The 72,089-nt window shown below is 35.9% G+C and overlaps 3 protein-coding genes across 4 annotated transcripts in view; 1 reads left to right on the top strand and 2 right to left on the bottom strand.

Moving 5' to 3' along the window:
* LOC123558877 (tryptophan 2,3-dioxygenase-like) overlaps window positions 1–5,721 on the bottom strand; it is a 10,866-nt gene extending 5,145 nt beyond the window's left edge. The window contains exons 1-5 of the mRNA XM_045350720.2: window positions 5,102–5,721; window positions 4,505–4,595; window positions 1,589–1,662; window positions 890–955; window positions 379–440 (exon numbers count right to left, since the gene is read on the bottom strand). Coding sequence (XP_045206655.2) covers window positions 379–440; window positions 890–955; window positions 1,589–1,662; window positions 4,505–4,595; window positions 5,102–5,167 — 359 coding nt within the window. The 5' untranslated portion in view covers window positions 5,168–5,721. The remainder of the gene's footprint in view (window positions 1–378; window positions 441–889; window positions 956–1,588; window positions 1,663–4,504; window positions 4,596–5,101) is intronic.
* A 13,765-nt stretch (window positions 5,722–19,486) lies between these two features.
* LOC123556863 (uncharacterized) lies at window positions 19,487–50,428 on the top strand. The gene is made up of 13 exons (XM_053544511.1): window positions 19,487–19,717; window positions 24,251–24,380; window positions 24,559–24,622; window positions 24,897–25,108; window positions 25,515–25,640; window positions 26,229–26,320; window positions 30,270–30,401; window positions 31,375–31,518; window positions 35,450–35,639; window positions 36,070–36,174; window positions 36,990–37,174; window positions 49,003–49,258; window positions 50,075–50,428. The coding sequence occupies exons 1-13, from the start codon at window positions 19,487–19,489 to the stop codon at window positions 50,401–50,403; spliced, it is 2,196 nt and encodes a 731-aa protein (XP_053400486.1). The 3' UTR covers window positions 50,404–50,428.
* Window positions 50,429–51,267: 839 nt separating this feature from the next.
* LOC123556861 (paramyosin-like) lies at window positions 51,268–69,428 on the bottom strand. Of its 2 annotated transcripts, none has more exons than XM_045347914.2 (18): window positions 69,177–69,428; window positions 65,538–65,594; window positions 61,595–61,681; window positions 60,752–60,918; window positions 59,455–59,533; window positions 59,060–59,136; window positions 58,617–58,785; window positions 57,984–58,091; window positions 57,636–57,724; window positions 57,167–57,299; window positions 56,741–56,957; window positions 56,255–56,495; window positions 54,259–54,454; window positions 53,937–54,065; window positions 53,397–53,768; window positions 52,910–53,110; window positions 52,487–52,656; window positions 51,268–52,190 (listed from the first exon to the last, which is right to left on the bottom strand). In XM_045347914.2, the coding sequence occupies exons 1-17, from the start codon at window positions 69,276–69,278 to the stop codon at window positions 52,495–52,497; spliced, it is 2,586 nt and encodes an 861-aa protein (XP_045203849.2). In that variant the 5' UTR covers window positions 69,279–69,428; the 3' UTR covers window positions 51,268–52,190; window positions 52,487–52,494. The 2 variants fall into 2 exon arrangements, with proteins under 2 accessions (XP_045203849.2, XP_045203848.2); XM_045347913.2 differs by lacking the exon at window positions 60,752–60,918 and adding an exon at window positions 60,984–61,150 and having other exon boundaries at window positions 69,177–69,427.
* Between the last annotated feature and the right edge of the window lie 2,661 nt (window positions 69,429–72,089).

Here is a 72,089-nt window from a genome sequence, read left to right as displayed (position 1 = left end):
ATTGCTTTGGAATTCTTATCGCACTTAGCCTGCATTTTACCATGTCTGCTTTTCAGAGGTGTATAAAACAATGTGTGAAACATAATCATGACTGCCACTGGAACCATGAGAGTTTTATTAACGAATTACAAAGTCACTGTCTGGAATATCTGAAGAAACGTTTGTTTCAAAACAAATTAGCTGACATATCCTAAAATATATTTTCAGTTTAAACTATCGTAAACTGTTAAGCTTTCTATTATCATTTCTAAAAAGCTTGCGTTAGACGTCTTTAGTCAGGAGAAAAAACAAACTAAATTTTTATTGAGGACTTCTCTAACTGGACGCTCCTAAAATCATTTTCCGATTTTTCCGATTGTAAAAATTCGATGGTCTTACCTAAATTCGAGGAAGTCGAGAGGTGTCATGGTTTCCAGAATCTGGAACTGGTCTGTTAACAGCTGTAAGTGCGTAGAAATCATTGTAATTTTGCTGTTACTAAATATAAATGAATATCAGTAGTATACCATATATACTTCAACGGAATTAAAGAGAGCTGATCAATGTAGACGTGCAAACGAAGATTCTCATTATAAACGGTTTATAGACTTGCGTTCATCTTTTATCCATGGCAACTGTTTTTTTTTTAAGAATTTGTTTTGTAAGATTCTATAAAACTTATATTTCTCTTTGCCTCTCTGTATTTGTAAAGACAGTTACAACATTGAAAGAAATGCTTATCTGACAGTAACTGCTTTATAACATAATCAAAATTATGCTTTTTAAAAACTTTCTTGGCCGAACTTTGTATGACATATATTTAGTTCGATTGTCTCGATGTTTTTCCTATATTATGCCATTGATACAGAGCGAAATTAAAAAATGTGGAACGCTAGCAAGATTTGTTTACCTTGAGGATGAGCACTACTCGGTTCAGTCTGTTGATGATATTCAGCGTTTTACTTTCATCAAGCGTCTGCAAGATAAAGATGTTTAGAAATATAAAATGTTAAATATAACTTTAATGAATTTACATGCAAAAAGATGGAGTCTGTAAAAAAAAATTCAAAAAAGACACATAAACGAGCCATATAAAGTAAGTGAAAGCCAACCGAAATGAAGTTTGGTCAGTATTTTATGCATTCAAACGACACAGACGTGACGTTAACGTCATGGGCCATGCAGCACGTCAACTACACGTATGCAAAACTTAAAATCATTTCTGCTTCTCTAACCATCCTATTTTAATAATACGTACAGTTCGTAAGCATAACAGATCAAATTACAGTTGTTTATGCCATACAGATAAATAAATTTTCTTAGAAACAGCTTCCATAATTATTATCAACTGATAATGTAACTTGAAACAGTGCATTCTGTTGCTTTTAGATTACTTCCGCACATATTGTTCACTGCATACGATAATGGTGTTTTCCTGAACACTGCTGCTTAAAGGGGAATAGTTTAGGTGACGGACCCGAATGTCAACTGCTAAATTCCGTATTCTACGTATGCGATTCCGGACAGTATCGAGTGTCATTACGGATCCACTACCTTATACATTTCTTCTCTGTTAGATTGCCTGTATATATAACTGAAAGAAACTTACCTTTGAAGGGGTCATGAAGAGCTCTCTGACAGAATCAATCTCGAACAGTATCTGTTTGAACCACAACTCGTACGCTGAAATTGTTGGCCAGAATTTAAACACGGGACTGTTAAAGACATTTTCTATTAGAATTAAGTATAATTAAATATTTTCTCAGATTGAAATAACATTAAATGCACAGGAAGAAACTCTGAAGTAATGTAAACAATACATAAAAAATAACAACTACTTTCAGTCAGAACGAAAATAACAGAATTATGCTCATAAAAAAGTCTCTTCTACTAGAAATCACGTATCAGTACATTGTATGTGTATATCACAAACAATTTAAGTCGCACCCCTATTACACACATACTGAAGACAGTTTTACACGTTTCTTACGCCGGAGGTCATGTATTGACGTCAACGTATCCGTTAAACACGGGCAACGTAACTGAACCAGCAGCGTTACTGTCTTTCTAAAGGTTAAATATAAATATGTTCACATAAAATAATTCCAAATAATGTCATGGAGTCGGCTCTTTTTTTTTTTTGAGTGGGGGTGGGTTTAGTTAAACATAACAGCCCACGTGACTTTTGGATACCGTAGCATTTTGCCTATATTTTCCTCATTACTATACGGATATTCATACGAGATAGCAAAATGGGTGCTTTCCTCCGCACAATGTGTCTGCCATCATTTCCAAGTACTTTTCTCAAATAATTCGCCAAACTGCGAAAGTGTGTACGTTATCCACTCAGTTAGTCCACGAAAAGCAGTTGAGCGAAGTGTTTGAGAACAGTACTAAGAACTGATGACAGACACTTTGTGCAGAGGAAAGCACTCATTTTGCTGTCTTCGACACTCTTTATTTTTTGAAAACCTGTCAAGTAATAAGGAAAACAGAGGCAAAATGTTACCTGAATCGAGACGTTTTCTTCGTGGGTACGGTATTCAAAAGTCCCGTGGAATGGCCACCTTGTTAGCGTAACTTTAGTAGGTTAGGTACGACTAGAAATATTTTTATTTATGTTCTAAAAAGCGCGTAATACTTCCGTTCACGTACTTTTCAAAGCTCATCATTAAACGTTTTTAAATTGTAAAAAGGATCAATTCATATTTTTGGAGTAGAAAACGATTTGAATAAACACGATTTTGTAAAGTTCATATCATGTGTAAAAGATAAATTTATTTCAGATATCTTATGCTACCGTCATTCCTATTAGATAGCATGTTTAGTACGGTGTTCCGTTTGGACAATCGTGACTTTTTATTTAATACTTAACCGCGATGCACGATGGTACGATGACGAAAACGCGATGGCGCGATGACACGATGATGAAACAACGATGGTACGATGGTGAAAACGCGATGGCACAATGTTGAAATCGCGATGGTGCGATGGTACGATGGTGAAATGTCGATGTAATATCGCGTTTTCATCATCGTACCATCGCGTTTTCACCATCGTACCATCGCGTTTTCACCATCGTGCCATCGCGTTATCATCATCGTACCATCGTGGTTTCACCATCGTGTTTTCACCATCGTACCATCGCGTTTTTACCATCGTACCATCGCCTTCCGGTTAGAAATGCGTAGTCCCGTGCACTTTTTTTCAACAATAGATGAATGTATCTCAATGTATTTTGTGAGAAGAAATTTACCATTTAGATTCTGCTGTTTTGCAAAATGTTTTACAAAATGTTCAGTGCTCAGTTCATTAAAACTGTAAAATCTTCAAGGCCACGTCCTTTGTATTTTATGTATGCATAAAAGTAAATAAAAAGCTGGGTGTAATAGTCACATGGTATTATTCAAACTCAGCTTATTCTTGTTAGGATGTAGAAGGTACATAGTGCAATGTGAAAATGAGATTGTATCAAGCCTGTATTTCACTGACACATATACTGTACCATTGCGCATAACCACCGGAAGGCGATGGCACGATGGTGAAATCGCGATGGTACGATGGTGAAAACGCGATGGCACGATGGTGAAAACGCGATGGCACGATGGTACGATGAGGAAAACGCGATGGCACGATGGTACGATGGTGAAAACGCAATTGTACGATGATGAAAACGCGATATTACATCGACATTTCACCATCGTACCAACGTTGTTTCATCATCGTGCCATCGCGTTTTCGTCAAACGGAACACCGTAGTTTAGCTATACAAATGATAGTGTATATTTGTGTTTATCATGTATAACCTTTCAGTAGTATTATCAATACGACTTGATTGTTTATACTGAAATGTACTATGTGCAATGTACATCTGTGCTGACTTAATTCCACACTCAAACAGCTGTATGGGTTTTAACAAATACTAAATCAGGAAATGGCGCGGAAAAAATGATATTCACATAATAGCGGATTCAAATAGTTCTGTGTCGAGTCTTTTTCATTAGCCCTTACCCTGCCAAATTTCTAAAATGGACTTGTCTGTCATTCAATTTTGGCAGTACCACTTACTATTCAAAAGGATGTTCACTGAAAATTTACTGACTGAATAGCGAACAATGCAAACCATGACTTGCCAGCACAAATGTGCAGGCTGATATCACTTGCCACCAGCAGGCTAAGTTAGAATGACATTATTGCTGAAATCACTTAACAGATTTATGCTTTGCACTTTAGTAGCATTTTCAGAAAGAAATACATAAATGACAAAATTAATTAGGCAAACAAACATGACCCTCACTACTTTAGACTCTTATTAACACAGAGTTCTTCAAGGAAATGAAAGTTAAGACATCTAAAAAAATGGACCTTGGCGTGCGCTAAAGCAATTTGATATGCGACCATTTTACACAGAAAAAAAGGGTAAAATATTTAACCTATACCTTAATGCTTAGGAAATTGCCTGCAGGTGCACCACTGTTATATCACGATGTTTATACAAATATTCATTATAGGAGTTATAACATACCTTGGTGCGTGATGATAAAGAGGTGCTCATCGTGTACCGGGTTACCCGCCTTCTCGCTCTGTACCGTCTGACATTCCAACAACTTTCCAAGCTGCAGCAGAAGACACATTTGAAATCGACCATCTTAAATAATAATGAGTATTTTGACCACTTTATAAACGTTGACAGGGATATCGCGGAATTTTTCGTAAAGTTCGTGTGTATACCCCACCCCACACCCAGTTTCCGTATGCACTACGTTCGAACTGTCTAAAAATAAAACACTGGTATTTCAATGATTCATAGCGCCAATTCAAGACGAATAAGTAAGTAATCTTATTACTGATAATTCCAAATCATTGACTAAGTAAATTTTGGAGACTTCACAACATTCCAAGATCCTATGAGCTCCTCCGGGCAATACTTCATGGGACCCTCAGTAGAACGTAGAAAATTAGTAGAACCACCGATCTGGATAGCTTCCTCTCATGGAATAGTAGGGTTTAGAATCCACAGCGGTGAATTTGTTCACTTAACATGCGTTTTATATACTGTATTGTAATGATTAAATGCAAGTTTGAAATATAAATTAGCTACGAGGAAGAAAAATGCACTAACCTGTAAGTATTCGTTGTAAGACAAAGGAGCTCCATTCGGTTTTACTTCCTCCAATTTTCCAGACATTGTCGTCTGCTAAAATTCCAGTACTTTAAAGGAATTTACATTAACTTAAACAAAACTATCGTGGCATTACCCTGTGTAAACTTGACGAATATGGAGTTGACCCTATACTTACAGGGCATGAAACTATGCCAGTTTTTGGTTCTTATCAGATTAAAATGAACATAAACAGAACTGGCTTAATCCTTCCTTCTCAATCGTTCCGATGATTGTTGAAGAATAAAACAAAAACATTTCAATAATCTTTTAATCTGAGACTGATGATTATCACTGTAATTGTTGGTAAATAATCACATTTATAATACAGGCTATACACACCAAATATAGCAACTATCTAGATGCGCTGACAATTTTATCATCGGCGCCATTCACAACGTATATTAGTTGACAAGCAGTTAAACATTTGAAATGGTTTAAAAAGGCCAGTCATATTTAAGATTTACGCATTTTCCATAGTTAAGCTGCTCTACCAACTATGTGTCGTTTTCTGTCAAAATTCTATATATGACCATCCCAAGTGAAACTAAGAGTTCCATAACCTGAGACTACATAGCTGGCCCTCAATTCAGTTATGCCACTAACAAACCCAGTAATAACTATTCTTTACCTACACCTACCCGTTAAGGTATTGGACCCGTAATAGAGTACCTCCTTTTTAAAGAGTATTCAATTCCTACCATGAACCTACTTTGACTGCAATTTTCATGGGGGCGTAGGTTCAAGCCCCACTTGGACCAAAAAAAAAATTCCCATATTTTCCTTTTTCTAGTAAGTTTTTACTTCTTTTAAGACTTATTATGAATGTATTGTACAGAAGTGGAAAATTTTCATTTTATATGCAATTTCTTGCTGTTCAAAGTGAATTTACCTCTAAATCAGGAGGGGTAGAGTTAGACATCTTTAAAAATTCTGAGTTACATGCGGTAAAAGTTCTCTATTTTGCCTGCATTCTTTTGATAACATATTGTGGAAGAAAATAAGGTAGGTTTTACTTCTGCTCCAAGGTTATTTTTGAATGAAGTAAGCAAAATTCAAAACAGACCCACATGATTCGACCTTAATTTTTTAATGTTGGAGTTAGAATTCTGTCTCATTAAATCTGTTTACCTGAGACACCCTAGAAAAAAATGATATTTACAGTTTTATTTTGTGTATTATAATTGTTTAGCAATAGTTTGATGTTTCTTTTATCAAAATTAATGCTGTAATGAATTCTCTGCAATCGTTTTAGTAAGTGGCTATCACATTGAAATTTTACAAAAAACGACACGGTAAAAGTTGTTTAAAATTTGCAACACAGTGCGAAACATGGTCAACTTTAAGAATATACCAAGCAAATGCCATTTTTAAAACATTTCTATTAGGGGTCCAATACCTTAAAAAATAAGGGGAGGGTGGGAACACTTACAACAGGGAAAAGTGATGTCAAATTATGCATTATTCATAGTTAATCAGTAAATAGTAGGTAAAATTCAATTGTTCTATATAAACTAAATGCAAAAAAAAGAAATAAATTGCTGACCTGTTTACATACAACCAATTTGACTTAGTACCTTATTCAGACTTTTCTTTGTCATACTGATAAATGTCATGAAACCATTGATTTGTACAATCTAATCTGTCTATTCAGTCCCGAATTACAAAATGCAGTGAAAATAATTACTGATTTATCATGTTTGTATCTCCATAGTAAAACAAGGACTCGACAAGCCTTATTTTGTATAATAATGGGAGATAATTCAAAAACTAGGTAAAGTAGAGTTATGGTTCTTTGACAATGCATTTCCCGACAATGGCCTCCATCATTTTGTGAAGTTTCAATGAAATGCCATTAATACTTTTCAAGAAATGCTCCGGACAAGTCTTATTTTGTATAATAAAGGGAGATAATTCAAAAACTAGGTATGGTAAAGTTATGGTTCTTCGACACTGCACATCCCGTCAATGGCCTCTATCATTTTGTGAATTTTTTGAATTCCATTAACACTTTTCAAGTAATGCTCCGGACAAGCCTTATTTTGTATAATGAAGGGAGATAATTAAACAAGAGGGTCAAGATTACCCTGGACCGCTCACCTGAGTAATATGAGCTACATGTTTCAAATGTCAAACTGATGCTAAAATATTAAGAAAGTAGGTCAGTAGGTCACATTCATGGTCACTGAAAGTCAGTTTTAAGATCGGTTGCAAAACTCAAATCTTGGTAGAGGACAATAAGCAATGCTACATACCAAATATCAAAGGCCCAGGCCTTGCAGTTTCAGACAAGAAGATTTTTAATTTTTTTTCCTATATAAGTCTATGTAAAATTTAGGACCCCCTGGGCGGGGCCTCTTTTCACCCCAGGGTAATAATTTGAACATCTTCGTAGAGGACCACCAGGCAATGCTACATACCAGATACCAATGGGCTAGGTCTTGTGGTTTCAGACAAGATTTTTAAAGGTTTTCCCTATATAAGTCCTGTAAGCTTCTTTTCACCCCAGGGGCATAATTTGAACAATCTTTGTACAGGATCACAAGATAATGTTACATACCAAAAATCAAAGCCCTAGGCCTTGTGGTTTTCAACAAGAAGATTTTCAAAGTTTTTCCCTATGTATGTCTATATAAACCATGTGACCCCAGGGCGGGGCCATATTTGACCCTAGGGGGATAATTTGAACAAACTTGGTAGAGGACCACTGGACGATGCTACATACCAAATATGAAAGTCCTATGACCTGTGGTTTTGGGCAAGATTTTTAAAGTTTTTACTTTCAGTTGCCATGGCAACAAGAGTTCTGCATGGATTTCAATTCTTTGGACAATTTTGAAAGGGGGCCACCCAAGGATCATTCCTGTGAAGTTTGGTGTAAATCTGCCCAGTGGTTTTGAAGATTTTTTTAGAAATTGTTGACACACAACGGATGACGGACATCGAGCGGTCACGAAATCTCACCTTGAGCCTTTGGCTCAGGTGACCTAAAAACTAGATAAGGTAGAGTTATGGTTCTTTGACACTGCACTTTGTCTCAATGGTCTCTGATTATGTCAAGTTTCAATCAAATGCCATTAATACGTTTCAAGTTATACTCTGGACAAAAGTGTGACAGATGGACGGACAGACGGAAGGACAGACAAAGCGGCAACTATATGCTCACCCTTCGGGGAGCATAAAAATTAAAGGTCATGAATATTCCCCATATTGCCATCTTTGTACTTTTAGTCAGTGCAGGATTCCACTGTGTGACTGACATGCAGACAGACAAATAACAACAAACCTGGTAATATTCTAACTGATCTGAATACTATTATTTTTCTTGATCCATAAGGTAGGGTTTGCAAGTGACATGGAATTGTCTTGTAGGGTGAATGTCTGTGAAAAATTATTTGAATTTCTATCAATGCATGAAAAGTTCTAAATGGACATTAAAAGTTTCCTGAAGATCAGTCAAAAATGAGATTTCTACAGTATTTCTAATCATTTTCTATGATTTTACCAATAAGGTGAACACTTGATCAAAGTTTCAAGAAAATCCTTCAAGTGGTTTAGCATAAAAGGAGGGGACATGAAGGCTCAAACATTTGAGTTGTGACCTTGACCTTGAGCTGGCATTGATGAATATTGAGTTCTGCACATCGTCTTGATAAGGGGAATATTACAGCCAAGTCATTTTAAAATCCTTCAAGGAGTTTAGAAGATACAGAGCGGATACAAAATGAAAGGCTCAAACCTTTGACCTCGAGTTGTGACTTTGACCTTGAGCCAACATGGCTGACTCATTAGTTCTGCACATCGTCTCTTGATGAAGTGATCATCTGACCAAAGTTTCATGAAAACCTACAAGGGGTTTAAGAGATACAGAGCAGACATAAAATGGAAGGCTCAAACCTTTGTCCTTAAGTTGTGACCTTGACCTTGAGCTGACACTGCTGACTCGTGAGTTCTGAACATCGTCTTGATGATGTGATCATTTGACCCAAGATTCATGAAAACCCTTCAAGGGGTTTAGGAGATACAGAGCAGACACAAAATGGAAGGCTCACATCTTGACCTTGTGTTGTGACCTTGACCTCGAGTCGATAGTTCTGCACATCGTCTTGATGAGGTGGTCATTTGACCAAAGTTTCGAAAGAATAATATCCCCACAATACGGCTTTGTCACATAAGTATGGCAACCATAAGAAAGAAATGGCCACAAGAAAGTGTAATTTAAGTTGTTTAACATCTTGAAGGTCAAAAAAACTGAAACCAGTGTTTGTGAAAGAGCCTAGTGTTATAATGATGTTACACCTGTGTACCAAAATTTATTTAAATCTGTCAAGCCTTATTATTGTCCGGGAACCATGAGTTTGGCAAATTTTAAGTTGGAAAGGGGCCATTACTACATCAAACAAGAGCTGTCGGATGACAGCGCGCACGACTATTCGAAGAATTGATTGAAGAATGGGGTCAAAATATTTCCATAGATTTTCAGACAAAAGAAAAAAATGGATTAAACAAAAAATGTTCCTGTATTTGTGGATTTCGATTAGTCTTGCACTAAGTGGCAATGTGTGACCATGATAACAAATATGTTATTAAGTTATATGTTTGGCAAAATATGGACTTGTATGAAAAGTTTAACTAATTTCCAAGTCCAAAAAGGGTCATAATTCAGTCAAAATAGTCGACAGAGTTATGTACACTTGCCTACAGATGGGAATCATGTTGATATACTAGTGTTAAAAGTTTCAAAGCCACAGTTCAAATAGTTTTGACAAAAATTTCGAAGTCCAAAAAGGGCCATAATTCAGCCAAAATAGTTGTCAGAGTTATGTACTCTTGCCTACAGATGGAAATCATAATGATAAACAAGTGTTTAAAGTTTAAAAGCCATATATCAAATAGTCTTGACAAAACATGAACATATACGAAAACAGAACCAATTTCCAAGTTCAAAAAGGGCCATAATTCAGCCAAAAAAGACGACAGAGTTATGTACTCTTGCCTATTGATAGAGACTGTAATACTGAACAAGATATAAAAGTTTCAAAGCCATATGTCAAACACTTTACACAAAATATAAACTGGTACGAAAAACTTAACCAAGATTTCTAAGTCAGAAGAGGCCATAATTCAGCCAAAATGCTTGATGGAGTTATGTACTCTTGCCTACAACTGGACATGGTGATGGTAAACAAGAGTTGAAAGTTTCAAAGCTTTATCTCAAAAGACTTTGTCAAAATGTAGACTGGTACGAAAAACTTAACCAAGATTTCTAAGTCAAAAAGGGGCAATAATTCAACCAAAATGCTTGATGGAGTTATGTACTCTTGCCTACAACTGGACATGGTGATGGTAAACAAGTGTTGAAAGTTTCAAAGCCTTATCTCAAAAGACTTTGTCAAAATGTGGACTGGTACGAAAAACTCAACCAGGGTGTGACGCCGACGCTGACATAAGTAGAATAGCTCTACTTATTCTTTGAATAGTCGAGCTAACAAGAGCTGTCACTAATGGTGACAAATGCCCCCGCAGCACCTTGATCTTTGACCTGGTGACCCCCAAAGTCAGTAGGGGTGGTGTACTCAATAAGTACTATCAGCATGTGAAGTTTGAAGGTCCTGGGTTAAGTGGTTCGCATGTAAAGTGCCTTCATGCAAAAAGTTAATGTTGGCCCCTGTGACCTTGACCTTTGACCTGGTGACCCCGAAGTCAGTAGGTTTGGTGTACTCATAAAAAACTATCAGCATGTAAAGTTTGAAGGTCCTGGATGAAGTGGTTCGCAAGTAAAGTGCCTTCATGCAAAAAGTTAATGTTTGCCCCTGTGACCTTGACCTTTGACCTGGTGACCCCAAAGTCAGTAGGAGTGGTGTACTCAATAAGTACTATCAGCATGTGAAGTTTGAAGGTCCTTGGTGCAGTGGTTCACGAGTAAAGTGCCTTCATGCAAAAAGTTAACGTTGGCCACTGTGACCTTGACCTTTGACCTGGCGACCCTAAAGTCAGCAGGGCTGGTGTACTCAATAAGTACTATCAGCATGTGAAGTTTGAAGGTCCTGGGTGCAGTTGTTCGCGAGTAAAGTGCCTTCATGCAAAAAGTTAACGTTGGCCCCTGTGACCTTGACCTTTGACCTGGTGATCCCAAAGTCAGTAGGGATGGTGTACTCAATAAGTACTATCAGCACGTGAAGTTTGAAGGTCCTAGGTGAAGTGGTTCGCAAGTAAAGTGCCTTCATGCAAAAAGTTAACGTTGGCCACTGTGACCTTGATCTTTGACCTGGTGACCCCAAAGTCGATAGGGGTGGTGTACTCAATAAGTACTATCAGCACGTGAAGTTTGAAGGTCCTGGGTGCAGTGGTTCACGAGTAAAGTGCCTTCAGGCAAAAAGTTAACGTTGGCCCCTGTGACCTTGACCTTTGACCTGGTGACCCCAAAGTCAGTAGGGGTGGTGTACTCAATAAGTAATATCAGCATGTGAAGTTTGAAGGTCCTTGGTGCAGTGGTTCGCGAGTAAAGTGCCTTCATGCAAAAAGTTAACCTTGTGACGAACTAACTAACTAACTAAACGGACGGACAGTTGAAAACTAACATGCCTCCCTTCGGGGGCATAAAATTTGGTGGTTTGTAGCCAAAGTTGAACTTGACCTGTATTTTATGTTGTTACACCAGTGTATCAAAATTTATTTAAATCTGTCAAGCCTTTCGCGAGTTATTGGTCGGAAACCATGAAAACCAACGGACCAACTGACCGACCGACAAGCTCACTCCTATATACCCGCCTCCCCTCAATGCCCCTAACTACGTTTGTGGGGGTATAATGAACAAAAACAAAATTTAAACCACCAAAAAAGATCAAATATGGTATAAGCAGTAACGATCACAAACAATTTTCCATAGATGGCCTGAGAAACATCTATTATGTCTGGTATGAATGTACACATGTAAACTATGCTGTAAGCTTGCCAGAACAATTTTGTAATGCCAAACTTCTATTGAACCAAGTTTATTTATTATTATCACACTTGTCATACTGGTGTGTATATAAACTTCCTGACTAAAGAACAAGTTGGTGGAAGATCCATAAAGCACTTCAATCATGAGAATAATTTGTACAAAGTTATTTCTAGCCAGTAGTAGTGGCCAAAAAAGAGCTATTAGTGCCTCATTTTGAACAAAATTTTGCTTGGACCTTCTAATGATGCTTCAGACTGAGTTTTGACAAAGCCCCATCAAGGGGTTCAGGAGAAGTTGTTCAAAGGAATACCTGTTTTTAGCATTAGCTCCCACTACCAGGGACCAAGTGCTCCAATCTTAACAAATTTGGGAGACAGTCTTGTCATAATGCTAGTCTGACAAGATCTATGAAGCAATTCATGAAAAGAAGTTGTTAAAATTATTTTTATTTTTAGCTAAAGCAGACCCTAGGAGGGGCCAAGTGCCCTATTTGAACAAATTTGTCAACGCCAGGGTACTAGAGATAATGTCTGTCTAATTCCGACTAGTAGTTTCCCTGAAGACATTTATGTAAATTGTGAACAGTGGATGCCAGCCCATCCACCCATACTTATAGCTTACACTGAACGGCCAGAAATTGCATTACATCTTTTTTGGATAAATCATCTTCACAGCACTCAAATATGGCTCAAAAGCAGACTTGTATGACTTGTGATCTTGTAAGATTCCTTATCAGTTGCTCGTGCAGATAGGAATATATGGCCCAAAAGTAACTGATATACAGTGTTTACATGTCTCTTCCAAGACACCATGCAAAAATCTACACTAAAGCCAGATATTTGCAACTGCGCCTGAAGTCTGAGATAGAAACTTTTTCTTGCCTGCCACATTCAACAAATTACACAAAAATAAAGTCAAACAAATGACTTTCTTTATAGCAATATTTTCCTTATAGTAGCATATTTAAACAAAGAGCAAGTTTATAATAATCTGTCACTGGTTGAAGCTGCAAATGGGGATATCCGGTTCTCGGGTAACTGGTTTTGGCGGTAACGAAGCTCTGCCAAGTTACCACAAAAACAGTTACTCGAGAGGCGAATATTATCATCTGCATCTACTACCAGTGGTAGTTTATTTTTCTTGCATACTGTACACTATAAATTGAAGAACAAATAAAATAAAACAAAATACTGTCTTTGTAGTTCTCTTTCATACTGTAGTGTATTTAAACAAAGCACGGGAAATAAACGTCCATAATCGGTAATGACGTCGGGATGTTCTTACGATGCACAACAATTAAGTTACGGTTAAGTTTTATCATTTCTAGCGAAACATTTTGCTTTTTCCTAAAAATAATTTGAATCGAGAAATATACTATAAGGAACAAAAAGCAAAGTTCTGTCAAGGCACTCAGTTTCTTTACAACTCAATATTACCACCAAAGTTTGTAATTAGAAGAAGAGTCAGAATTTGAAATAATTTCAACCAAGGATTCCTTAATGTGGTTATTTCTGTAGATTTGATCACTGGGAAGTATTCTGTTTCAATCTGCTGACATACAGTTTGTTAGTCACACGCAATACACCAACTAAATTTACGTAATTTGATTTGAAATTTTAACATATTTCTGTAAGATTCCTGACTTTAATTTCTTTACACAAGAGTTTCTTCCACTGGAGTCGTGACTTATCACGTTGTGTAAAAATCCTTCTTTCAATAAGGGACACTCATGTAGTCCATCCACACAAACAGTTGACACATTCCGTTCAAACAAAGCAACCTTCTCTGCGTTTATGTAGATATGTGACACAGAATGCTGAAATTCAATTCCAGTCTCTGAACACTGTTCATGCCTTCCTTAATTTTTAAAATCATCAGTACTAGTTATAATTTGCACTTTACTTGTTATATACATATATAAATGTCTGAAGTTTAAAATTCTGTTTAAGTGTTATCCCATTGATCCACCAGCCTGCTGCACCTTTTGCATAAATCTATTAGCAACAAAGTTTGCTACATCAAAATAGCGCTGTGTACAGTTAGTGAGGCATGTCTCTTGTCGCCCATCCAGTCTGTCACGCATACTTATATCACAGAGATCCCAGCAAGTTTCTGAGACCTTCTCTATCTGCTGGAAGAGCTGTTGCTGTGCCTGTTGTTGCTGGACAAACTCTAGAACTTTAGGGTCCATCTTGTCCTGTCCAGGACCACCTGGAGTCTTTGTGTCAAAATTCATATCCTCACAACTTTAACTATGTCTCCAAATATATCTGAAATACAGTTAACAAAACAATAACAAGAGCTGGCAGAAGGGCAGCATGGTCGACTTTTCAAACATGTTAAGATATTATTATTATATGATAAAATTACATGTCAGAAATGTAATGTGTGAGTGTGTGTGCATATGTTTGTGTGAGTAAGACGGTATCACTATCAGGGATATTAAGAACCTAAATGAAATATTGGCAGTTGTGAGAAATGACTGTTTTGGGGACGGGTGCAGGATGTGGTTTGCGTGAAGGTGTGGGGGAGGGGGCTAAGGGTAGAAACAGTGGGTGTATGAGGGAATACAAATAAGTTGAGTGACAATTTGTTTTTGAACATTTTGTTTGAGGTTGGGGGTGAGGGAAGGGATAAATGTTGGGATTGGGGTAAGATGCAGGATATGCAGAAACCAAAGAAGATATATGATTGAAGTAAATTAACAAATGTAAAACAAGAGCTCCACCAAGCGGGGCAATATACACCCGAAGGGTTACATCAGAGGATAGGAGCAAAATTTAAAGAACTTGACTGTTGAAGGCCAAAGGACAGGAACAAAAACAAAGGGAAGAAATTCCTCAAAAAATTCTTAGTCCACAAAAAAATCCTTACCAGGTAAGAAAGATATGTCAAAATACACCTAAAAATTGGAGGTACCATCCATGTTGTACCACAGAAAAGTGGTCTCGGTTTTTCCCTACGGCCAATAATAAACAAGAGGGCCATGATGGCCCTGTATCGCTTCCCAGAGTTTTTCTGGCTTACTGACCTAGTTTTTGACCCCAAATGACCCGGTTTCAAATTAAACTAAAGATCATCAAGACAAACATTCTGACCAAGTTTCATATAGATTGAGTCACAACTGTTGCCTTTAGTGTTCATAAGCTTTTCCTTTGATTTGACCGGGTGACCTAGTTTTTGCCCCCACATGACCCAGATTTGACCCTGACCTAGTAATCATCAAGACATTCATTCTGACCAAGTTACATAAATATTGGGTCACAACTGTGGCCTCTAGAGTGTTCACAAGCTTTTCCTTTGATCTGGCCTACTGACCTAGTTTTTGACCCAACATGACCCAGTTTTAAACTTGACCTAAAGATCATCAAGACAAACATTCTGACCAAGTTTCATAAAGATTTGGTAAAAAATGTGGCCTCCTGAGTGTTCACAAGGCAAGTGTTAACCGACGGCGCACGACAGACAAAGGACGACGCACGCCGACGCACGCTGGACATTAACCGGTCACAATAGTTCACCTTGAGCACTTTAGCACTTTGTGCTCTGGTGAGCTAAAAAGTTTCAAAATAAGCTATTTATAGTAATATAAAAGGGAAGTAATTCGAAAAAAAATTTATTGTAAGTGAACAAAAAAGGGATCTGCCAAATAAAAACAAGAGGGCCATGATTGCCCTATATCGCTCACCCGAGTATCATTGCTCTTAATGATAAGATCAAGTTTTGACATAGATCACATGGGCATACACATTAAATATCAACTAGCATGACTATTTCTTACCCTGGAGGGCTTAAATAACATTTAATACCAATCTCATTAGATGCTGCTGAGGTATATTCATTTACATAAAATGAAGGGAGGTAATTTGTCATAAATTCAGTCGAAAGTTATCTACATGTACCCTGATTGTCCGCATCCATCTGAAGACATGGAAGACATAAATAACCTTTCAAACCAATCTCATTAGAAGCTGCTAGGTACAATGTATATTCATTTACATAAAAAATAAAGGGAGGTAATTTGTCATAAATTCAGTCAATATGTATCTTCACTGATTGTCCAAGCCAATCTGATGGCATAAATGAAATTTCAGATTAGTATTTTCAGTAGTTACACAGATATACTCATTTTAATTTGAAATAAAGGGAGGTAATTTGACATAAAATCAGTCTATAGTTATCTACCTTGATTGTCTCAGTCCAACTAATGACAATAATGAAATTTCAAATGAGTCCTATAAGAACTTACTGACATAAATCCATTTTGATTAAAATCAGGGGAGGTAATCAGATATAAAATAACCCTGGAACCTACGATTAGTTCTGACAAATTCATCATCAAACCATAAATGAAGTCTCTGTATGGCTGCAAAAGCCAAAATAACAAATTTTGACCCTTTAAGGGGCCATAACTCTGGAACCCTTGATGGAATTTGGCCAGTTTTCGAAAGGAACTGAGATAATATGCCAATACAAGTTGTGAGCACGTTTTTATTAAAGTTGATTGTAAAATGTGGTCTCTATCATGTTCACAAGCCAAAAATGGCAAATTTTGGCCCTTTAAGGGGCCATAACTCTAGAACCCATGATGGGAACTGGCCAGTTTTCACAAGGAACCGAGATAGTATGCCCATACAAGTTGTGTGCAAGTTTGATTAAAATCAAATACAAAATGTGGTCTCTATCAAGGAAATTGTGAATGGACAGATGACGGACAAACGACCACAAAAGCTCACCCTGTCACGTAGGTGAGCTAACAAGAGCACTGCAATGCAGAGCAATATACACAAAGCGAAGTCATATATGACCTTTGACCACTAAGTGTGACTTTGACCTTGAAGCGAGTTATCCGAAACATGCGCTCTGCATGTCATCTCGGTGTGGTGAACATTTGTGCCAAGTTTCTTTGAAATCCTTCAAGCAGTTCAAGGGTTACAGAGCAGACACGAAACAAACTGATATGACCTTTGAGCCCTAAGTGTGACCTTGACCTTGGAGCGAGACATCCAAAACATATGCTCTGCACATCGTCACGGAGTGGTGAACATTTGTGTCAAGTTTCTTTGAAATCCTCCAAGGGGTTCAAGAGTTACAGAGCGGACACAAAATTGCTAACGGACGGTCAGACGGACACCGGGGGTATAACATAATACGTCCCTTCGGGCATATAAAAAATCTTTAATTCCTGGGGTGGGTGTATGAGGCATTAAGGGAAAAATCTGGGTTTTCCTTCTCGCACATTTTTGTAGTTTTAGCGTATCATTATCCCAAAAGATAATTCTTAAGCAGCCATTGAAGAAGCAAATGAATTTGTGACCAAAGTTACAGAAATGTCCATTTTTGTACCCTATCTGGTTATTCAGTTAGGTAAGCAATAAGCACTGACTCGCACATCAGTAAGAATTAGTAATGTGGTCAGTGACCAAAGTTTAGTTATCAGGTGCGCTTCAGGTTCTGTATATATTGTACTAAATAATTTTAAGTTAAACAATAATCACTTGAAAAGGTAAACTGTTCAACGAAATGGCTCCATAACATGTTTTCTACTGTCTGCTCTGTGCTTTATGTTCCTGCTTGAAGTCCTGTTTCACTGGGCAACTCCTATTGGCCTATTTATAAACATTTATTTCCCTTTTTTCTTCTTTCATCAGTTAATTAAATTGGTGTATGACCACAGAATGTTGTATTTTGGGGTTTTAAGTTTCAAGGTGAAAATCATAATTATGAAGGTCATGGTCATCTATAGATAGATCAGTTTGTAGGTCTTGCCACAAGGCTTGTTGGGTGAATTAATGAATTAAATTAGGTCATATATGTTGTTTCAGCAAAAAATGTGAGTTTCAAACTTAAAATTGTTGTCAAGATTTTCCTTTGAACTGGCCTGGTGACCTGGTTTTTAACCCCACATGACCCAGTTTTGAACTTGGCATAGAAATCATAAGATAAACATTCTGACCAAGTTTCATAAATGTGGCCTCTAGGGTGTTAACAAGCTTTTCTTTTGATTTGACTGGGTGACCTAGTTTTAGCCCAAATGACCCAGATTCGAACTTTACCTAGATAGAGGTCATCAAGAAAACATTCTGACCAAGTTTCATAAAGATCGGGTCACAATTGTGGCCTCTAGAGTGTTAACAAGGCAATGCTGATGGAACATGACGGACGACAGACAATGACTGGTCACAACAGCTCACTCTCACCTTGAGCACTTTCTGGTACAATGCAATATAATGATTACATCTCTGATAATAAATTTATGTTGACATTAAAGCATAAATTTGCCTTGCTGACATTTTTGAATGTATATTTTGTGTTTTGTTTCTGCAATTTAGTGTCATCGGCTGTCTGCTGTGTACTGAAACCAATTCAAGGTAGATTTCTTCTCGCACCTATTTACACATATTTCCAAAGATTTAAGTTTTTTTTGAAAATTATGAGTTATTTTCAACCCATTTGTAGTTTCTACATGAATATTAATGTTTAATTCACTTTTTTTTTTATTTTTATTCAGCACAGCAGGGTTCAATTTTAAGCTCGCATACCGCAAAATGCAAGTACGTTTAGAAAAATGCGAGCGACTGCAAATGCAAAATCTCAAGTAGAAATTACGATGGTTTTAATTTCTTTAACTTTCAGTTTCAATCTGCTGTAAATATGCATATAATGATGATGTTTTACACAGAACACACCGACTGATGACGTTTTTACATAGTGCGTGGACTGTTTGCAGATTTTGATTAGGCAACACGGTAAACACCAGTATGCGCGAGCATGATATTACTGGAAAATCTGTGTTTTGTACTACACACGCTTACCAGTAGTGTTATGGCAGACAGAGCCTTGTTTCTGCCTGAAACAGTTTAACAAATTTGAAACTAAAGTTGATAAATTGCAACATGAATTTTTTTTAACTCATCAAAAAAAATGCAAGTGCAAAAATCTGTTAAATTCTAACCATGCACTGACAATTGTCTTCAAGAAAATGGGTCCTGTAAGTCTGTTGTGTGCTGCAACCATTGGAAATATGTCAATTTTATACAGAATAAAGCAGTCAAGCTATTTAGTGTATTGTAACTATTCTAAAATTTTGGCAGGAATTTCACTAGCGAAAACATATGACAATCAAGAATATAAACGCGTTTGTAAGTTTGTTATATTTTTTTTCAAACATCTATATCTAGGACTGAGAATTTATGTTATGTATCATCAAATTATACGACGTATAAATCTGCAGTCCATGTAGTTACCTTTTTTGGTACTGACCTCTGTCCGCATGCGAAAAGCAACCGGAAACGCAAGTATATGTATTACGCATGCGCAACTGAGCCTCGATGAGGTTCAAAGGTGAATGTCATGGCGACACTTTCACTTTCATTTTCAGTTTCGTATGTATTACTACAATGTCTTTGAGGAAAGAAGATTTAGACAGAGCGAAACGGAGAGCAAATGAAAGATTGACCGGATGGGTTGCTGATATAAAAATGAAAGATGATTTTGGAATCCCAAAGTTACAAAGAGAGTTCATACACACTTTCAAGAAAATCGAATACATACCAAAAGAAATTCTTAAAATTGAAGATGACAAAGAAAGAGAACTACAGAGACAAAGAGAAGAGGAGGAAAAGTTTAAGGTTTTTGAATTACTTTTAATAATGCTTGACAGCACGGCAATGTAGCATAGAATACACTTTACAGGAACGCAATTCATGCTAGGAATGTGCTTGTTAAATTGTTACAACCACTTTTAAAAATAAACTGTAACAATAATCTATTCAATAAACGAAAAAGAAAAACGGGGATGTGGGGGCGATAGCCCCATAAGAATAAAAGAGAGTATTCATTGAAGGTGCGTATCGGTAAACTGCTGGTGTCCCGCGATGTAATTTGCGAAATTCGTTTGTATTTGAAATAGACTCATTTATAGGCTCCGTCGGCGATCAGGGCAAAAATACTTTTTAGTGGGATGTTTGATCCTATTACCCCTGGACTGCTGCGTCCTTCCTTTCACAGCAAAAGGTCATGTAAAGGTTAATAAGAATCCAGTATGCTAATAGTTTTCAAAACAGCTTACTTATTTTAAACTATATATTGCATTCCTTTCACGTTAATTAAAATGTTTAGTTTAGTTTAATCATATTTTTATATATATATATATATATATATATATATATATATATATATATATATATATTTTATATATATATATATATATATATATATATATATATATATATATATATATATATATATATTCAATACACACACATACAACAAGCATACATAAATACGTATTGAAGTTATAACAACATTATCGGGGGCCCTCCCCTAATTAAAATGTCAAGTTATATTCTTTCCTCTACCGTATTACCTGGCAAGTCATACATGATTAAAATGACTAATTACTTAGTTATTGCAGTTTGATACGCTTCTTTTGTTGTGACTAACTGATTTTAATTAAAACACCTAGTATTTTGATCATGCATTGTATAAAACACCTAGTATTTTGATCACGCATTGTATAAAACACCTATAGTATTTTGATCACGCATTGTAAAGGACCCATACACGGAATCCTTATCCCAATATTACTAACATTGAGATTAAGAGTTTCGTGTACGGTTGATTTATACCTGGCACGCTAAAGAACCAAGGTAGCTTTAGGGATTAGCGCGTCATCTGTATCTTGCACTATCCTCCCACGACATTACTCACAACATTACTGCCACATTGGATATCAAGTTTGTTGGGTTGGCTGAGCAGCTACGACTATTACCGACACTTTGGATATCCAGTTTGTTGGGTTGCTGGAGCAGCTACGATATTACCGCCACATTGGATATCCAGTTTGTTGGATTGCTGGGGCAGCTACGACTATTACCGCCACATTGGATATTCAGTTTGCTGGATTGCTGGGGCAGCTACGACTATTACTGCCACATTGGATATCCAGTTTGTTGAGTTGCGCTACACTGGATATCCAGTTTGTTAGATTGCTGAAGTAGCTACGACTATTACTGGCACATTTGATATCCTGTTTGTTGGGATACTGGAGTAGCTACGACTATTACCGCCACACTGGATATCCAGTTTGTTGGGATGCTGGAGTAGCTACGATCAATATTGCCACATTGAATGTCCAGTTTGTTGGGTTGCGCTACATTGGATATCCAGTTGTTAGGCTGCCGAAGTAGCTACGACTACTACCACCACATTGGATATCCAGTTTGTTGGGATGCCGGAGTAGCTAAATATACGACTATTACCGCCACATTGGATATCCAGTTTGTTGGGATGCCGGGGTAGCTACGACTATTACCGCCACATTGGATATCCAGTTTGTTGGGATGACGGAGTAGTTACGACTATTACCGCCACATTGGATATCCAGTTTGTTAGGATGCTGGAGTAGCTACGATCAATATTGCCACACTGGATATCCAGTTTGTTGGGTTGCGCTACATTGGATATCCAGTTTGTTAGGTTGCCGAAGTAGCTACGACTATTACCGCCACATTGGATATCCTGTTTGTTGGGATGCCGGAGTAGCTACGACTATTACCGCAACATTGGATATCCAGTTTGTTGGGATGACGGAGTAGTTACACTATATTACCGCCACATTGGATATCCAGTTTGTTGAGATGACGGAGTAGTTACGACTATTACCGCCACATTGGATATCCAGTTTGTTGGGATGACGGAGTAGTTACGACCATATCACGAAACGTATCTAATGGTACTTAAAAGGAACAGTTAAGGAAAAATTGTTTTATATAATCATATACACGCGATTAAAGACAGTATACAGAACTATCATGAAAATTGGAGCATTCCCTGTAAATATAATTTACAGTTACTGAGTCAGTATAAGTTGTTTTCACATTACATAAATATAAACATTGCAACACTGTTTACACGACAAACCCTTATAAGCAATTCGACAGTTTTTACATTTCAAACACCTCTAAGCATTGCAACAGTGTTTACATGACAAACACCAATAAGCATTGCAACAACGTTCATACGACATTCACGTATATGCATTGCAACAATGTTTACATGACAAACACAAATATGCATTACAACAATGTTTACATGACAAACACCTGTAAGCATTGCAAGAACGTTCACATGGCAAACACCTGTAAGCATTGCAAAAATGTTCACATGGCAAACACCTGTAAGCATTGCAAGAATGTTCACATGGCAAACACCTGTAAGCATTGCAAGAATGTTTACATGGCAAACACACATGGCAAACACCTGTAAACATTGCAAGAATGTTCACATGGCAAACACCTGTAAACATTGCAAGAATGTTCACATGGCAAACACCTGTAAGCATTGCAAGAATGTTTACATGGCAAGCACCTGTAAGCATTGCAAGAATGTTCACATGGCAAACACCTGTAAACATTGCAAGAATGTTCACATGGCAAACACCTGTAAGCTTTGCAAGAATGTTCACATGGCAAACACCTGTAAGCATTGCAAGAATGTTCGCATGGCAAAACCTAGAAGCATTGCAACAATGTTTACATGGCAAACACCTGTAAGCATTGCAAGAATGCTTACATGACAAACACCTGTAAGCATTGCAAGAATGTTCACATGGCAAACACCTGTAAACATTGCAAGAATGTTCACATGGCAAACACCTGTAAGCATTGCAACAATGTTCACATGGCAAAACGTAGAAGCATTGCAACAATGTTTACATGGCGAAAACCTGTAAACATTGCAAGAATGTTCATATGGCAAACACCGATAAGCATTGCAACAGTGTTTACATGACAAACACCTATAAGCAAATGCAAAAATGTTTACAAAAACAAACACCAATAACCATTGCAAAACTGTTTACAAAACAAACACCGATAAGCATTGCAAAAATGTTAACAAAACAAACACCAATAACCATTGCAAAAAATGTTTACAAAACAAACACCAATAAGCATTGCTAAAATGTTTACAAAATGCTTACACTTCAAATTGCTGTAAGTATTGTAACATTTACACGACAAACACTAAAACGCATCCTTAAAAACACCAAAATAAAACAACGGACGAGTATTTGCTAGTCTCTGATATCAATATAGCGGGCTGAAACTTACTGTTTTAGACAAAAGTGTGATACTGCTCAGGCACTTTTTTCGAACTGTTCGCCTTTTCGGAAAATAAAACAAGCTATAAGTACAACACTACCACTAAATAGTATACTCTGGGCGACAGTGCTCTTTATCACGAGTCGAAATCTGCTGTAAAAATAAGTTTCAAGACCTTTCTTCCCTAAAGCGGCGGACAACTTATTTGCGTTGGGTTTTGACGTTGCAATCTGCGTTTCCCCACCGTGTTCGTAAGGATTTAATAAAAATAGGCAAAACAGTGCTCAGGAAATGTTAAAATTGGGTTAAGGATGGGTCAGAGACTGGGTCAGGGATGGGTCAGGGATGGATCAGAGATTGGGGTCAGGGATGGGCTAGGCATAGGTCAGGGATGGTCAGACGTGGGTCAGCGATGGTTAGGCGTGGGTCAGGAGTGGGTCAGAGATTGGTCAGTGATGGGCAGGTATGGGTTAGGCATTGGTCAGTGATGGTCAGGCATAGGTCACGGAAGGGACAGGTGTGGGTAAGGTGGTTAGATATGGATCAGGGATGTATCAGGCGTGGGTAATGTATGTTCAGGCGTGTGGTCAGAGATTGGTCAGGGATTGGGCAGTGTATGTGTGTGTTTGTGCTTGTGTGTGTTGGGGGGGGGGGGGGGTGTGTGTGTGTTCGAGTTTAACGTCTTTATGGTCAGGGATGGTCCAGGCGCTGGTCAGGGATGGGTCAGTGATGATCGGGGCTTGGACAGGTGTGTTCAAGGATTGATCTGGCGTTTATCAGTGGTGGGTCAGTGAAACTTGGTACACTTTTTAAATGTGAAATCTAGCTTACGGTCTAAATGCCAAATTGTATTAGATGACATTCTTGAATACCAAACAGGTTTTACAGTAACGATGCAAGACGTGCACAATATTCAGTTTATTAGAATAACAAAACTAATAGGAATGAATTTATTACACACCCTTTAGAATCAGCAACCTTTAATTAGAAAAAGTTAATCTTCTGGAAATCATCATATCCGTAAATTAAAAAAAAAAGGAAGCTTGCATTTATTCACAGAGATCACGTGTTTTAGACGACATGAGTGGGGCGGGGATGTCGACAGTACCACCCGAAGATGTACATGACAGTAACAGTAGTAATCTCAGCTCGGGACTGGACAGTACAAAGGATGAACTCAGAATATCAGGTAGGCCTACTTCATACGTCCTCCTTGCTATTCTTACATATTAGTCCACGATAGATAAGTAAAAACTAAAAACCACAACTTAATAGGCAGTTGATTTTGCCAGAAGTGATTGTTTTAAAGAAGACTTGACTTTCAGTTATCTTTACGATATTTCTGAACTTCATGTTTATTATTTCAGAAAGCAGAACGCCTTATAATAAAACCCCGCTGCTACTTGGTGACAACACTGAAAGTAAAGACACGTAAGTACATGGCCTGGCATATCAGTTTTCAAACAGATAAAAAAGTATTAAACGCTAAATTATGAATCTTGTGTTGGGTCTTTGTTGGTTAATGCTAGTTATGAATTGCTAGTTGCACTTTCTTGAACACTCCTATTATAATTATTATTAATTCCCACACTCTGTCCGCCCGTCCGTCCGCAACACTATCTACTCGTCACATGTAAAAAGCTTATAGTTCGTTTCTTATATTTCTACATCCTGATTACGGAATTATCACAATTTTACCATACAGGTTTGTTACTGATACACAAGTAGTCAAGAAAAGCGAGACGCAGACGGCACTCAACAATTTCATTCAAGGTCAACGTCAAAGTCGTTTGTCAATAATTCCGGGTGTCGTACCTGCTCTCATGACCTTTAAACGAAGGCGTGTCACCCGAAGATCATTTCTGGAAGAGAAAACTGATAGTTCGAAAATTGAAGCAGTAACGGAAACAGAGGAAGGTATGTTTTATTTCTAACTTTCTATGGAATTCTTTTCGTATGGTTAGTAGGGAAATGTTATTAAACAGCCAACTGTTAAATACTTCTAAATATGATGTATGTTTGTCTTGTTTTATCTATATGTTTTACATTCATGATTTTTGTTAATGTGGAATGCATTATTTCTGTATACGTATTTGTTTGTATTGTTTGCAATTTATTCTGTAAAGCACTTTTGAACGTACATGAAAAGAATGCTATATAAATGTGGTATAATAATAATAATATATAATACAACTGTGACATCGGTCGTAGTAAAAGTGTCCTATGAAGATGCATGCCCCTTTTATCTGTAACGTGTATGGTATATATAGTTTCAACTACTCAGGCAGAGTTTTTGGTTTTGCTTTAATCTTTTTATTATCAGATCAAGATGAAAAAGAAGAAATAAAGGACCACTTAGAAATCTCATCCGTGCCATCTATTGTCAAGAAATCTTCTAGCGTGCTGTCATCGCACAAGGCATCTGTAAAGCCGTTCAAGGCCTCAAAAGGTATGTATTACCAGCGGAGGTTTCTGGGTATATATATATGACAAAATGTCATAAAGAGAAGAATCCACCGTGGAAGCATGTAAAATAACATACTATTTATTGGTCAAAGACAAAAAAAATACTGTTTTATGATTAAATTTGACTGTAAAAAGGGAGAGAAAACCATTGCAGCGACATGAAATAAATAATATATTTTATGGGCCTAAACTAATCGTACAGAAATGTCTTGTAGTCATAACTATAATAGAAACTAAATATTCCTCTTCAGATCTACGGATCGCAGGGTCGTGATTTCAATCCCTGGACGGGGCGTATGTTCTCCGTGACATTTTGATAAAATACACTGTGTCTGAATCATTCGTCCTCCACCTCTGATTGATGTGGGGAAGTTGGCAGTTACTTGCGGAGAACAGATTTGTACTGGTACAGAATACAGGAACATTGGTTAGGTTAACTGCCCGCAGTTACATAAATGAAATACTGTTGAAAAACGGCGTTAAACACAAAACAAACAAACAAACAAATCATAAACTGTGTTAGATCTAAAAGTAAGCGAAAGAATTACTGTTATTATTTACGTTGGTGCAGGTCCTGTAGATCTGATGTTGAGAAGGATCTCCAGACAGCACAGGAAGCAAGTACCATCTAAACACGAACTTCCAACAGTGAAAGCAGAACTGGTAGGTATAAACATGTTTCATAACCATTGAGACAGCTAGTACAAAGGGATTTAGATTTATTTCCCTTTTCTCTTTTAACCTTTAGCCTGCTGGCGGCAAGTGACTTTGCCTTTGCGACCAGTGCAGACCAAGATCAGCCGGCACGGACGTGAATATGGTGCAGGCTTATCTTTGTCTGCACTGTTCACTATTCAGTCAGTAAATTTTCAGTGAACATCCCTTCGAATAATAAATGGTACTGCCCAAACTGACTATTTTAGCAAACATTACTTATAGAATAAATCAGGTGCAACAGACATCGTTAGGAACATTTAATGAAGACTTTATCAATGACAACTGTTTTCTACACATAAAGATATGTACAGCCCTGCTCGTATATATAATATATATGTTCCGTTCCATGAGAAAAGCTGTATTAGTGACACAATATAAATACTTCTTTATTCTGTTCATGCAGAAACTTGTATATTTTAAAACTACAGTAAGTGATTAAGTTATCCTAAAAAGGCAAATTCTACAATATTTTACAACTAAAATGTTGTTTATGTTGTCATGACAACTGAGATATCTGAAAACCTATGTTTCGTAAGGTTAACAGCTGAAGAGCCCGTGATGAAACCAAAAACTACATGGTTACGTTAATTTTCAGTAAAATGTTTTCAAAAAGTGGTAGCTAACACGTGCGCACGTGAAAAATAAAATGCACGTGATAACTATCTTCTTAGTTGTCACGAGCGCACGTATTAGTTAACATGCATATTTTCTCCTGCGGGGTCTTTAGGCAGGGACTGACCCAATCGTTCGGCACGGATTCATGTGTTAATGTGAGGTGGACCGGTGGTCTAGTGGTAACACGCTTGACTATCAATCCAGAGGTCCGGGGTTCGATTCCCGGTCCAGGCACTGGAAATTTCTGAGATGCTCTTGAGTGTCTCCCACCTAACCAAGAGGCCTGTACTGGTTCTTCCCAGGAAAAAACTGCTTCGCGTGTATCTGTGCTATACACCGGGCACGTTAAAGAACCAGACTGTCTATTCGCAAAGAGCTAGGCTAAGTTAGCCGGACAGGCCTGTATTTAAAAAGGTTTCTCTGTCTGTTCTGGGGGCTTTATCTCACTCTGTCCCTCTGGCCAGATCGCTCTGTGTCTGTACTAGCAGAGGATGAATTTCGCGCCCTGTGTGGCTGCGTTTGCTATATAAAACGCCTTTGAACGTGTTTATCATGACAAGGGCGCGATATAAATCTGGTATAATCAATTAATCAGTCAATCAATCAATCAATCAATCAATCTTTTATACCACGGTATCGTTTGTATCATAAATATACATGTGCGTTTTTAGCTCATCTGATTTTTTGAAAAAAAAATGATGAGTTATTGTCATCACTTGAGCGGTTGTCGGCGTCGGCGTCGGCGTCGGCGTTGCCTGGTTAAGTTTTATGTTTAGGTCAGTTTTTCTTCTAAACTATCAAAGCTATTGCTTTGAAACTTGGAATATTTGTTCACCATCATAAGCTGACCCTGTATAGCAAGAAACATAACTCCATCTTGCTTTTTGCAAGATTTATGGCCCCTTTTGTACTTAGAAAATATCAGATTTCTTGGTTAAGTTTTATGTTTAGGTCAACTTTTCTCCTAAACTATCAAAGCTATTGCTTTGAAACTTGGAATACTTGTTTACCATCATAAGCAGACCATGTACATCAAGAAACATAACTCCATCTTGCTTTTTGCAAGAATTATTGCCCCTTTTGGACTTAGAAAATCAGTTTTCTTGGTTAAGTTTTATGTTTAGGTCAGCTTTTATCCTAAACTATCAAAGCTTTTGCTTTAAAACTTGCAACACTTGTTCACCATCATAAGCTGACCCTGTACATCAAGAAACATAACTCCATCCTGCTTTTTGCAAGATTTATGGCCCCTTTTGGACTTAGAAAATATCAGATTTCTTGGTTAAGTTTTATGTTTAGGTGAACTTTTTCTCTTAAACTATCAAAGCTATTGCTTTGAAACTTGCAACACTTGTTCACCATCATAAGCTGACCCTATACAGCAAGCAACATAACTCCATCCTGCTTTTTGCAATAATTATTGCCCCTGTTGGACTTAGAAAATCATTTTCTTGGTTGAGTATTATGTTTAAGTATACTTTTCTCATAAACTATCAAAGCTATTGCTTTAAAACTTGCAACAGTTTTTCACCATCATAAGTGGACACTGTACATCAAGAAACATAACTCTATCCTGCTTTTTGCAAGAATGATGGCCCTTTTTAGACTTAGAAAATCATCAGTAGGACAATATTTCTATTATACAAAAAAAATCAGATGAGCGTCAGCACCCGCAAGGCGGTGCTCTTGTTATACTAGCTGTTATTTGATGTGCTAATGTTTCTTTTCCTAAATATTTGTACGGCGTATGCTTACCTTTTCATGACTGGTGGATATAATAGAATTTATCTCTAGACCTGTGACACATAGAACGACCATTTTACACAATCTTATCTCATTTTACCTTCAAAAATATTAGATTCTGTAGAGCATCGAGTTTGGCGATCCCGATATTGTCCCGTTTTTATGCCCCCCCTTCGAAGAAGGAGGGGTATATTGTTTTGCAGATGTCGGTCGGTCTGTCGGTCGGTCGGTCGGTATGTAGACCAATCCATTTCCGGATGATAACTAAAGAACGCTTGGGCCTAAGATCGAGTTTGGCGATCCCGATATTGTCCCGTTTTTATGCCGCCCCCCCCCCCCCTTCGAAATAGGAGGGGTATATTGTTTTGCAGATGTCGGTCGGACTGTCGGTCGGTCGATCGGTCTGTCTGTCGGTCGGTATGTAGACCAATCCATTTCCGGATGATAACTAAAGAACGCTTGGGCCTAAGATCATGAAAATTAATAGGGAGGTTGGTCATCACCAGCAGATGACCCTGTTGATTTTGAGATTAGTATGTCAAAGGTCAAGGTCACAGTGACCCGGAACAGTTAAACGGTTTCCGGATGATAACTCAAGAACGCTTGGGCCTAGGATCATGAAAGTTGATAGAATGATTGTTCATCACCAGCAGATGACCCCTATTGATTTTGAAATCAGTATGTCAAAGGTCAAGGTCACAGTGATCCGGAACAGTTAAACGGTTTCCGGATGATAACTCAAGAACGCCCTGGCTTATGATCATGAAAGTTGATAGGGAGGTTGATCATCACCAGCGGATGACCCCTATTGATTTTGAGATCAGTATGTCAAAGGTCAAGGTCACAGTGACCAGGAACAGTAAAACGGTTTCCGGACGATATTTCAAGAACGCTTGGGCCTAGGATCAGGAAAATTCATGAGAAGGTTGGTCATCACCAGCAGATGACGATCACTTGAGAATGCTTGGGTCTAGGATGGCGAAACATGAAAGGGAGATTGGTCATGACCAGTAGATGACCCCTATAGATGTTGAGGTCAGTAGCCCAAAGGTCAAGGTCACATTGACCCGGAACATTTAAACCCTTTCCGGACGATAACTTGAGAACGCTTAGGCCTAGGATCACGAAACTTGATCATGACCAGCAGATGACCCCTGTTGATTTTTAGGTCAGTAGGCCAAAGGTCAAGGTCACATTGACCCGGAACAGTTAAACCCTTTTCGGACGATAACTTGAGAACGCTTGGGCCTAGGATCACGAAACTTGATCATGACCAACAGATGACCCCTGCTAATTTTGAGGTCAGTAGATCAAAGGTCAAGGTCACATTGAACCAGAACAGTAGAACTTTTGTTTACAGTGAGCAAATAATTTCTGTTTCTTGTGCAATTACTGAATGCATCAAGGGGGGCATTTCCTGTTCTACGAGCTCTTGTTTATCAATAGTTCAGTATGCAGTAGTTTCATTTTGTACACTTTTCTACTTTTGTATATATAAGTAACTTAAGTGTAAATGTCCATGTGAATCTATCCACAGACAACAGAGGAAAAACGTCAAGAAGTTTTGAACAGATTTAGACGTTGTGTTCGTCTGCTGATACACGTGCGCGTGTTGCTAAATGTGGCTAGGTTACGGATTCAAGAGGAGGAAAAATCAAAGGAATTTAAAGTACTTAGTATTGTAGAACTTTGCTTTGAAAGTAAATTTTTGTACATGTATACCAGTTTCAGATTATTTATTAATTTCAAATGATATATGAAAAGTTTTCTTTAGGGTAGTTTTGCACGTTTGAATAACCGGAAGTAATGGCATGACGTCATTTATCCGCTGGATAACGTAGAATCAAATCTGGATTCGGCGTACAGAATTGAAAATCATCTTTATAAATTAATGGTAACACGTGAGAAAATTGATTGCAACAGCAACATAACTATTTTTCTAAAGTTAGAATATGATACTAAAATATCTGTCACGTTAAATAATTCCAAATAATGTCTTAAAATCAGCTTGAATTATGTAGATCATTTTAATCATGATCAAATACCTCAAAAACAAGCAGACGGACCTTTACATTTTATTTCACCATATTAAAGACCATATCTTTATTCCTGACAGCACACACTCATGTGAGAAGTTTCATTAGAATCTAAATTGTAGAAAAATTTCTATTCGCGAAAATATTATCAAAAGCTAGATTTTCCCATAGACTCCCATAATGAAAACTTATGTGAGGTCCTTTTTTTTTCAAATCAGTCCAGCAAACAATGAAGCACACGACCCTATGGTTTGTTCTTTTTTGCTGAATTTTCTAACTATATTATGATGTTTTGAAAAATCGGGGTTTAATCAAATTCGACATTAAAGAAAAGAATTTATCTGAACAAGCCTAAGGCAGACACATACGTTGAGAAAGTGTTTTTTTTTTTTTCGTGAGGTTATTACAAATTTAAATTTTGTGGCATTGTTCGGATGATCTGATTTTTTAAATTCAGACTCACTTTTGTAATTGTCATTTGAATCATAAAATGCAATTTGAAGGATAGTAATTGATAATTTCTGAAAAGAAATGTATCCTTTTTTCAGCTTGTAAAAATAAAAGTATAACAAGAAATAGAATTCGTATTTTGATTAATATTTTAAGCGTTTTGATGACGGTATGGAGTTATCGTTTGATGTTACTTCGTTCAAGTCCGCGGTATCATATAGTGGCCTCACATCCAGAGCTAAACAAGCCTTGAAGAAGATTCCCAGAGATCGAACTGAGGAGGACGCCAAAATACTTATGGTTGGTTATCTATTTCTTTTATTTATCATTTATTGATTGGTAAGAAAATGGGGATGTAGTCGTAAAATTAATAGCTTAGAAAAGTTAGTATCTCGTGCATTTATTGACTGTGTAGTCGATTTTGTTCTGCTTTCGATGAATATATATCAAGTCTGTGAGATATACACCTTTTTCAAAGTTTGTAAAAATACAAACCTACGTCATCAGTCAACTTTCTTATCCATTAGTCTAACCATTCAAGTTTTCCGACACAGTGTAGCATATACAGCTTTTCATATTTGTCTTCAAGCGTATAAAACTCCTTAAAAATATACGAAATTAGGTGAAGTCATGTAGCTAACTGATATGAGATGCAAAATGATTACCTGAACAGTGACTAATGCCGTCGATTAAGATGACGTTTATGGCTTCATGAAATTTTATTTGCTAAATCATGTAAATGCTTCAACCACTTCCGCATCGAAATTGTCATCAGTAACCAGATTGTCAATTAACGTGATTTATAATTGGTTCAGACTACAAAGACCATGTTATTATAACTTTCAGATATTTGAGCGACAACAGGGTGTTTATGGATTAGACTAATAAACTACTGTTTTTTACAGCGATTCTAAACACACATCATTATGTAGATTAATGTGTCACAGGGTGAGAAAATGTGCAGTCAGACCGGGGCTCGAACCCGGGCCTCGGAATACCGTTCCGACTCTCTACCGACTGAGCTAGCCGGCCACCTACACATTTTCTCCCCGTTTTATTAATTCAAGTCCTATACTGTGACATACTCCACGCTACATAAAATTCGTCCTCGAATTTCTAACGGAATAGAGAACACGGTAAACATAATTTCGGAGTATATTCAGTCACGGTCCCACGTTGGGCGCCAAATGTCACAAGGTGAGAAAAATGTACAGCCAGACCGGAACTCGAACCCGGGGCCTCGGAATAGTGTTCCGATGCTCTATCGACTGAGCTAGTCGGCCGCCTACACATTTTCTTCCCGTTTTATATTCCATTCCTATACCGTGACGCATATATTTTGTTCATGTTTCTTCAGTTGTCATGATTTTGTTAAAGTGTTTTAGATGATTGCATACCCGTAGAAACCTGAATACTGATAATTTTATCACACCAAAGTTTAGGAATGCAAGGTAAGTCAGTTCAAGACTAAATGATTTATTTTTTTTTGTAACCATGTATCAACACAATGTTCTTGAATCTCTGGGTAGTAAGTTATAATTTGTTTGTTTTGTGAAAGGACAGTAAGATTAGTCCGATACAGGATATTTAACTGTGAAGGAAATGTCTGACAGCGAGAAAGTTTTAATGAGAAATGCTTACTGGTTAGAAAGCTGTGAAAGAAATGCTTGACGGTTGGAAAGCTGCATAAAGTATATTTCACGGTGAGAAAGTTATGTAAAAATGCTTGACGATGGGGAAGCTATGTAAGAGATGAATGCTTGGCAGTGAGGAATCGGTTTGAGCAATACTTGACGGCGAGGGCGCTTTGTAAAAAATGTTCAACGGTGAGAAAGCTGTGTAAGAAATGTTTAACGGTAAGCTAGCTGTTTAAAATGCTTGACGACAAAGAAGTTATGTAACAAATATATACTTGACGATAAGAAAGCTATGTGAGAGACGCATTCTTGACTGTGAGAAAGAATTGTGAGAAGTGCTTGACTGTGAAGAAGCTTTGTAAAATATGTATTACTGTGAGAAAGCTATATAAGACTTTGCATGTAAGAAATACAACGTATATATGAAAGTGAGAAAGCGGTATGAGAAATGCTTGACGGTGAGGAAGCTTTGTAAGAAATGCATGACGGTGAGGAAGATGTGAAGAAAGGCTTGATTGTGAAAAGGTGGTTTAAGAAATGCTTGACGGTGAGGAAGCTGTGAAAAAGAACGATTGTCTGAAAAAACGGTGTATAGAAATGCTTGACCACGAGAAAGCTGTGTGACAATGAGAAAGTTGTAAGAGAAATTGTGACGTTGAGGAAGCTTAAATGAGAAATGCTGAGTAGTAAGTGCGTTATATGGAAAATGTTTCACGGTGATAAATCTGTGTAAAATGTTTGATGGCGAGTAAGCAATATAAAAAAAAATATGCTTGACTGAGAAATGCTTTGCGGTAAAGAAGGTTTGTAAAAATGTTTGACGGCGAGAAAACGGTGTAAGAAATGTGTGACGGTGAGTATGCTATAAAAACTTGACGGCGAGGAAGCTATGAAAAACATACGATTAATAGTGAGAAAGCGGTGTCAGAAATGCTTTATAACGAAGATATTGTGCAAGAAGTTCTTAACGATGAGGAAATTGTAAGCGGAAATGCTAGGCGGTGAGGTAGCTCTTTGTGGAAATTTCTTTTCGAGTGTAAGAAGGTTCTAATAGTGCCGTTTGTGAGAACGGTAAACAGGCTGTGCAAGGGAGATAAGCGCGAGAAGATTATAGTGCAAAAATGGCCATATTTTATAAAACACATCTAAATGGAACAGTTGGAAGAAAGCTTAATATGAAGTATCATGCGGCTTTGGAAATGTCATAAAAATATTGCACACTTGTGAGAAAGAAAAAAATTATCTGAGAACAGAATTGTCCATTAGATGAAAATATTTCTGCGACCGTATGAGAATGGTTCGAAATATGTAAAGCAGGGAGAAAGATTACTATAAGTTGTGTGGTGATTGTGAGAATGCTATAAAATGTTTATTAAGGAAAAAGATTTCTACGAATTGTGCAGTTGCGAGAATGCCATGAAAAATGTCCAGTTAGGAGAAATATTACTATGATTTGTACGATTGTTAGAATGCCATGAAAAATGTCCGGTAAGGAAAATATTTCTATGAATTGTGCAATTGTGAATACCACGAAACATGTCCAGTAGGGAGAAAGATTACTATGAATTGTGTGATTATAACAATACCATAAAATGTCCAGTACGGAAAAAGATTTAAGTGAATGGTGCAATTGTGAAAATGCCATGAAAAATATTTATTAAGGAGAAAAATGTCTTTGAGTTGTGCGATTGTGAGAATGCTATGAAAAAAGTCCAGTTGGGAGTGAAATGTTTATGAATTGCGCGATTGTGAGGATGCTATGCTAGTAGGAAGAAAAATCTTTATGAATTGCGAGATAGTGAGAATACAGTGAGAAGAAAGCCAGTAGGAAGTAAGATTTCTATGAAATTGGGATCGTGAGAAGGCTAGACAAAGTTATCCACTATTTCAGTTATTCATAAATATAAATAGTATCTAGTATTTTCAGAAAGTATCGTCACGCTGGTACTCACAGAGGCAGGTAAATGTTTTAATTTTCTCCCAGATAAATTGCAACTTCATATTTAGCAACCATTGGTTTTGGTATGCATACTCTCTCAAGCACTTCAGTCTGTTCAAGTATTTTCTCGTATTTTGAATGCGGAATCCAGTTATAGGACGAAATTTAATCCACACCACTTCTGTCCCGGGAAATTAGGTTTGTACATACCCATCCGTGAGCCAGTGAAGCAGTTAAAAATGTTTTTCGGTTATCTAATGTCATCCTAACTAATGTTATGAATTCTAATTAGTACTGATTTTTTTTACAAAAATCAGAAGGAAACAATTGACAAGTGTTCTCGAGAGTTTCAGCCTCATTTATATCATACTTCTGACTGTTGTTTAATAACCAAAATAATTCAAAATGGTCGAGTACTGTTAACATTTTGTAGTGTTGTTATTTTGTAGCCTTCATTAATCTCGTTTCTCAAACGAATGAAATTTAATTTGGGTTTATGAAAGTAATCTCTCTAACTTTAATGCGATGTGAAACTGATGCGCAATAAAAGTTTGTTGTACTGATTCCGTCCCTTCCAAAAAACATGTATATAATTGTATTAGAATGATATCTTCAAACATTTGTTTAATACTTCTTTTCTTTTCAAATTTCTCAGGAAATATTAATTCGATTACCAATGTTCATGAAGTATTCAAAGGCCGTTAAGCAGGCCCTGGCTCATTTACTGTGGTATGATGCATTTAAAGAAGGCCGTGTCATTGTCAAGCAAGGTGACCCGGGATACAGAATGTATTTCGTCATTTCCGGTGAGGTTGATCTGAAACGAACAGACTACATGGATACAGGTAGTCTGGCTACCGACTAAATATTCTTCTTTTTTTTTTTTACTTTTTAAGATCATTTCTCTTTTTTTCTGGCTATTTTTCTTAGCTCTTTGTTTTGAGAAGAACAGGGACATAGTTATATATAAAATTTAAATAGCCTCAGGAGTTATCTCCTTTGTACTAAACATATGGTCTGAACACAGACTAGGATACAGTTTTGGCATTTTAACGGCAATACGTCGTATTTTATCGCAAGATACGACCGGAAGTGGTAATTAGAAATGAATTTTGTGACCATAATATCTCAAGTAATATTTAGCTATCTTAAAATCTGCAACACGAGTGAAAAAAAGACAATTCTTTATTGCAATATCTGCTGTATATAGCTTTTTTGAGAGAAAAGAAAAAATAGTGCCGTCTTCTTATAGATGTAGTAACTGCAATATTTCAGGGGAGCAAATTTCCTACCATCTAAAAACTGTTCAAACTGGTGCAACATTTGGAGAACTTGCACTGATCCGCAACGTCAGACGAGAGTTCACTGCGATCTGCAGAGGTCAGTTATGTTACACACATCTTGTTTCGTCTGTGTCACCGGCTAACGGCTAGATATCTAAAAATGTTTTGTTTTCTGCGTTTATCCCTTTCTTGTTCTAATCAAACCGAACACAGAATATTTCATCCCTCGATGAAGAACTAACATTTGCATGTTTTTTTTCTCATACAAATAGTCCATCGGAACTTTTCAATCAATCTAGGAAGTTATTACCCAGTTCTAATGTTAGGGCTAAATGATTGCGCTATCCCATGGTAAATTAGTAACGGCGTAATATGTCAGTGAGTTGGGCACAGTCTGGCTACCGATTACATAGTCTTTATTATCTTATTTTTTAGAATCATTGCATATATATTCTGGCCCATCTTTCCTGGCTCTAATTATTTATTTTAACTATGTATTTTTAGAAGGAAAGGGGCGTAATTATACAAAATTTGAATCTCCTGTGAACAAAACATAGGGTCTGACCACAGACCAAGTTGGGCGCTGTCCTCACTTCTACAAGTAGAAACCATAATTTACATGACTGAAAAATTGTTGAAAAATACGTTGCATCCGAACACACACATCCCAAACACACGAACACGCACGCGAACACACACACACACACACTCTCTCTCTCTCTCTCTCTTATCCTATAACGATTAAAATATGAACTTGACTAGATCTTAAAAGGGATTTTTGATAAGTTTTTTATGATTAAAAATCTTTGTTGTAATGTTGTAGATTCAAATAACACTATTTGAAATATGGAGTAACAAGTGTAGATTGTATAACATTCAACTTTCTTAAACATGTGTACTATCACTGCTCAGGTTCATCCGAGTTCCTCAGTTTGAGTAAAGATGAATTTAACCATGCACTAAGGTCAAGATGGGAAAGAGAATGCGATAAGAGATATAACTTTCTGCGTACGAGTGAGCACTTCAACGTATGGACGGACAAACAGCTGCAGTTTTGTGCTGATTCATCAGAACTAAAGGAATACATGGACAATAACGTAAGCATCACATATTTTGTGAATAATACTATATTGTTGTCTCCTTAGACAAAACGGCGACACGTGGTATTTGGATTTCCATGTCGTTTAATTATCCGTCCAGTAATGGAGTGGTTGGTGGTAGAGGAAACGACGAGAAAAAGGCATATAATAGTATATAATAGTTGATGTTTTTTCCCTTTTCTGTCATACGTTTGAGTAAAGTCAAAAAGGTCACAGTATCCTCGAGACTGACTTCAGCTCAAAGTAAAGTTTACCTACTGTCGTCAAACTTAAAAATATAATTGCCTTAGATTAGGAGGTGATTTAAGTTGTTTTTGTGGTCAGTACGTCAAAGGTGTAGGTCAAAATGACCTCGCGATTGAACATGGTTTCCGCTCAGCGAGTGAAGAACGTTTTAGATGCAGTTGTCGACGTCATAGGTTGATTGCCTGTGGGACATAGACGACCCCTATAATGTTGAGGATCAGTAGGTCAAAGGTTGAGGGCACAGTCGATATTAAAAATTGTTTTCGTTCCGATGCCTACGAGCCCTTTGCTCTACTGCCTTCAAACTTCAAGATCGCCTTTGGTCAGAAGATGACTTCTATTGTTTTTAGTGCCAGTAGGTCAAAGGTCAAGGTCACAATGACAGTCAGACAGTAAACGGTTTCCGCTCAATAATTTAAGACAGCTGTTGCCTACAACCTACAAACTTCGTAGGATGTTTTTTTTGTGGTCAGCAAATGACCCTTGATTTGTTGAGTCAATAGATTAAAGGCGAAATCCATAGTGATCTCGGACTGAAAATGGAACAGGCCGTCATTGATTTCATACGTGTTTTATAAACATCTCTTGTTGCGTAGTGATATCAGTGTAAGACCGTACTATCATTGTAATCAGAACAAAATGATAAAAAGACTGGGAATGAGAGTCTTTTAAAAATCGCGTCAGGGAACTTCTCTATTCGTTGTGTATGATATATCAAATATAAAATATATAAATGATATATTACATATATAATATATATATTTAGAGAAAAAATCATATGCACTAACATAGCTTTAGTAGCTCTGAAAGAAGCGTTAATGATATGTGCAAAAATTATATCATTGAGAAATACAAGCACAAAAAATTCAATTGCAAATGTCCATTTACCTTTCCAAATGTATTATAACCAATTAATTCAAATTATTAGAGAATCGTTTACCTAACTATTACCAAAATAACGTTTAAAGGCACACTCAGGAATTATAGAGCATATGTAAAACAAAAGTGCATGTTTGATATCCTTTCCGCAGCCTTAACGTACTAAAACGTATTAGCGTCTGATGGCCCTTTCACGCTTCCGTCCACGCGCATACATTTAGACGGGGTGACCCCTGCACGTGACCCGTGACTATCTATGAATCAAAATGCGGCTTTCGTTTTCAAGTTTAGCATTTCTACTTTCATTTTATTTACTTCCGGAAATAGCTGAAGGTCGAGTGACGTCATTTTCTGTGTTGTCAAAAATACATATGCCTGGCGAAATTGCATAAATATGTGCTGGCCGTCCTAAGGATATGCCTATTTTTAATTTTTCAGGATAACAGATCTTAAGTAAACTTGGATTTCTCACTTAAAATTATGTCAGTGTCTTTCTTTGAATCATCTTTGGAAAACAGTAATAAAATCGGTCAACTGCTATGTATAGCTCACCCGCTTTGGTTAACTCATACCTAATAATTAACCATTTCACCGCCGTGACCATAGTGTAAAACTTCTTAATTAACAAATATTAATATGTATCTTATAAAACTGAACACAATTTTAGCAACAAACTTGAAGACAAAAACGTGCGATTATAACTTTCATGATAATGATTGTCTAAATCACCAATCGAATAAGAGATGATTAAGCTTAATGCAAGAATCGACAAGTTTCCCTTCTAATCATGAGAACATGTGTCAAAACTAAAAATCTCGTCTTTGACTGTGTAATAGAAAAAATTGTAATTTTGTTGCTTTTAGAAATTTCTTTAAAATCTTAACGTGGAGATATCATAAACACCATTATGAAAGTATACTAGAATCCATCAAAAATCGAGAACACGACTCTACGTTTTCATTGGCCGAAAGCTTAAGTATATCCTGTAGATCTGAAGAATCAAAATTTAATGAAATGAAAAACATATACTGTGCAGGAGTTATTTTAAAATATATTCTTGTGTAAAACCTTTGTTTTTGCCAAGGACGTTCATAAGAGATGTTGAACGTGTTGGACCGATATATGGTGTACCAACTGGGTCGAAAGTCTGCTTTTCGTGCGCGCACCTTGCACGTATACAAATATACCACGCGAAAATATACACGTCCATTTTTAAAAGTGCACGTATAGATACACGCGAACGTCCATATAAACGTGCACCTACATATTTACGCGTTCAACTGTATAAAATATACACGTGGACGTATAAATTTATGCGTGCACGTATTTTCTAAACATGCACGTATATTTTAAACTATGCGCTTACGCAAAGCAGAATTTCGACCCAAATGGTACACCATTAAGTACGCTCTCGTCCGCTCTACCTGTAAGATATATAGAGAGTACACTGCCGGCCATAGGCGCCAGACCAGAAAATGCCACTATGCATACCATACCCTACTCATAGATATACTATAAGAACCATGGTCATGGACGGAAAAATGTACTTATCCATTTCGATCGCTTATTTCTCACCTAAAACGTGCATACTATGCATATTGAACAAGTGGTAATTTATCTTTCATCATGCACTAGTCGCACTGTCTCAATGTTTCATATCACAGAGACCCTCTGCGTATTTCATACTTTCATCAACGTTACAGAATCAACTTGAATGAACTTCCCTAGACGACACGGCCGTGTGCACATGTTAGGCGAAAGGTAAACACACAAATACAGAAAGTAAAATATTCAGTTATATGGTAAAACTCGAAATTATGAATGAAAGTCATCTTAGAAATGATTTTGAACATGAAATCATACAGTGGTACACATTTGTATTGCTTATTTAATTCAAATTGCACATTTATGTTGCATATACACGAGTAGTTAAACGACAATTGACATACATTTCCATATCAGATAATCAGAATAATTTTGTTATCTAAGCCTGAACTACTTTTGGTAGGGTGACAATCGAGTCAAAAGGGCCCTATTTTTAAAGTTACCTGGACACCCCCCGTACAACAAGATGTGTTATATACCAAAATGTTCGTAATAGACTGAAGTTTCAGAAACTACCGGCATAAATTGGCATAAGTGGTGGCATTCTGAGAAATCCAAGATGGCGTCCAAGATGGCCGCCGAAAATTAAAAATATCATTTTTTGCAATTTTGTGGACCCCTATATTGCACATAAGAATTTTAATTAATTTTTATGTCTTAAATATGCAAGAATACACATTGATATGACCATTTATTTGTAAATTTCGTGAATTTTCCATTAATATTGCCAAGAAATAGACAAAATGTTCCCATAAAATGATTAAATTTAGGGTATGGGGTGGCGTTTTTAACGAAATGTCTTTTTACTAAATTTGAATAGATTTGTGCATGGAAATCAACTGTAACCTTCAGGTAATAAAAATAATTACATGACATAAAAAATGAGGTTAAATACTTGAATCCATAAGTGGGTGGAGTAATTTTGCACGCGTTTTAGATATAAATGCGTACACCGTTACATTTTATATTTTTAAACTATCTTTAGCTTTGATTGCTCTGTGTGCATAGTACATGCTACATTTAGGCTAAAAGAATGTACTATCTGAAAGCGAAAATCAAAGATAGCTTCCAAAATGGCTGCCACTTACACTGAAAATGGTCCAATATAAGGCTAAATTTCATTCATATGAGTGGCAATTGGACGTATTTTATTACATTAATTAATGACATAAAAGTAACAGAACATATTGTATTAAACAGAATTTATTCATATTTATTCATTTTGGATAGAAAACAGATATTAAATATACTTTTAAAAGCTTTTATAAACGAATGGGGTACTCTGACATGCGTTTTTAGCTCACCAGAACACAAAGTGCTCAAGGTCAGCTATTGTGAGCGGCGTCCGTCGGCATCCGTCTTGCGTCGTCCGTAAACATTTGCCTTGTGAACACTCTAGAGGCCACATTTGTGACCCAATCTTTATGAAACTTGGTCAGAATGTTAGTCTTGATGATTTCTAAGTCATGTTCGAAACTGGGTCATGTGGGGTCTAAACTAGGTCAGTAGGCCAGATCAAAGGAAAAGCTTGTGAACACTTATTGTCTGGAGGCCACAGTTGTGACCCAATATTTATGAAACTTGATCAGAATGTTTGCCTTGATAATTTCTAGGTCAAGTTCGAATCTAGGTCATGTGGAGTCAAAAACTAGGTCAGTAGGCAGGATCAAAGGAACAGCTTGGGAACACTCTGGAGGCCACAGTTGTAATTCAGTCTTTATGAAACTTAGTCAGAATGTTTGTCTTGATGATTTCTATGTCAAATTCGAATCAGGGTTATGTGGGGTCAAAACTAGGTCACCTGGTCAAATCAAAGGAAAAGCTTGTGAACACTTTAGAGGTCACAATTTTGATTCAATCTTTATGAAACTTGGTCAGAATGTTTGTCTTGGTGATTTTTAGGTAAAATCTGAAACTGGGTTATGTGGGGTTAAAAACTAGGTCACTAGGCCAGATCAAAGGAAAAGCTTGTGAACACTCTAGAGGCCAAAGTTGTGACCTAATCTTTATGAAAATTGGTCTTGATGGTCTAGGTCACGTTCGAATCTGGGTCATACTGAGTCCGACCCAGCTTGTGAAACTTGATCAGAATGTTTGTCTTGATAATTTCTAGGTCAAGTTCGAATCTGGGTCATGTGGGGTCAAAACCTAGGTCAGTAGGCCAGATTAAAGGAAAAGTTTGTGAACATTCTATAGACCACAGTTGTAACTTAATCTTTATGAAACTTGGTCAGAATGTTTGTCTTGATGATTTCTAGGTCTAGTTTTAATTTGGGTCATTTGGGGTCAAAAACTAGGTCACATGGTCAAATCAAAGGAAAAGTTTGCGAACACTCTAAAAGCAACTGTTTTGACTCAATCTATATGAAACTTAGTCAGAATGTTTGTCTTGATGATCTTTAGATTAAATCCGAAACTGGGTCATTTGGGGTCAAAAACTAGGTCAGTAGGCCAGATCAACTCTGGTGAACGATAAAGGGCCATCATGGCCCTCTTGTAACTTTACAGTACGGTACTGGTGTATCGATTTATTGATACACGCCCCTTGTGGTATTTCTAATGTTATAAAATATATGTAAGCTTTCTTTAATCCAAAACAATCGCGACAAATCTGTATTTGCTTAAAATAAAATAAATTCTTCGAATTTTGGATATACTTCAGTTCTGTAGAAATGTATTACTGACTACATGTAATGTAGTGTAACTGAATAACACAAAGTTAGATAAATGGCAAACTTAAAGTTTGCTTTAACTGTAAACAGTAGGATAAGACTGCAAGGGACAGTTTTATTTTATAAGTCTAATAGTCATTAGTTGCACCAAAAGCTAATATTGTAAACACGTTTTGGCATGTATCTGTGTTGTCAATGCAGCCTTTATATTCACAGGCATGTGTACATAGCTGCTCATTTCTTGTGCAAATGCAGTTACCATAGCAAAAATCTTTACAGAGACACATTAGGTCACTTAGGAGTTCGGGTGCTGCTGCAGGCTGAGACATCATGTGTGGACTCTATAGACCAGTATCTGGATCAACCATGAAACCAAAATCGACTTGGATAAGCAAACTAAAATCTTTATTTGCTGCATTTCTCCAAATTAGTATCTGATACGTACAGCGGAGTAAATGCAACATAAAGCTGTCGTCAGTTGGTGGTAGCTTTCTTGGTTTCACCCGCTTCTTTTCGAGAACGATACTTGAACGCAAGGAATTATAAAAAAGACAATTTAAGGACCCAGAGGTACCACACAAAAGCAGTGGCAGCAGACTTAGACTTGAAAGACAAATATGGTGCACTACCATGACTGGAGAGATCATGAAGTTGTTCTTCATATTTCAGCAGTACCTAGAATGCCTTCTTTTTACCCACACCATACATTGAGAAACAAGTGCCACATCCTATAACACAGTATACAGGTAACAAGATATCCTGTTGGGCTGGCGACAACTTCGCAACCACTACATGGATTGGTATATATCTGGTAAGGTCAGTATGTGTAGATCTTCGACCAGTTTTGAGAAAGATTGTGTACTGGTGTGAAGAATTAACAGAACCAAAACGTCTGTTTCTGGACTAATAAAATCTGTAAAAAGATCCTTTGGAAGCAAAGAATGCAACCAAGAATAATAATAGCAGAGTCGGTTTGATTGAGTCTGTTCATGAGAGATAATAAAATGTGCAACACCTCTAACAACGGCCTTCCTGGTGCCAAGACTGGATGTATATGCCAGGTGTAATATCATCCTACCATCAGCTTCTTCCTGACTTGATTCCATTTGATAAACAAAAGAAACAGCACTACAACAGACTCGTAGGAGTTTTTTATCCATACCACCTGAAACAAAAATAACTTTATCTGTCTCATGCAGATTATGACAATTTTCTGTCAGATATCTTGCATACATCTTTATTAACTCATTCTTGCTTTTGCTCCAAGTCGAGACTTCCTTCCAGTCAGGAATCAACATGTTCATCAGCATAGCAACTGGCGCAGTGGTACTAGTGTTAACCACGTTTCCTGCGTGTCTTGGACTTCAAGCTATCTGTCAAATATCGGTCAAAGACAACATGAATCTGTTTACAATGCAAACTGCTTTTAAGGATATAGCACCAAAACCCAGAGGCCATCTGAATGTATGTCTGTTTTTGATCTTTAGAAGGTTGTAGCATTTGAACAATAGCCATAGCATCAAAAACAATACAGTCAGACTCAGAAACACTCGAGACAATGAAATCAGAACCAGCAAGTTTCTCTACCTTCTCACCAAAATCAGACTTCTTCGTTGACATCATGTCTCCGTCATCAGAAAACAAACTAAGAGGTACAGGAGCATTTTCAAATGAAAGGACTCGTTCAAGTGGTACTTTCTTGGGGGCACTGATGGCCAACAGTCTTAAATACATTTCCTCTCCATTTATACTGACAGCCTTTGAATTAACAAAATCATTGTCCTGAACAAATTATTCAGTTGTACAAATAATTCATGGAAGTATTTTGGACTTGTCTACTCGTTTTAATCCCATGATTTAATTGATTCTTGTTTATTTAGAAATTTGACAAGGTCATGCACTGTTTGCATTCTGGGTTTCAATATTTTATTACACTGACATTGTGTATCATTGTAAAATCTATCAGGAACAATAGTTGTAAAATATTTTCTTCTAGATTTACCCTTTTTAGGCTTTATTAGTATGTAATTTTATGTATTTCTACATTGTTTACATTTATTCATTTGAATGTTCCCGCTTCTAAACATTTACCAGTGATATGGCTATTTGTACCTCAACAATTTGGTCCTACCCCAAAATACTATTGGTAACCAACAAAATTTGCTGCAGCAACAAAATAAGTGTTAAAATGATAGTAAATGAAACAGATATGGACATATAAGATCAATCCTACTTACCAGTTTCTTCCATTCCCAATGATCAGTTATTCTTCGTGTTATTTTATAGGACGACAACCAAATGAGTTACTCTTGATCAAACAAGGCACAGCCTAGTTTGTTCCATAAAAACTGGTAGGTAAATATTTGAAGTAAAACTGATGTAAGCTCTTATTAAATGCTTAATGTGTTTATTACAATAAAAAACATGTGTAGGTTCAGAAAAGGTGACTTAAGTCAGAAAAGATAATACATAATATGCTCAGTGCTCTTAAGTCTGGCTATTTTCAGTGAAAGATGTGGCCATTTTGAAAGCCACATTGGATTCTACATATCAGCTTACACATTCTTCTTGCTCAAATATAACATGTTTTCAACATTATATATACAAACAGTTCTTGGAGTTGATAGGGAATGTCAGTTTCTAGTCATACTAACCATTTACATTTATTTCTAAAATTCATGTCAAATTACCCCACCCACTTATAAAAGCTTATGAATTAAAACAAAATCTATTTTTTCTAACTCTGTGTATATATTTTCATTATCTGAATGTTACATTTCATATCTGAGCATAAATATATGTACATTTTGTCATATCCTTTTACCTGCTGTTAAAAATAACACCCAATACCCTAAATTTAACCAATTCAGAGGGAACAATTTTCTACTTTTTTGCAAAATTTACAGAAATATATATAAAAAACAACTAAATAATGTATTTCCAATGTGTATCCGTGCATATAAAGATATAAAACATAATTAAAACCATTAAGTGCAACACTTGGGTCCACAAATCTGAAAAAAATGATATTTTTGATTTTTGGCGGCCATCTTGGACGCCATCTTGGATTTCTCAAAACGCCACCATTTATGCCGATTTATGCCGGTAGTTTCATAAACTTCAGACTTCTACGAACATTTTGGTATATAACTTATATTGTTGTACAGGGGGGTCCAGGTTCATACTTTTTAAAGCCAGAAAGTCACCCTACTATTTAGGGTAGTTCATCCAAGTTTTTCTGTAACCTTGACAAAATCCTAAAATATAAAATATGCGGAGTGGCATTGCGATATCGAATATTAAGACAATGTGACTGGTGCACGACGGAGAATAAATTAACACTTGTTCTGTATGCATAGTACCCATTTGCTGAAATGCGCGTTTTGGGTGAGAAATGTGCAATTGAAATGTGTAAGTATACCGGTATTTTCCAGTTCATGACCATGGTTCTTATAGTATACCTAGGGGTAAGGTATAAATAACATGTACTTTATTTCCTTTCTGATCTGGTGCCAGTGCTGCCGGTGTAATGAAGTATTTCGACCCCCATAGAAAAATGACCCCCCGGTCATTATTCTATAGAAAAAGTGACTCCCGGTCATAGTATTATGACCTCCAGATCATAGTACTATGACTCCCTCACGTGAAGTAAACTGAACCTCACGAAGAATATTGACTCCCATAAAAAAACGACCCCCGGTCATTTGGTCAAATTTAGTGATAACTCATGTATCTAAGGCCTAATTGCTGCATTTTATGCCCCCACTCGTGGGAGGGGGGCATATAGATTTGCCCTTGTCCGTCCATCCGTCCGTCCTTCCGTTTGACCATTAGCCCCAGATACCATCACTTGACACAGAATCAGAGCATTCCGCAACGGGAAAAGGGATTCTATTTCTAGACGCTGTATCTTGGTGTATACATTTTTTTCAGGAAAATAACAATTCACAATACGTTCACAAAACACACCAGTGTCAATAATCCCTGCAAACTTCGGTATGAAGTAATTCTTAAGAAGAAAACTGCACAAGAAACTGCTAGCATAGAACTTAGTATTAATAGAAGTTGCAATACTTAGCAGTGGCAGTAAAGTACGGTAGCGGCAACAATAGAAAGTAGTAGTAGTAGTAGTAGTGGCAGTGGTAGTGGCAGTTGCAGTTGCAGTAGCAGCAGCAGAGGAATAAGTGACAGCAACAACAGCAGCAGGAGAAGAAGAGGTAGATGTACAAGACGTATTAGTGGAAGCAGGTATAGTAGTATCAGTAGTAGCAGTTGTAGTAGTAGTAGAAGAAGTAGTAGTAGTAGTAGTAGAAGAAGAAGAAGTACATGTAGTAATAGCAATAGCGGCACCAGTAGTAGTAGTACAATCAAAATGTTAACTATTGGCAATGGAGGGTATTAGAGTTGTAGATCTAGTAAAATTGTCCGTTAGGTTTGGTGGGGATCACTTTTTAATAGATATTATCGTCGAAAGTCTTTTTAGGAGCCGGTGTTTTACACGGAAAGAGTAACTTTTTCAAATAGAATAATATCCGGGAATCGATATTGTATGAGAGTTCGAATGTAGTAATTTCGGCAGTGAGTATTTTACATGGAAGGAGTCACTTTTTCTATAGAATAATAACCGGGGTCGTTATTCTATGAGATTCGAAGGGAGTCATCTTTAAGGAGTCAGTATTTTACTTGGAGGGGTCAGTTTTTCTATAGAATAATGACCGGGGGTCGTTATTCTATAGAGTTTTCAAAGGGAGACAGTTTTTTATAAGGGGAGTCAATATTTTACAGGAAAGGAGTCACATTTTCTATAGAATAATGACCGGGGGTCGTTATTCTATGGGGGTCGAAATACTTCATTACACCGGCTATTATACTTTTCTCAATTTTCTAGTTGATATATAGACATAGAGCTATACTTTCCTACATCTAGTATTGTCCGTAAGTATTGACCTGGCACTCAATAATCTTCTCCAATATTTTACTTAAAGGGAAAGGCAATGTTGTTTTGATGTTAATTTCATCTGCTAGGATTTCTATAATCATTTAAAGTGAAAGAATTTTCAAAATTGACTTAAAAATGAGGAAATTTTGAACATTTAAATATTTAATCAAAATGACGGCCACTTTGTTTCCATGGCAACAATAAACAAAATGGCGGATTTATTAAATTTCTAGACACATATTTGAATTGTATTTACTGATTTCTGTAAAATAATTTCTCTACTTTTATAAAGAAAGAAATTACCATGCTTTACATCTTACACTCAAAAAACATACACAATTAATCTATTAAAAAGGTTATTTGCTAAATAAAGAATTCAACAGTGTCTAAATGACATCATAAACACACAAAATGGCTGCCTCCATGATTGATAACGGAAATAAACGGAATATGCATGAGTGTCAGGTCAATACCTTCGGACAATATAAGTACCACTCAGTATTCAAAGCAAAATATACACGAGCCGCACCATGAGAAAACCAACATAGTGCATTTGCGACCAGAATGGATCCAGACCAGCCTGCGCATCCGCGCAGTCTGGTCAGGATCCATACTGTTCGCTAACAGTTTCTCTAATTGCAATAGGATTTGAAAACGAACAGTATGGATCCTGACCAGACTGCGCGGATGCGCAGGTTGGACTGGATCCATGCTCGTCGCAAATGCACTGTGTTGGTTTTCTCATGGTGCGGCTCAATTACATTGTATGAGATTACGATAGCTGGCTTGTTGACACAGAGAATGAGTTTGTAGCACTTGATCCTTTTGGCGCTCCGAATCTTGCATCCGTCGAAAAAAAAAATCTTTTTGGCGCTTTTGAATTAAATACTTTGTGTAAGTTTGTTTTCTCTGGCTTCTTATTCGTTTTTGTACTTACCATCGTATAAAATCGGCAACATATACACATTTGTCAGTAATGAAATTATGATCGGGCAACGCTATTTATATAGAAGTATAATAGTGACAAGAATTTTATAAAGCTAACCCGTGTTTTTTTAAAAATTCTAGGAGAGCATAAAAAAATATTACATAACATATCAAATCAAGGCGAAATGTATTTAAACATACTTATTTTGTTTATTTTCTGTTGAAAATGACAAAAAAAAAATGGAGCCAAATTACTTAACATGAATTGTTTTTGTAGCAGTTGAAAAAAGATGAATTTTGAGTAAATATTTTAAGTAAAAAAAATACGCACTGGGAATCGAAATCCAGTCTGAAGCGGAGCGCGCGTTATCTCTCGTCCACCAAGGAATTACTGAATGCACGGGAAAAGTTGTGTATGGATTTAAGTTTATGTTACGGTTTGCTTACGTGCCGTCACCCCCTAATTCTGTTTGTCACCTATACATGAAGTTTTGATTGTGTTGTTTTGTTTATTGCTTCATGGTGATCTGTTATAGTAGACCAGTTCTATTTGACAGGTTATTCTTGGTGATATAGATGGAGCCACTGACAGTGTTTATTTCATAACCAAAGGCAGATGTGAAATTGTAAGACGACTTGTGCTTGTGCGGCACCAGTCGCCATATCAGAGACCAAATATTCTACTTCCGCTCGCGGCGAAGCGAAGACCAGATTTTCTGAATAAATCTTATTGCAGAAACCGTAGAATCAACAGCGAGGAAATTAGGTTCCTGACTGTGACATCACTTCATCCTGGCAATTATTTCGGAGTTGGTGAGTTTGTTAAAACAATTTTATTTGCTTATGAATACTGAAAATATACATTCAAACTGTTCATTCTCAAAGAATAACATATGAACACAATACTGCTATTCTGCTGTTGCTGCTACTGCTACAAAATCTACGTCAAAAACTGTAGATGTTATTACCTCGATATAACCTTTCACAATTAGTAACATTGCCTAGCTTGAATACTATCGTAACTACTTTACCTTTACAGTGGTCATTCAAATATAATGTATCCATATGTGTATTTGTCTAGATTGTTTCTCAGACATGCAGCTTACTGTATTTTTTAGGAAACAATGATAAAAAAATTAGGTAAAATTATAAGTGTTTTTCCATGAAATGGCGATATATTTTTAAAAATTATATTTTTAGGGTGATTGCTCCAAATACGGTATTGTAAAGGATATCTCGAGTGTTCGATGACAATAGATGAAAGCAGTGTGTGAATTTTTTAACCTTGTTTTACAATATATCAGATGAATGATAATTTTATTTCCATGTGTCTTCAACATTGTGCTCTTCATTACTAAAGACCGAATTCATCATAAAAGTTTTATTATGTTCTTGTGAGATAGGTCGACAGGTTAGAACTGGTCTTAAGGTTGGCATAGACTTTTGTAATGCAGGCATAAGTACAACTCATTTGAAATGCATATATATATTCGCATAACAGAGCTTATATTGTCGTACAGTAAAAACCTTGATGATGCCGCTCTTCATTGCTTTTAGGGAGATAACATCTGTTTACGAATATACCAGAAAATTATATATTATTCTGTATTCTTTGTTTTTTATTGCTAGGTGAAAATCTGCGAGATACGTATATCTTAGCAAGAGGTAAAACCGAGTTATTGGTAATAAACTCTGCCCAGTTTAGTATTCAAGGAAAGTCGGAACAATTACGCCGGATGAAGAGGGAAAGAGAAAACACGCTGCCGTCCAATAAATCTTTATATGAAAAGTTTCAGCAAAATCGAAAGTGGTTTGAATATAGAAATAAGCTGTTGAAAGACATTTTACGTCAGAAAACATTGCCTTTCACTGGGTCGCTTCTAGATGTTCCTAAAAGCATCTTGGGTGATCCAACGATTCCAAAAGACCTCATTTTCTACAATAAAAGGTATTGTTAACATTGCAATAAAGTTTTTAAAATCATTTTTGGAAGGGTTTTGTATATATGCCATTTTCCCTAAGTTCCACGTAACATTTATCAGCGTTTGCATTATTATGTTTTGTTTTTTCAAATCCTGAGACTCTCGGATTATTACAGCCGAGTTTTCACCGTTGACGATCACTTGCTTCCATCAACACGATGCTTTAACATTGCCAAGTTGTAATCTAATTCCCGCTACGAAGTCATCCGCTAAACTTATCGGAAGTTATCTGGTTCCAAGGTTGAAAATCTAAGTTGAGAGACCTTTCTCTGCATGCTGTCTTGCCATTTGACAGTTTCTAAATTACGTTCAGGTATAAGTTAGATGATCGACTTCTGATACTGGTATCCAAACTCGGCTTCATAGCATTTTTTGCCCTAGTTATACTCTGGTTTCTTAATGAAATGAAACTGGTTATATCTTAGAATGCAAACAATTAAAAGCTGAATCCGTTGTGGCATAATATTAGCAATGTTTGCATTTTTCTAAAACAGAATATCCTTCAAGAGTTTATCAATGTTTCTTCAAATCAGAGGCATGCTGTTCGTCTATATAGGATGTTTATTCAAATTTTCTAGAAAAATGAGATTATTTCACTGTGTGCACCTTGCTATATTGTTTTTGTTAGATAAGTAGTTCGGAGACTGGTGACTGTTACATTTCTTGGCATATAAGTATCACGTATTTCTGATACGTGTCCGATAACTTTCAAACAAGTTATTATCAGACAGGGAAATCGCAGCTCATATCTTTTTTTTACACCTGCTCATAGATGTGGAGGTGGCAGGAATTTTATCTCAGAAATATAGCAACAAGGGAAACAAGAAAAAGGTCAAAACATTTTAAAGCAGCAACATACGATTTATTTTTATCTCTGCAAAAATTCAATGACATTTTATGTACGCAGACATAAATTCTTTGATTTGCGAGAGACTGACATTGAAAACTTCCTTATTTACCCATCAAAACCGAAAATAATTCAATAGAGTAGTCTTTTTTAAATAAGAAAACAAATGTTAGATGATAATGATGTCGCAACAATATGTCACGTCACGGAACATGACACGTGATGAACCGGAAGCAGAGAGGAGACCAAACGGAGACAAGGAGATACTTATCAACGACTTTAACATCCCAGGTCTGTACAATATTATATCTCATGTCTTTAACCATTCAAGCATTATCTCAACTATAATAATGTAAATAATAACAAAAATAAATACATACAACATCAGATCCAAGACTTTCCATTGTATCACAAATCGCAAACAAAATAAATATCTATATCTTTATTGCACACGGCCTACTCTGAGAAATTCATCTTGAGTGAATTTTCCCACATTAAAAGTTTTCATAACAATATAATATGCACAAATGTTAAGATCGTCAATATAATTCCTTGTCTTTAACGCATGCATGGAAACATCGATGAAGCATTATGGCTGATGACGTCATCGGCGCATGTCTGGTAGCTGGTACTAATAACTTTGATCGTGCCGTCCGTTCCAGAGAAGTAATTCTTTATTTCCCTTTGTTGATAGAATGCTGGGAACAAGTCTTGCGCCGATGTAGAATTGAAGAGAGATATTGAGCACGTATCTTGCAGAACACCAACTTGTTAATTTGTTCAACAAATATAATAGATAGCCTTTTCATAACGGGGGATTCTCATGAAGTCACATTCATAGTAAACATCTACACAACTTGCAATGTTTTTGATCCGAAAGATCTTTAAAATTGGAAAAAAATGTCTTTTATAAAACCTGAAAAAGAAAATGATTTCATGGTAACATGGAACAAATAAGCAATTCATGTCTTGTGTAACCATATGTAATTCTTTCCAACATTTTCATGCTTCTTTTCATTTTCAAACAAGAGGAAAGATAAATTTTCAGATATAATTTGACATTTAAATCAAGTTTATTGAAGAATGATGGTTTTTTATGCTATAAACTGCCATAAATGTACTCAAACCAGTTAATTTCATACGAAAATGATGTTTACAAACGAAAAAGATGTTAAGAAATCTTTGACATATAAATAAAATGTGCATACTTACTCTAAAATTTACACTCTAACAACTCGGTGAATTTCTCTGGAAACGGACATTGATCTAGAACGGCGGACAACCTGTAAGTTCTTCTCGGCGTTATCGGCACGGGATTCAGCCTCTTCTACTAATGAGGTGGCTTTTCTGTACTTGTTCATGGCAATATTGGCTACCTCTTCCTGTAAAAGCAATGGTAGATTGCACTATTTCATTTATGACAAGTGCTGCCATGCTGGTTCTCCTAAATGACATAGAAATGTTCGGTTATTGACGATCTAATACAGAACATCGCTATGAGTTCTGCCAGTTTGTCTTCAAATAAGTGTAAAAGGTGATGAGAAATAACACGGCAGTCAGAAAACAAGGATTAAATTATATTTTAAAGCGAATTATTTATAAAATCATAAAACATTTAAATGTTTTATTACGTACCGCCTCATCGATCTGTCTTCTGTAGGTCTTGATTTTGAGAGTCATAGAGTCGTTCAAGCTGGAGAGCTCAGCAATGCGGCGCTTATCGTCCTCCATAAGGGCCAACAGTTCTTTGTACTGGCGTTCAACCTTGCGCATACCAGCTTGAGCCTCACGTGCACGACGCTGTTCAACTTCATATTCAGCTTCCAAGTCACGGATCTTAAATAATCGTTTAGATAATCAATTAAACAAGCAATTAAATATGCTATGAACTATTACTGACAGTAAAGTTACTGATGACTTTATTGCACCAGCATTTTAAGAATATTTATGAAGTATTGATATTCTTTATGTATTGCTTCTTCCTTTGAATACCTTTTTGTATTTTGAAAAAAAAAAGATTAATTTGGCCACTTCTTAACTAGTTATTAGAAAGAAGATAATATGATATTTTTTCCGCTTCAGGATGCTAGTAAAACAGATGATTGCTGTGTAAGATACTTACCCTGGCTTGAAGTTTAGCAATCTGTCTCTTGCCTTCTCTTGTAGCGAAGGCTTCAGCTTCCTCAAGTCTGATGGTGATTTCTCTGATTTCAACCTCGAGTTGCTTACGGAGAGATTCGGCGTTCTTGTAGTTCTCCTGTTCCTGTCTGAGTTCCTCGGCGAGTCTGTGAACTTCGGCCTGCAGTCTGTCAGCACGTTCTTCGGCAGCGCTGCGGCCATTGAGGGCGTCGTCAAGATCGGATTGCATGGCAGCAATGTCGGCTTCCATGCGGCGTTTGTCGTTTGTGAGGGCAGTGACTTGCACGGTGACTTCAGACAGGCGGACGGTGGTGTCGTGGAGTTCGTTTTCGGCGTTCTTGCGGGCTCTCTCGGCCTAATTAGGACACAAAGAATTTTATTAATTTCAATACTGGTAAGTGTTAACAGTTGTCCATAAAAAATTTATAAGTAATGCGACCAATTTTTAACCATAATTTCTTTAAACGGAATACAGCTGAATTCTCTTTTACATTAAGATGTGAGGAACAAAAAAGATACTTACAGATTCAAGAAGTGTTCTAACATCCTCGAGTTCGGTTGCCAAGGCAATGCGCTTCCTCTCAGAGACGGAAAGTTGACCGCGGCAGTCGTCCAAAAGGCGGTTAGAGTCATCAAGGGCCGCTTCAAGTTCCTGTAATTAAAATCATATATGTAATTGATGCTATAAACTTCTATTTGTGTCGATGTTTAAATCCAAATGCTTAGGATGGTAATGAAAAAGTTACTTTATAGCCGATATACTTAAAATAATGAAATTATTTCAGCAAACTAAATTTTAGGTTTTCCTTATTAAATATTTTCTCATGTACCGACTATTGTCTCACCTTGTTTCTGGCCTGGAGTGATTTGATCTGTTTAAGATATTCAGCATTAGCTCTGTTGGCGTTGTCGAGGGCAGCTTCGAGTTCACGGATGTCGGTTTCGTATTTCTTCTTGATACGAGAGATCTCGGATTTGTAGCGGGTCTCAACCTCCACCAGGGTGCGCTGGAGCTCTTCAATGGCGCGCTGGCCGCTCTTTCTGTAAGTGAATATTGAACAACAATAAAATTGAAGTATATTTTTATGTTCATGCGTTCATGCTTTCATGCTTACAGAGATTCTATTTCCGTTTTCCGTTACCTCTGAATATTGTATTAAAATTTAACAGTTTATTCACTTATATCCACGATCAAAAAATATGTTTATTTCTGTAATAAATATTTCCAAACTGGTAAAGATATTTATTATATGTGTAGTTTTGACAGTCATATTTTTCATATTTAAATCCGCTAATGATGTTTTAAATTATATTCCATTGTATTCCTACGTCATTGTTAATTTATAATTTCCTATTTGAATTTTCCTGACATCCCAATTTCTGCCGTCCATAATTGCGTCTTTTACTTGAAAATTCCAAACCGAAAATGATACAAATGCTGTTTTTCATATGTTCTGATAAGATTTTATCTGACAGCCTAAGTATGACCTTCAAGTAAGAAACCCCATAGTGATTATCACAACACGTAAAAGCTTGTTAACAAATTACCCAAGTATAAAACATCTTGGCTCATTAAAATTACTAGTCTGATTCCTCCAGGTTCAATCATCAAATGGATTTATTGATAAAAATAGGAATTAACGTGATTTTGTTCTCTAATGCTGTAATATTCCCTTGTATAAAGTTTCATTTTTGGGTAACAGTAGGTACAGTGTATTCGTACAGGCGTTTGTATTTATTTCGGACTTTATTGCATTCTTTTCAACAATGAAAGCATTGTAAGCTTTCTGGTTCAGACTGCCTTTTTGTTTAAATTTTTAGAAAGTAATCGTTTTAAATATAGAAAGAATGTGTTTAACATTATTGTTTGCAATAATATTTTCTTTTTTTTGTCCAATGCATGCACGATATTTCGTTCTTTTCATTACGATATAATTATGTTGCAGAATGTCGAATGCTGCAGAATATCGATATATGTTACAGATATGTATATCTGTACTGTGCATTTTATTCTGGCTGCTCAACTCTTCTTCAGGAAAGTCAATGTATTCGTATATACATATTTTAACAACGATTAGTCCATTCAACTATCTATATATAGTTCTTTTCTGCTTCATTAAGTTCAAAGTAAAGAATTAAAAATGTAAGATAATGAAATGGACGTAAAAGCCAGTCATTATTTCCCCCCGTTATCGGGATGGTGCATATCAAGAGATATATCGTGATAACTTTTCTAATTATTGATTCTCAAAGCATCAGAGGGGAAATGCACTGTGAATTTTTCTCTGTGCCAGAATAATATTTAGCGTAAACTTTTATTCCCCTCAGGTATGCCTTTAGATATGAATCTGGCAAAGTTCCAGAAACCTTGGATGTGTATACCTACAAATTCCTGAAAGATAAGATGTTCAGGCCTAGACTTCTAATGTTTACAACAGCTGTTGTCTTATAAAGGTGTGAATATGGTTTGAAGGGTAAGTATATTCAGAGAGCAAGGTTTGCAGAAATTCGTTTCCATTATCGCCCACACCATCTCACATACAAGAGTTAATATATCGCGCCATAAATCATTGTTTCAGAAAAAAGCTAAGAGATGCATTATTCAATATTATCAGGTAACAAGAATATGAATTTCAATCGATATATAATTAATAATGAAATTTTCGGTTAGAACTATCTCAGGTGTTAGAATAAGGACGTTTGTAGACCGCAATGCAAAATTGATACAGTTTTTATTCTTTAAATAACTAACTTTTTTCACATATCTCACGTCCAAGCAGGTATGGTTTTATTTGATGCCCGAGGATAGAAAAGGTAATATTTGAAAATGATTTTAAATACCTGACAGCTTCAATTTCCTCGTCCTTTTCGCGGAGTCTCTGTTCCATTTCGGCACGGAGGGCCTGGAGGGCAGCATTGGCGTTTGCAAGTTTGTTCTCTGCGTCTTTAAGTGCGTCCTCTGTGTCACGGAGGGCTGCGGCGAGATTGTCGCGTTCAGCGGTAAGAGCGGCGTTTGCGGAGGTCAAGTCATTGATTCTTCTGTTAGCGTCCTTCAAGGCGTTGTTGGCTTCACGAAGTTGGTCTGAAAAGAAGTAATAGTAAACTTCTGTCATATTTATCTGGCACGTCAAAGTTAAAATACCACAGAAAGTCTAATTAAGTGACTTGTTTTAAAAAGAAGCTTTTTTTGAACTGACTACTTTTGCCCTCCATTATGTATAATCATTTGATTCTGTTCTTATATCACTTACATTGTAATGTATGCAGAATGTCTTATAGAAAACGTTCAAAACGAAGTTGGGAGATTAAAAGAAATAGAAAATTTACCCGAAAGTGCTTTATTCTCTCGTTCCAAGTTGGCGTTCTTCTCAGCGAGTTCAGCATTTGCGACCTTGAGTCTGTACACTTCCTGTTCAAGCGCAGCCTTATCGGCACGGAGAGCTTGGTTCTCAGCAGTGAGGTCGGCAACCTGTTTCAGGAGGGCGGCATTGTCGTTCTCCAACTGTCTGTTTCTCTTGGTAAGGTCCTGGACGATGATCTGTGTCTGTTGTGAAATAAACGAGAGAAAATAATCACACGTTTTCATACTAGCGTTGCGATAAAAGTATTTGGTAAACATTTGTATCTGTTCCTGATTTTTTTTCGTGTTTTAGTTCTGAAATATGGCTCTTGGACATAATAATTCAGTAAGAATTATCTTCCATACTGACTTAAAGAGAAAATATTTGTGATACAAGTGCAATAAATGATTACGTTTTCGAGTTCGATGGTGACTTCACGGAGTTCAACTGTCAACCTGTTCTTGGCCTTCTCAAGGTTAGCAGCTCTCTGTCTCTGTTGTTCCACCATATCCTCGAGTTCCTGGATCTTTACACTCAATCTGCGTCTGTTGGTATAATTCATATAGGATTAGTAACTGTAGAACTATTTCACTTCAAATATTTTCACTTGAAATATCGAACTATCTTAATTCCTTTATAAACAGTTATGGCCTATTTCGTTTTAGTCATTTTATCATTAAACTTGTGTGTTATCACTTATATTACGAAATATAGCTAATAGCTTTAGTTATCGGCAAGTGCAATAAGATGGTATGTCAATACAGTATAAAAAACAGAACGAATTCAATCAGCAAATCTTTTTGATTAAAGGGTGTACCCTGAAAACATTTGATGCATATTTAAAGAAGTAACAAGATACTATATCTAATATATCTAGATACCTGAGTTCTTCGTATTCCTCAGTCTTGGTCATCAAATCCTTCTCCAACTTGGTCTTGACGGCAGAGAATTCAGTCTGCAGTTTGCTGTACTGTAAACAGAAAATCAGACAACAAATAGCGATAAGCTTATCTATGAAATAATTTCAGACATATGTTCTTTGTATTTAAGAACTAAGACTAAAGCATTTGCAAAACAGTTTCAGTTGTAGGTACCAGAAAGATAAAATTCTTACAAAAAAAAATGCTTATTGAAACTGCTTTAAAATATTAGCGTAGTCAACGGTTCAATGAACATTATTTCAATTACAAATCGGCGAAAGTAGAACAGAGTTTAGAACTACGTCTCACCTGTTGTCTGTACATAGAGGCATTCTCGGATTCTTCTTCGTAACGGGCGTTAAGGTTGTCGTAGTCGGCCTGGAGAGCAGCAAGCTGTACCTGAAGATTCTGTCTTTGCTGTAAGTATAGGAGAACACAGGCTAGGAAAAAGTATGGACTTATAAGCTTTTACATTCCGAATATATTGCCAATAAAACTGACTGCATGAACCAATGTAATTTTAACAAGTTAGTATTACAACCATAGAGACATTTCAAACTTTTTATCTCGAATCAATATTAATACAAAATATAGCTTTTAAATCGCCGTTCAACAATATACAAAACATGCGTTGCAAAGAATAATCATTGTACGAGTCAAACACCTGAATGATTTCATTCTCACTCCCAACGTTACGCATCAAATTTATCTTAACCCTTACCCTGCTAAAATTCTAAAATGAATTTGTCCATCTTTCAAATTGGATAGTACCATAAACTTTTAAAAGGGGTGCTTACCAAAAGGTACTGACTGAAAAGTGAACAGTGCAGATCATGATCAGACTGCACGGATAAATATATATATATAGGTGATGCTGTATTCACTTTCCATTTAAAGGTTTAAACTGATAAGAAATATAGACTTGCGCTAGACTGTACCTACCCTGGATTCGTCATCAAGGTTTCTCTTGAGGTCGTCCAATGTGAGTTGGAGTTGTTGTTTAGCCTTGGCAAGGGCAGCGTTGGCACTGTCCAGTTCCTGGTTGACGTGCTGCAAGTCAAAGTTCTCCTTTGTAAGACGGGCTTTAGTGGCATTGGCGTCGTTCAATTGTCTGCAAGGAATAACGAAGTGTCATGAATATAAATGTACTAAATCAGACTTTTTCTCGTGTAACAACTTTTCATTTGTTTTACATATCTGTGTTCTTCTTTTATGTTGATTATGTCATAATGACATATCCTCTTCGTTTTATATATAACATTCACTTTAATATTGTCTTTACCGAATAGTTTGTTACTATGTGTAACGTTATACAAAATATATAAAGAATTGGTTTGTTTTCTTATCAATATTTAACAATAAATTGCGATCGCAAAACTAAATACCTGGTGAGGTCATCGACCTGGGCCTTAAGTCTGGCCAATGATCCTTCAAGACCTTCTACCTTAGCATCTGCAGAGGCCTATAAAAATAAAACATTTATGTTTTTACGTAAGGACATCCATAGGCATACATGTAATGAAGGTATAACTGTTATAACTATTGCAAAAAGCTTTTAACAAACCATTTTAAACGTTAACTTTATTGTTGCTGAAACATTATTTGAGACGCTAATTTTATTTTTGTTGAAAAAAAATCAAACGTGTTACTGAGTAAGAGACTTCTACTGAAAAGCACCACATCAAAAAAAACTCCACTTGCTTTTCAACCTTTCAAAGAAATTGCCCTTAGTGTCATCCAAACTCCCCCAAAGCACAAAGTATGAAGGTGTTGATCTTACCTTGCCCTTGGAAAGAGCTTCGTTGATTCCTTGCAAGTTGTCGATCTCAACGAGAAGCTGGCTCTTTTCTTTCTCTACTCTGTATAGATAGTGTGAAAACGTTTTATAATAATAGGTAATTGATACGTAGACATGCTTTAAAAACATAATGACGCTTTTGGCTGTTGCGTCCAAGAAGCAGCATGCAGAAAACATTGCTGTTTGGACGAAGTTATGACATTATATGAGTCAGTAAGGAAATGATTTTCTTTTACATAATGTATAAATGTCTATAATTTCTGGTGCGTTCCTTATGACTTTTTGTTGTTTCTCAGCAGCCATAGACAAATATATATCTAATGTGAAAATGCCACTTTTGTTAAAATTTTAATAAAGAAATTATTAAAACTTAGTTGAAATTAATCAAATATATCAAGAAGTAAGCATCTCGTATGTCATCATTTATTTTCATATTTAAAGTCTGATCCAAAACTCCTTTTCATATCTATTGCTTCGGTATTTGCTGGGTCATTATTTCTTTCTAGTTAGTAGATTTTAGTAGAAACAAAACACAGGGTTTATACCCTCACACTGCCGTGGTAAAGGAGTTCGGAGTAAGAGGTTATTGTGTCGGGTGATTGTACTCGGTTGGCCTTGTCCTTGGGATATAAAGTTTCCGAAGCGGACTGTCTAATTCTAAATTCAGTAACATGTATGTAAAATGGAGTTGTGTTGCTTTATCAAAAAAACCATTTTACATACATGTATTTGATACATGGTTTCTTAAACTGTCATAATGTTATAACTTATGTTATAACATGTTAACCAGTGCCTGGCGAACAAGTATGCGACATATTTACCGATGAAAGTCTACCTGGAAAATATATGTGGAATTAAACTGGTTTCCTCCATGAATTTACATGACATGATAAAATTTCAATGTCGGTGATTAACGATTCAGATGAAGGTGATTAGGAAAATGCCGAAACCGCTAAATGTGCTAATCGGTATGATCATATATGGAAATGAAATCACAGGAACTATGATAGGAAACCAGAAATTCCTCATCGGTAAAATATCCGCTATGTACTCGCACAAGACAGTTCTGTAAGAAACCTTATACCTCTGCTTTACTGCATTCAGTGTATCCCGAAATTTTGATAAATACATGTATGGAATTGCCCCCTATCAAACTTCACTGACGTCAACATTGTCGCTGGTAGTAACTGTATTAAAAGTGTTTTTGATAATGATATTTTTACTAAATCTGCAGTACAACAGAGTTATCAGATGTATCATTGGTTTGACTTGTTCGAACCTGGTCTTGGTTTTGGAGAGATAATCAATTTGGTCAGAGAGGTCGTTCGTTTGTTCAGTATATTTCTTTCTCAAGCTAGCTTCTTGGCTTTCAAATTGGATAGTTATCAGTTCTATCTCTTTCCTCATCTTTGTAATTTCTGTATCTTTCTTTCGTACCATTTCCGCCTAGTTATGGAAAGAAAGAAAATTCACAATATATACAGACAGCACATTTACACACATAGGTGTACCTGTTTTTAGTTTTTTGGAGATAATCAAGTTGATCTGAGAGGTCATTAAGGGCTTCAGTGTGTTTCTTCCTCATGCTTGCTTCTTGACCTTCATACTGGATGGTAAGGAGTTCAATGTCCTTTCTCAGCTTCTGGTTCTCGGCGTCCTTCTTTCTGACCATCTCGTGCTAACGATAAAGATATATGTTAAATATTTGCTGAAAGGTCACTGGATGACCTTGAACAAAAGCTCTCCACCCTAGCTGGTTTCTGCACTATTGTAGAAGCATTGGCTAGCATGCATGCAGAAAAAAAAGAAATTTTCACTAAACACATCACATATATACTTTATCTTATCTTGCTAGTGCATCAGATATCAGTCATTGTTTTATCCTATTGTTTAAAATAATGTTGTAAAAACAAAACTATTTTTAAAGACAATGTTATTATATAGGTACCTTCTAAAATGTTTAATGCTTAAAGTTGTTATGACACGTCACAGATATCGATATTATAGAAATATATTCAGCTATTACGAGAAATGTTTTGCTTTTTGTAGAGATGTATCAGATATATTTTACAAAAGCTGCTTCATGCACTGCAGACTGGCGCAGACGACAATTCTGGCCTACCTGGATGCTGGATGCACCGCCGGTTTCCTCGAGTCTGTCTGAGAGCTGTTCGATCTGGAAGGAATATTCGGCGCACTGTTTCTCAAACTGAAATGTAGAAAATGGCAAATGAATTATATGCCCGTTCTTGAAGTTGCTAATGAAACATTATTATGCCGAACAAAATATACTAATGACACTATGTTCAAGATATTGTTTAATTCGACTAATGTCTGGTTTAATTTATTTTGAGCCAGATAAAGGCAGAAGGGGTATTTTTTGTTTTATTTGTTATTTTATATTGTCTACTCGTATTTCGACTATCCATTTGTACTTTCAACACGCAATGAATAAATACGTTCTTTGCTTGCTAACACTTGCTTCTGTTTCATTGTTTCATTCATTGAACTTCTGAATATCTATTTTACTTTCATTCAACTTACAATTTATGGTATGTATGTTGTACCATGAGATGCCAACCTAATGGAATTTTAACATTTATAATCATAGTTCAACTATTTCTCGACTTCGGAATGAATATAAGAAGCTATGCTATATTGATAAATGTCATTATATTCCAGTAGGTTAAAAGCAGTACCTTAAATATTCGTTCATGTTTTGCAGGTTGTATTACTTTTGTATTCAGATATTTAATTAGGTGTGTGTACCTTCATTACATTAATTGTTATCACATTTTACTTGGATGTAGTTTGTTTTTATAGCCTTTTGTTTTTGAAAGCTTTTGAGTGCGATACTTGTATAATATTCATGTCTACTTTCGTTAGATTGTCTGCTGTACTTTTTTCTAGATTTTTGTATTTTTACATCATAAATCAGAATTAGTTTGGCAACAGTCATGACGTTATGGTATTTCGATGAGAGAGTGTGAGAGAGAGAGAGAGTGTGAGAGAGAGAGGGTTAACCACAAACCACTGTACACATTTATTGGTTAAAGCGCGTGACGTCGCGTGCTACGGGAATACTAATATAGCAACGGTTACTAAGGGAAGCAAAGTGAATGAAACTAGGAGGATGTATTATCCAGGTAATGATTACTGTTCCAGAAATAATAAATTGCTGAAGATGCAACTTTTCTCGACAATTATTTTGTCAGATATATTTATCTTGCAGAAAGATGAAATAATCATAACTGACAGCCCCATCTGTTTATTTGTTGTTGTTGTTTTTTTGTTCTTCGTCCTATTTGAATATTTTGAAAATAAAACAAGAGGAAATTAGGAACAATGCTGGAAGTCAGAAACATCAGGAAAAAATATTGAGTCATTTGCGTCACAAATTTATTCTTTTTCATGTTAATAGAAAGAATATTGGAATTTTACAACGTGTTTATATGATGTGTAAATAAATGTTGAAATATACTTCGCGGTCGATCAGATTGTACGTTATCAACGTAGGAGTCATTTGGTACGTGTGTGTGGTTGCCATGGTAATTCAGCAGTCGAGGAATTTCCAAAACATTGGAGATAAGGCGGTAAAAGTATGCCAAGCATTTGAAACGATAAACTGTTATCTTACGTTTTGAAACGTCATTTTATGACATTACCTCCTACTTAATGTACCTTTGTCGATCAACGAAGAACGAAACAAATTAAGCGTATTCTTCCCGTCTTCATTTGTAACGTTTTATATAGTATATTTCAATTTAGGTATAATTAAATCACAAAACGTATCCAATGAGATGCTTTTAGAGAAGAATAAAATCAATTACAGAGTGATTAGATATATATAATAAGCGTATAATGTGGCGGCTTCATATAAATATTTAGTGATATGGTACCTATACATGAATAGTCTCTAAATATTTGAACTTTAAAGTACACTTTTCTTGCCATATTAATAGTTTTGTAAACAACGTATCCCAAATATTAATAATTCTAACCAGGAAAAGAATTGATAGAGAAAGAAAGTGGTACTTTGCCAAAATGTGCAGCTGTTTTCAAGACCCTCAAATATTTGCTAGAAATAATTTGTACAAGGGAGTGTTCAACATTCCGCCGGAAAAAAACAACACAAAATGCATGAAGAATCCTAAACACCTGAATTTCAATACAGCAGATATTGTTTCTTACAACAAATATCTACCTTCAATCAAGACAGATAAATATTGAAAAGCTCTGGAATTCTGCTTCCAAATATCAATAAAACATCTCTTTGCGTCAGTGGAACGCTGATAGATAAGATATACAGGATTTTTATAGCCACAGACACGTTCCAGTAAATATCCAGCTAGCAATGTTGCAGCACGATCATGCTGTGTTTCTATATCTAATTCAGTACTGGCTGTAACACAGATTTCGTTTAAAAATCTAAACATTGTTCAGATAGAAATTTGTTAGGGAGTGTTCAAACATTCGGAAAAAAACATACACAATGATAGATCTACCTGCTACAGCAAATTGTTTCTTACATTTCTACTTCATCAAACAGATAATATGAAAACTTGGAATCTGCTAATATCAATAAATCCTGGTCAGTAACTATTAGATACGGAATTTTTTACAACAACACATGGCAATTGCGCCGATTGTGTACTTTACTAATATTAATTAGTATAGCTGTAAAACAGGTTTCGTTAAAATTAAAATCGTTACATGAGCGTTGTTATGGTATCATCCAAAAAGTTGATAACTAACTATATGTCGTAAATGTTACTATTGCATCAGTAAAAGGGTCTCATTTTCTTTATACTGATAAATATACTAGCAGAAATGCACGAGATACTGTGCAAATGGGCTAACAAAACGAAACAGACAACAATATAATTTGAGAAGAACGTCATTTTAAAATGAACCATTTTGCATGAAGAATCAAGTAATTGAAAGGGAAATATTATGTGCATCTCGACTGGCTAAGTTTTAGCTAAGACCTGTTTTAGAGACAGTTACATTGAAGAAAGCGGCCTTGTTTACAGTTATAAACATAAAACAATGATTGTCATAGGCGTGTCTCGTGGAAGCATTAATTGATGACTTAGTGGCACCTAATTACGCAGGCATTAAGTAAATGGCATAATGATTTTATGGAATCATAAATTAGTCACTAAGGAAACCAGTAAGTAACTCCTTAATTTTATCTGTTTTGACATTACGAGTTTTGTTCACTGTTTGGAAGAATACTTTTGCGAACGCGGGTCACATAGTTACATCTAGTAAACACTATATAATGTTTTGTTGTAACACTGGTTATGAAAAATATGTTGCGAGAAATCATAGAACTAACAGACATAACATCACAAAGACTATATAGCAGCTGCACCCTGTTGGAATGTCACTGTCAGACTAGTTTAAGCTTTATGTACAAAGTAAAGGATTCTGGCCTATTCAATAATGTCTTTTTTCTGACTCAGTAGTTTCTTTCTTTTTTTTTTCGAATATTATATTTTCAAATATGTAAGTTTAGCTCATTTCAAGGTAAAGTAAACAGGAAACTCTTGAATAACATACGTATTTTGATAGTGCACAGGATGCTAAGAAATGTACAAAGGCCATGAATAGCACCTTGATAATAAATCGATAATGATGTTTATATGAGAAAATTATTTTATATTGAATCAGACAAACAATGCAGACCTGCGAAAATGACTAACAGCTCAGATTTTCAGAATAATTTTGGTATTTTACTTCGAAAGGGATGCCTTATTTGTTCGTCACTTGGTACATGTATGCTGATATATTCAATTATTCAACTTGTCGTTTTTATTTGATATGCACTTATTTGATTATTCATATTTGCGCTCCTCTTTTTCATGTGTTAATTTTAAATCTTTTGATGTTTGATATCATTTATTAGAAAATATATATACGCTGGAAAAATCGCATTTCTAAGTAAATTCCTGTATGGTTTAGCGTTCAACGCAAACCCAGGAGTGCCAAATAACTGAATGAAACGTTTCCAAGTCAATTGCTATGAGCATTTTTTGATATGGTATTAGATAAAAGCTTACCCTAAGACGCATGTCTCTTTCGCCATCGAGCGCATCTTCAAGCTCCCTGATTCTTCCCTGAAATCATAAAAAATATAACTCATATCTACAACAAAATAGCAGAGACAAAGATTTAAAGTAAAATAAGTATTTATCTCTACATTTATGTGATTTATGTCAAATAAAGCGCCTACTTGTGTACAAAATTTAAATCTAAAGGTTGCTGAGTAAAACTATAAAATCTTGTCATTTAATGATTTGTATTTACTGATTATAATGTAAAGAAATATTTGTAAGGCAAGCATGCAGCCAAAAGCAACATTGACAACATTTCAAGTAACTGCAATAAAAGACGATGCAAATAAGTAAATAGAATGACAGTGTGTCCAAGGATCACATGTTCTGCGGCAGTGGAAGTCACGGGAGAAGTGGCTGCATCCAAATACTATACTTGTACGGAACATTTAAACGGATACCAATATAGCATTTTACAGGGAAAAGATTCTCTATCACGTATGCATTTATGAATTAAAGATTTTATTTCCTCAGGGCATTATCATTCTTTTTAAAGCAATTTTGTGACTAAGAATTTGACTTGGGAATACATCACGTTGAAGGGGAACCACATCATTTCTTCGGGATGAATTGTTACGACTGGTGTTGGTTTCAGTGGGTATAATACACTTCAGTCCAAAAGCTTTTGAAATTCAAGGATAGCTGGTGTTCGGATGTTATCAAATGGGTTTGAAAGGAACCAAGCCAAAAAGCTCTAACGACCATTACCAGCTTCTACCTGAAAGCGGAGTTCAGCATCCCTATAAAACTGATCTTTTGTATTGATAACTCTTGTTGATTCGGATACATCACTATGTTCTGAACCTCCGCTTATTACTACAGTTTTTTTCTTGATAACTCTTGATGTGCCCGATGATCCTGTTGTAGATCTAGAACTCTATGATTGGACAAATATACACAGTAAGTGATGACGTAAACAGCAGTTAAATTAAGCGCATGCGTAATATTGTTGTCAACATCTGAAAATGAAAGCAGCTCAGGCCGCAGCAATATATATATATACAACTACTGCTCCATGCATTTATTTCCCGTTGCTCACTAATTACACTCATGTGCCATTTCATTATTATATTTATCTAAGTATTACAATTTCGTGTTCTTTGTTGTGCATTTTAAAAGAATTGTATACCTTTAGCCTTATAAACAAACAAACATCTGTCTAAAGATCGTTGTATTAATATGTTACATTGTTGTTGTCAAGTACTTGAACCTATTGTTATTATTATGAAGTTTTTGAATCATATTTCTATTAAGTTGTTATTTCATGAATGCATCTACATGATTTGAAAAATAAACTTTCACTTATTTTTTTATCAATCAAATACATCAACATGTATAATATTTGTACAAATATTCATCACTTCAGCTTTAGTTGTAAGGTTAATCCAAACAGGTAGTAAATTGAGGAAGTAGTTGGCAAACAATGACCAGTATTATGACCAATAATATTGTTATGAGAAATAACAATATTCTTCTTATAATAGATTGCAAGAATAATTCCCGCTCACTATTAAGGTGTAATCATTTACCTAGAACAAATAAGACACAATCAGAAAGATCAGATATTTATCCTATCATTCGCATCTGGTTAGATAATCAAGACCTATCTACAATTTTCTCTTGCAGGAAGTAAAGAGGAACAGGAAGTTTTATTTCTATTTATCATTTTCATTGTTTTTTATTGCTAAATTTGATTTTATTTTATTGCATCTAAACGCTTGAGTGCGAATAAGTACAAGTTCTGTGAAGCTTATCATTCTCATACGTAAGTGTTCTTTCCCTTGTATTAATTAATGCACGTGTTTGCTGTCAGTTTACATTAATTTCAGAGACTAAGATTCACTGATGAGCCAGTAGATATAGAATACCTGGAATTATCGGTGTATGAATACACGCGAGCATACCTAGGTGCGCGCTATCCATAAAAGGAGGTACCGTCTATTTTTAGAAAATCGAGTAAAACAAAATGGCGGATCATCATTTTGACAATAATGCAAAAAAACAACAACTCTAAAACATATAATGAGTATTATGTTTTATAATGCCAAATTTAATCTCAGCATATCTTATCGTTTCGCATTATATTTCTATTACAAATATATAGACAATAGGACTAGGCGAAAACACATATTGCAGTAGTAATGCTTGCCCCTTTGAGGATCTTTCCTAAATCTTCAGATTTTACAAATCCTGACTTAAAAATAGTTTTACGTGTTAATACTTTTTCATTCGTTTTTGTAAAATTTGTAATAACGACCATTGATATTAAGTGCTTTACAGTTTTACCTAAACTTTTTCTGTCTAAACCCATTTTGAGACATAATATAGCGTTTATTGAAACTTGTTGTTAGCTGAATTTTGATCGCTAACACGGGAGAATAAGTTCTAGAAATGTCTAAATATAACTTTAATAGTATCATAACTTGGTTTTAATTATAATTCAGTTATTTTTAATTCTATCGGTTTCTACTTCTTTCTTAAATTCAGTCCGTTATTTTTTCGAGCCAAAATTTAAATTCACTGAAAAAAATATCTAAAAAAGAAATAAAATTATTATCTCAATGGGAAATATTTAGTGCAAATTTTGTTTATAACCCATTAAAGTCAGTAATATATGCAAATCTTACGGAGAAATCCTATTCAAATAATTGTTACTATTAATAGCTTTAATGAAACCAATCTGTACAGGTAAAGCATTACATCGTAACCAAAACAGGGAAGTCGATAGGTGGAGCTTTTGTCTCCATAGTAACATCTACTTCCTGGATTCATGTCCGCCATTAATAAACAGATGTCCGCTGCGACATTTTCAATGATAGATTAAAGTAAATCGGCTATGACAGTATAATGTTTCTCACAAAACACTGAACTATATCGCTTAAAACATTAAACCTCGATTCTTTTCTGTATTTATTTGTATGTTTATTTTATCTAAGGACTTTTCTAAATTTGACTCAAAGGTTATTCAGAATGCATATCTTGTTTATAATTAATTTTGATACTCCAGTTAGGTTTTATACTTTAACATTATTAATTTGTCGGGAAATGATCCAGTTATGAATAATAATTCACTCATTTCCTCAATCCCATGCCTGTTTAAATCCAGTTTCACAGAAAGCTAAGCAAGCTCAGAAGCAGTTAATAATCCTTTGATCTGGGCTAAAGATAAATCCATGTAATGGAACATAGTTGCCTGATGTTATTTATGATAACGTTCCACAAAGTAAGCACTGATTCTGTTAATGCTGTAGCACTTTCTTTCAAGCAGCCATTGCACATATATCAAAACACAAATACATCACAATGTTTACAAATTCAGATAATCCACAGATGTACACACTGAAAGCAAGACATTCTGAAAGCATAACTTTGTAATGAAAGCACGTAAACAAGACAAACTGCTTATGAAATACAGTATTACAAAAACATAAGCACAAATTGTGTATTTTGTATAAAATATTTCTTGCAAGCACTATGAACATGTTAACTTTAGACATACAAGCGAACAATTTTTAGCAGCTAATGTACCTTGTTGTTGCAGAATATGCAGAAAAAAAGCTTTACAATGATATAGAAAAAACAAACCTCTAATCTGTTCTGTGATGAGGGAGATGATCCTCGGTAGACATTGTATGTCCTGGAGACGCGAGTCACTTTGGTGGAGGAGGAATCGTCCAAGAAAGACATCTTGACTGGCTATTTAAAATGTCTGAAACACTAGAGAAAAAACAAGGTAGAACAATTATAACGAAATGTGCCGTCCACGGTAACAGGTTAAATTCCTCTACGCCCAGCTCAGACAGACTTGTTACTCTTGCTCTCCCGAAACTGTGTTCCTTAAATACCTGTATACATTAAGTTATATAGCAGAGCTATCCGCCAGGTGGAGCTATTTAAAGCGATTACCTGAAGTCTGCAAGTAGGAGTGTAATAAGATACGCTATCGCAGTTCCAGAAATTTTACGTACATTGGCCTGTGGCATTTGCTGGCAAATATACACTTGTACTATATTATAATGAAAGAGAAAATACAACAATGTAAACAATTGACAACATTTCTCGTCAGCTATAAACAATTTAAATTAGTTTATTATTTTCATTTAAAGCCTGAAAGAGCAACGTTTGCAAATTACGGCCGTGATAGAAAGGAAACAAACACCTGTTTTCAAATGAATGAAACTTTAAGATCGTGTTTAATTTAATAGAATTAAGTTGTCTTAAATAAGATTTCTTACTTAATCAAAAAAAGCATTATACAGTAAGCGATGTGGTAATGAGAGAATAAGCAAAATATGTAAAATGTGCAGTTTTAATGAAATTGAAAGAAAGAATAAGTTCATGTTTTGTGCATAGAATTTTTATTATTTCATTTCAAGTTTCAGTAAATCATACATGTTTGCCTTTTATATACAGAATTTTATTTTTCCACAGCTACAGTTTGTTCCCATTTACATAAAACAGTATTAAGTTTTAACGTATTCATTTAATTTTGTGTAATTACAGCTATTATGTAATGTCTTTGAATGTACATAGGTGTCGTAGTTACCAAAAGCTATACAATTTTTAATACAATTATACATTTTGCTTTTCCCTAATCTTAAAAGGACTTGCAAATAACTGAAGCACACCAGATAAAAATATCTCTCTTTTTTATATCCGATATGTACTTATTTAGTTTATTAGTGATAATTGCTAAACTTATGCCTTTGAAACTTTACTTCACATTCTGTAGATGCCAGCTGAAATTGTAAGTGCAGTGTTCGTTCTTTTTTAATATATTATTATATTATAATTATCATGCAGACGAAGACTTCAGTTATGAAGTATAATTATTTTTATGCTAAATTTTCAATTTAATGGATATAGGTGTACTGATATCATATATATTTTATGGATAGAAATACCCGGTACAAGTGATACACTTCTTTTTTGGGGGGAGGGTGGGTAGTGGGGAGTGCGTGGTGGTCAGCATTTCTATATAATGACGAATTTTAATTTAGGTTTTCATATTAATGTGCATATGTACTATATTCAAGTGCAGGAGCAAAATCAAAACCTGTCTAGAATAATGTCATGAGGTGAGTTCTAAGTTTTGTCGGCAATAAAGCGGAAGTTTTGCACCTTCCTAGATCGTAGATGTAATAACGTACCAGACACATAATCGATTGTTTAGATTTGTGTCGTCAGATCACATCATAGGTAGTCTAGAATACACATAACAAGGTGTGGTGTATGTTTAGATGACTAATTAATCTAGTGATAATGTATTGATAGGGAGGCGATAGTCTAGATGGAATGTATTGTAAGTCAAGCCACATGGCGATATGTGCACCGTCCTCTCACACTTTATTAATAATTATCTTATATAAGACAGGTAACTTAGTGCACGTATTGCTTCTGGTACATTGTAAAATATGTTTTCTCATCAGCTGATTTTAACATCTATGCAACATTTAAATTGCGGAAGCAGTTACCTTTTCGAATACTGTATTAACATGTGTGCCACAGTTAAGTTTCACATTTATTGGTAAGATTTAGGTAAGATACTTCTTATTGACAACATAGTCCATCAAAACTGCATGTATGTTGTAGATAAATCGACGTCCCAGAAATAAAAGGTGTAAGTGAAAAACAGTACTGTTTAGAAAACTGAAAAAAAAAACCACAACATTTCGTTATATCCATAATGTAACCTTATAGCGAAAGCTTTTAAATTCTGAAAGTACTGACTGTAGTAGCACAATAGTAAAACACATTACTATATGTTCTATATTTAACAAATTCTGAGAGCTGTCACACGAACCTATGCCCATTTTTGAAAAAAAATACTAGCGTTATATATTTGATTGTCCTATAAATCACAGAAACACCAAGAATAGTAGTGGTCATATATCTTCTAAGAGAGATTTTTTGTGTGGAAGGTCAACACTATGGAACATCTTCCAAACTGACAGCTAAAAATACGTGTGTAATAAGGTTTGTTTACATTTCTATACATGAAAAACATTCTCCTTGAAAATGCTACCAGAAAGTATAGGTCCACAACGAAATGAAAAAAAGGAACTAGCTTATCAAAACATACAAATGCCACTTTAACTGCATGGGGGAAAATGAGGATTGTCTCTTTCCGTATTATCCCGGAAGTGCTGCTTAATTACCTATTTAATACTTTTGTCATATACTTATTTAGCTGATAATACTAAAGGAGTTGTTTATACGCCTTTTTAGTCGTCAGTAATTAAAGGTCGTATCTGCTACTTACGACCTGTTTACTAAGTAACTATAGTATATAATTGCTGTATCCCAAAATCACATAAAATGTAATTTTAAAAGGTTGTAAGTGGCAGATACGACATAAGTTCTTCGGTAGATGTTTCTTAAACCTACCAAAAACTGAGTAATAGGTAATAGATACGACCCATTATTATTAACAAAATGTTATTTTGGGTTCAATAAACATGGTCACAGAATTATGATTTTATGACCCTTTCAATGCAG

This window comes from Mercenaria mercenaria, chromosome 5 (genome assembly GCF_021730395.1).
Source record: "Mercenaria mercenaria strain notata chromosome 5, MADL_Memer_1, whole genome shotgun sequence".
NCBI lineage: Eukaryota > Metazoa > Mollusca > Bivalvia > Venerida > Veneridae > Mercenaria > Mercenaria mercenaria.
This window is presented reverse-complemented; position numbering and strand designations above follow the sequence as displayed.

What these genes read in the sequence shown, in the direction of transcription:
- LOC123556863 (XM_053544511.1), top strand. Translation starts at nt 19,487, where the DNA reads ATGTCTTTGAGGAAAGAAGATTTAGACAGAGCGAAACGGAGAGCAAAT. An exon ending in AAAAATCAAAGGAATTTAAA is followed by an intron (nt 30,402 to 31,374) that starts GTACTTAGTATT and finishes TAATATTTTAAG; the next exon opens with CGTTTTGATGACGGTATGGA. An exon ending in AACAGACTACATGGATACAG is followed by an intron (nt 35,640 to 36,069) that starts GTAGTCTGGCTA and finishes GCAATATTTCAG; the next exon opens with GGGAGCAAATTTCCTACCAT.
- LOC123556861 (XM_045347914.2), bottom strand. Translation starts at nt 69,278, where the DNA reads ATGTCTTTCTTGGACGATTCCTCCTCCACCAAAGTGACTCGCGTCTCC. An exon ending in CAGGTCGATGACCTCACCAG is followed by an intron (nt 58,786 to 59,059) that starts GTATTTAGTTTT and finishes TATTCCTTGCAG; the next exon opens with ACAATTGAACGACGCCAATG. An exon ending in ACCTTGATGACGAATCCAGG is followed by an intron (nt 58,092 to 58,616) that starts GTAGGTACAGTC and finishes CTATACTTACAG; the next exon opens with CAAAGACAGAATCTTCAGGT.